We start from the raw sequence: 72,089 nt of genomic DNA on the forward strand, positions 1-72,089 counted from the left end.
CTCGTTCTTATTTCTCTAATGCCCTTTACACCTGATGTGCTTCACGCGTCTGCACATGTAGGCTTGAGAGTGTGAGGCTCCCCCTTGGACAATGGAGGAGATGAACTTGGTCTGTGTTGAGGGCTAAGAATCCCCATTGGGGGCAGCCCTGGTGGCTCAGTAGTTTTGTGCCACCTTCCATCCAGGGCGTGATCCTGGAGACCCGGAATCGAGTCCCACGTTGGGCTCCCTGCATGGAGCCTACTTCTCCCTCTGCCTGTGTCTCTGCCTCTCTCTCTCTCTCTCTTTCTCTCATGAGTAAATAAATAAAATCTTAAGAAAAAGAATCTCCCCTGGGACAAAGTGGAGGATGAGACTCAGAGGCAGGAAGAAGAGTCTGAGGGCCATTGTTACCATACAGGGCATGGTTATTACTGGTGGATCTTTTGTTGTCGGCGACAACCACAAGTTAACTGCCGTCAGGGCAGGATTCTCAGGAGACCAACGATGTTGCCTCAGCCTCCACATCTCAGGACGAGGGTCCCTACAGTGCCCCCCCCCGTCCCCAACACATCCATCATGGCACTTGGGGACAGCGGATATTTCCAAGTGAAGGAATTAATTTGGTGCCCTTATGGCCATGCAGGCATTCAGCAAACATTTTTCAGGCACCTACTATGCACTGGGCAGGGTGCTCATTTCTCTAACATGGTCTCATTTAATTGAAAACATGCTTCGTAACCTTTACCTGATGTTATTTTATGTTGCACATTGGTTTATTTGTGTATGCTGTCTTTCCTCTCGTCTCTCGGGGTGGAGACTCAGTCTGTTCACCACTGCATTCCTGGTGCCTAGAATAGGGTCTAGGACCAAACTGATACCCAATAAAAGTTCTTGAATGAATGAATGAATGAATGAGTGAATGGGTGTGTTCTCCACATTCTCTGACATAGGCATTCGTCTCCACAGGACTGAGTGAAGACTAGAGTTTCAAGGAGGGTGAGCACAGCACAGAAGCTAGCAGCAAGGACTTGTGATTCTGACAGAACTGGGGTGTTTTAATTTCTTGGATTTATTTTATCTCTCCGAGCCTTGGTTCCCATATTAAAAAATAGAGATCATAATACATGCTGGTGATGAGGCTTAAGTTAAATCAGACAAAGGGCTTAGCTCAGTGTCTGACGTACAGAGAGCATCGATGAACTGAGCCAGTCATGACCAAGACTTTTCCTGTCGCAGGCCAGGCTGCTCAGCGGAGAGGCTGGGCATGTCCTGAAGAGGCAGGGCATGTGCCATCAGCTGGAATGTGCAGAAAGAGCGGCAGAGGAGACTGGGTACCAGGCTCAGCTCTGCTTTTGCTCCTTCTTGGCTTTAGGGCCAGCCATTTCCCTTGAAGGGCTCCATGTGGTCTCAGGCATGTGAACTGAGCATCTACTCTGTGTCAAGGACTTTGCTAGGTCACAGGGATGGATGAGGCATGGTTCTTGTCATCAACTATGCTTTCAGTCTCAAGCAAGAGACCAATGGGAAAGAGAAATGGGTGGTATTAGTTTCTGGTGGCTGCTGTAACAAATCAGCACAAATCAAGTGGCTTAAAACAACAGGAATTTATTAATTTGCTATACTGGAGGTCACAAGTCCAAAGTGGGTGGGCAGGGCTGTGTTCCTTTCTGGATACTCCCAGGGACAATCTGTTTCCTTGTCTTTTCCTGCTTTTGGAGGCACCTGCATTCTCTGGCTTGTGGGCCACCAGGACCACAACCTCTGCTTCCATTGTCACATCTTCTCTCCCCCTCCCTGCCACCTCACTCTTATAGGACAGTTGTATAGCAGCAGATCCATCTGAATAGTCGAGGCTCACTAAGCTATCTCAAGATCTTAACTTGGTCACATCTGTAAACTTGTTTTGCCATGTAAGATGATGTGGTCACAGGATTTGAGGATTGGGATATGGACATCTTTAGGGGACATTATTCTGTTGATTACGATGACACAAGACTGCTGTAGTGACAAGGGTTAAGGAGGAAGCCTATAAGTGGGGCACTTTATGCAATCTGAGGGTCAGGCTTTCATCGGCTAGAAAGGGAGGGGTTGAACTAGTTGGTCCCCAGGTCCCAACCTTGAGCATCCTGGGATCTACAAAGGCAGCTACAGTATCCACCCCAGTATTCTGATTACAACAAAGCTGAGGTCTATGTGTGAAGTCAACATCTTGGCAAATTATACTCAGCAGGAGCAAAGGGCCAACACCTAAGATCAGGTCCCTTCCTGAACACGCCCTCTTATGTATTTCTTGCAGGCTCCCCGAAGTGCCCTGCCACCGGGGGCTGTGGCCATATGAACCAAGAGCATTTCCTCAAATAAGTCAGAGGAACCTGGACACGGGCCGAGGGATTTTGGAAAAGGCATAGTTGAAATGGGGCTGAAGAGGAACCTTCCACCCCCCAGCCCCCGACACACAGATAATCTCTTTTTAAACCATGTTTTTCTGAAGGCCCAGATTTCTGTGGTTAGCTGTGCGATTCATCACAAGGAGAAACTAGTCTCCTTGGATTACACAGAGCATCAGCTAAAACAGAAGAATGCTCCCTGAGTCATCTCCAGAACGAATGACAAAACCTCTTGCTCTGGGCTACATGTGGACCCTGGAATAAGGGGGAGCCTTGGGCTCCTTCATTGAGTGGACTGGAGCTTCCAAAGGACAATATGCCTGTTTTTCTCCAGCCTTCCTAAGGAATCAGAAGAAAGACTTGAATGTGGAAAGTGTGTTCTATGCTGCCTCAGGGCCTTGATGGGTGATTGGCATTGGGGGCACCCAGTTTCCCCTGGCAGGTTCTGATGAGTTACAGAACAAATCACAGGGAGCATCGGCCCCCGTGCATCTGCCCATTACATATTCACTTAGTATTTTTAGTTCTCAAACTTTGACATCTAAACTCCCTGTGCTGTGGCTTGGGAGGCAGTCTGCCAAACTTCCTGTGAAGTCCCCGCTGCCTAGCGTCCTCACTCTTCCTGCAGAGCGACTCAATCTAGAGCCAGATCATCCTGGAGGAAGACAGTGTGGGCGCTGAGGGGTGTGGGTGGTAATGGAGGTGGAAACAGCCACCTGGAAACCTAACTCAGCTACCCAGACATGATGTGCAAGTCCGTGGTTTCCTCTCCTTTGGGAAGTCGGTTTCTCCATCTCTCCCCATTATAACACATGTATGTGCACACGTCTGCTCGTGCACACACATGCAAACACACCCTTGACAGAGCTTCTGCATCTGTGCAAGATATAGAATAGATGCTCATCTGTGGTGGTTTAAGGCATCCAGGGCAATTTTCCTTCTTGTTTTCCAATCTTTAAAAATATTTAAAGTTCTGCATAGGCTAAGGAAAACAAGGGCTCTCGAAAAAGAGCAAAAAATCTTAAGGAAAAATGGAAGCAGGCTAACATGATGGCAGAGATGCAAAAATAGAGCAGTAAAAAAGCAAATATGTAATGGGATAGAGGTGGGTAGGATAAAAAAAAAAAAAGTCTACACTGATTTTAGGGTAGAAAACAGCAAACTGACCATAAAGAAATTTGAATTAGTGATGTAGATGACAAATTCAAGACTCCTTCTGGAAAGAAGCAAAGAAAAAAGGTAAACCAATGTGAGAGTACAAGTATGGATAATAGAGAATAAAATCAATTATTGCACATTCTAAGGGAAAAACCAGCACAGTAGAAATAGAAGTTATAACACATATGTGTGGAGTAAGTTTTCTTAACTTGAAAAATGACCTAAAAATTCAGGTCTCAGGGAGATACGGGAATCTTAAAGATTTTGGCATTGAGGGTTAAGGCCAAGAGAGGACAAGTGACTTTATCAGGTTTCAAGAGAGATCAAATGGTATCCTCTTGCATTTTCTTACCTACCCACATGCCTATGAACACACGTATGTCTGTGCATGCTAGCATGTGTACGTGTAAAAAGGATGGGATAGAAACAATCAGAGAGGGGAAAAATAGGAGAAAATATTTTCTAGAATGGCAGCAGGCCCCATGGTTAAGAATTAGACTCTAGGCCCGGCTTGGTTCTGCCAGACTCTACCACCAACCAGCCAGGTAATTCTGAGCACGTCACCTCATGTCTCTGAGACCTAAATTATAGATGCATAGTGCTAGGACCTTCATCCTAATGTTCTTGAGGGAATTCTGTGAGGTAAGGCACGCACAGCTCCCAGCAGAGGGGCAGACACAGAGTAAGCCCTCCTTGGGGATTAGCTGCTATTACTAATATTTTCAAACAGAGAGTGAGCGAGATGTGGAAGCAGATGTGGATGGTCATGGCTGCCTTAGGGAAGAAGACAAAGGCAAGTAAGACATCAAGAGTTTTATAAAAGTCATACAGAAGGTTCTAGAGGCAGGGAGAAGAAGTCTATGGGACAAGAGGATTAATTGAGTGTTTCTAGGGCCATCGTCTCTTTAGCCTGGCATGGGCATCCACAAGGCGAAAGGCCCATAGAACAGGTGGGTCTGGGGGCACCTTGGTGGCTCAGTAGTTGGGTGTTCGCCTTCGGCTCAGGTTGTGATCCTGGGGTCCTGAGATTGAGTCCCCCATTGGGCTCCCTGTGAGGAGCCTGCTTCTCCCTCTGCCTATGTCTCTGTCTCTCTCTGTGTCTCTCATGAATAAATAAATAAAATCTTTAAAAAGAAAAAAAGATCAGGTGGGTCTGTTGCTGCCTTTCTTTCATGTCCCATAGAAGTTTCAAGTGGGGCAGAGGTGCAGGGGGGTGAGGGGAACACCAGTATGAGAAAGGTGAAATAATCTAGCTAGGTGGAACAAAGTCTTGAATCATACCTCTTGAAATATACAGTGAAAAGTCACTTTATATACTCATAAACATTTTGAGCTGCAAAGAATACTTGTAATTGGGTATTTCAACCTCACCCTGAAATCCCAGAGGAGGGGAATAGGGTATAAACAGTGGAAATGATTTTTATAAGCTCACATGTCTCCTTTATAGCTGGAGGCTAGAACCCAGACAGAAGTTTCATGTAACTGGGAGTTTGCGTTAGAAAACGAAGGACTGGGGGCTCCATGAATTCCTTCAGTCCTTCTGACAACCTTCTGGTGCAGACAGAGGAAAGACTACAATTCCTGTTTAAAGAAGGGAGAGGCATAGGGACCCGTTCTCATAGCTAGTCAGTTGCGGTGTTGAGACCTGAACCCAGATCTCACGACACACAGACCAATGTATTTTCTACTTAGAATATCACCTTTTTGGAATTTCAGAGGGAACATTTAGTATTCTTTTCATTACATTTCTATAACATTAATCTCCTATAACCAAGAATGAATGAGTTGATTCATAAATGAGCAAATGGATACACGGATGAATGAATGGATGAATTCTCAGAGAGATAAAATAAGTATTTCTCATTAAAATTTCAATTCAGCTATTAAGTGCAGGATCTCTTGGGTCCTCTCCTCCTAGCTGACCTAAAAGCAAGAGATCCCAAATTCTTCACATATACTTGCCATTTATTCCATTCTCTGTAAGAGGGACAATATCAGGGATGAGCCACCTAGGAACTTTCCATCACCACCCCCCATAATTATTATAGAGAAATTTGAAGAATTATAGAACTTCTTTTGGGGAGGAATCAGAAAAGAGGTTTCCTGCTGAAAAGAGGGCAAGTGAGGCAGCTGGTGGAGTCCCAGGAGCTAGGGCTTGGGAGCCTCCAGGTGTAGGATGCTCTGAAGAGTTGGGAGGATGGAAGGAAAGAGTATGTGTTTTGTAGAAGCCTCATACAAAGAATGAATTCTGTAGACATTGGTGGGTGGATCTGCATCCCTCTGCACATTACAACTGGAACTCATAGTCTCACAACTTTGGTCTGTATTTTGCAAAAGGGGCTTGAAGTCCATTGCTTGTCCTCTCATTCTTCCTCTAACAATCTTTGGAACGCCACCTCCGCCATGAAGCTTTCTTTGATAGCTTCCTGCTATGTCCAGACCACTGATTCTCTGCGCTCACTTTGGAGTCTATGTATTCTTTAATAATCACAATGTTTTCCAGAGAGATCCATAAGAGTAACTTCATGGCAAACAACTGGAAGTGACTCTCGATTTTGGGGAGAAAGAGTTGATTTTAAGGGCAGGGTGCAGCCCAAAGTCAGAGAACAAAGGCTGGACCACTGAGGTTTGAGACGATGGGGCCTGGGAGCGTCCCAGGGTCATAGGAGCAAAAAGCAGCACTGTTGGGATGCATCAGTATTGAGTATTTTCTTTCTTGCCATCACTCCAGTCCACAGATGATCTGAGCTTGCTTGGGTCACCTGCCCTTTCCTTGGGCAGAAGATGCCAGGGCTCCTCAACTGACTCTCCCATCCAGATCTTTCACAGGAAGTAGATTCACTGTTTCTGGAACATGTGACAGGCTAACGGGGAGAAGTTCATCACTGCACTCTATAGTGTCATTGTTGATGTACATGTTTCCCTCCCCTTGGCCCCTCTGCCCCAAGATTACCAACGTCTTGAAAGGAAGAGCTATGTCTTATTCAGATCTTCAATAAATGGAATTCAATGACTGAATGGAGTCATGGCAATGTGGAGGGTATGGCCAAGGAGAAGATGGGGTCCCTCCCCAACTAGAAGCAAATGCTCTTTCCAGTAGCCTCTGAGATATCCTTTATTAACACAGATGTGACACCCCCCAAAAGAACCAAGAAGAACAGCAACGAGCCAATATATCCCGCCTCCCTTCAAGTCTCTTACAGGTGGAGATGTTGCATCATCATAACCCAATGGGACACCTTTTTGTTTCCAGAGCCCTGATGAGCAATGAGCACATGTTAGGTTTTCCAGAACTACCTGCGTTTTGTTTTGTTTTGTTGTTGTTTTTTCCGGCTGCTGAAATTTTATTTCTGGTAGTCATTAAAATTCTGCTCCTACCATTTGTAACAAATGAGAGAGAGCATTGGTTACAGTATGTGGAGTATATGTTTGTGAAAACCAGGGACGGATACCTTCCAACACTTTGGGATTTTATGAATGATTTACATCTGGTGCTAAAGTTCACAAATGAAACGTGGGGGAAGCAGATGCTTCATTTCTTGACTGCCTCATGCCTGCCCATACTGATGGGGGAATTGAAGACAGCCAGGTCTCATAAATCAACAAAATCTATTTTTGTGCCTCTTGATCTCCATTCTGAACATCCATATAACACCCAAACAAATGTGGTGAAATTAGTTCCTCAAGAAGCCCTTTATGTTTAGTAACAGTGTGGACATGTTAATAAAAAGAAGAGAGAAATAAAAGTGGACTGATGTTGGAGGGGGGGTGCGTCAGGGTAGGGTGTGAGTGAGAGGAACCAGACCTCAGAGCAGGAATCAGCGATTTATGGACAGCGGGGAAGGAAGGGTGGGACTGGGCAGGATAGAGGGAGAAAGACCCAGGCTGGCAATGATTTGGAGAGAGAGTCTCTTCCAGTGAAGGGAGGGATGCTGCTTTGCAGCTTAAAAAGAATCCGCATCTGGAAATGGACTAGAGTTGGTAATTGGAAAATCATGGAAAGATACTTATAAAGGAGGCAAGAGCCTGAGAGTCTGATGCTCTTGCATCTTGCCCCCCTTCTTTTCCCCTTCCTCCTTCTCCCCTCCCTCCCTTCCTTCCCACCTTCCTCCCTCCCTCCCTCCTTGCTTTCCTTCTATGTGAAATATGGTTTTATGTAAAACATGGTGACCGTCTGAGTGTCATATGAGATAGCACCACCTTCTCCAGAAATATATTCTGGGCCAGACCCTATGGAGTAATATTCTCATCTTGGAATGCTGCCCCCCATACCCCCGCCCCGATTCTGATCCCTCGAGCTTCTCCTCTGATGATTACATAAAAAGTCTAGTCTGTCACCCCAAATTTGCACTTCATCACCTTACATCTAATTATTTTATGGCTTATTTAATCAATACAGTGTCAACTCTCTCGAAGGCAGAGGTAGTGTGTTCATGTCTTCGGGTAGGGTTGCAAAACCCAGCCCTGCACCAAGCAGGGGATGTGGCGTTGGGATAATTCAGCTGCACGCTCCCAGCATCGTTCTTAAGCATCCAGCATAGGAGGAAACAGGCCAAGGTGTTGTGGATACAAACATAATCAGACAAGGTCCATCCCCGGAAAGGACTCCCCACTTAGTGGAGGGGCAGGGCTGCCTGTAATGGATCTACAGTTAGCCTGTCTTGAGATTCGAAGCACAGCGAGAGCCAAAATAGGGAGTGAGCAAATGTTTCAAGGAAGCCCAAGGGGCTTCACAGAGGAGGTAATGCACGCTGGCCCTGGAAGAAGATTTATTTTGGGGAGAATAGTAACTGGAAAGGCAGGAACAGACACTGGCCAAGAAAAAAATGCCTATTGCTTTCACATTTTTTTTTTCCCTTCCAGCCCGAAGAACTGCATTCATTATAACGAAGCAATGATTTTCTAAATTAATTGCCTTGGGAATGGTAAGAGTGGAGGTACACCCTACACCGTTTCTAACTTCTATCCTGTGAGGAGCTTATGCATTCACAGTTTCTAGCTGGTTGACTTTTATAAATGAAGCAATAAACACAACAATATTAAATATGCATCTATAATATTTCTTCACATTTATTTCTATTGCCATCTCTCTCAAGTACCCACTGAATCCTTTGTTGAGTTTCTTCCCCTGTTGTATTTGAGCTTCTATATGCAAGAGACTTTTTGATTTACAGATTCCTCTACACTTGGTTTCATAAAAAAAAAAATGGGGGGAGGGTGGAAAGAAGAAACAAAACCTGTTTTCAGCTCTGTAATGAAGCCCTCAATACATTTCTCTGAATGCAAGTTATTGGTTCATTTTGCAAACTCCATGTCGCAGAGATCACAGCCTTTTAAAAGGAGCCAGAGTGGGACACAATTTGTGCAATTTGCTACACATAATATTCACTATTGGATCTAAAAAAAAATAAATGTAACTACTACATTAACAGATGAAATTCGATATTGTAATTTAACACCCAATTTTCCAACAATTCTCTAATATGTAGACCACGTCCAATTTTTCTAAAAGAAAACCTCAGTTTAAAAAATATATATATATATCATTTGCATTTTACTATAATTAGGTAACTCTTTTGTGGGGGTGTATTTCTTGATGTACTGAATACCCCAAACCCCTCTTCAGGGAGGAAGTTACTAAAAGCAGGAAAAAAAAAAGAGGTTCTGTAGTCTCCCTTAGTTACCATTCTGTTCAAAATATGTCCCCACCTAATATAACTTGCTATGTGTCATAAAATACAAAGGAAAGTACTTTTCATGCCAAATATCAGAGAAGTGCTCTCTTTTCTATACGGCCCAAGTAGCAGAAATGATGTGTTCATTTTAAATTCCATTCATGTAGGTTCTAATAAAAGCTATTATAAAATACAATTGTGTAGAGACAAAAAGAGAGATAATATCACTATAGCTCAATATAAAATTTAAGTAATTAAGACATGAAAACTATTACACAATTTACTACAAATGCAGCAGGAATAATAAAATGTTTAACCCTTCCCCGCCCGATTCCTCTCCGCTGGTCTCTAACCCCTTAACCGAGACACGGGGCTCCTGGGATGATGCACAGAAATGTTACAATGCAGTGTGCTTGCGGAAGGCACCCGGAAGATAATGAAAGGAAAAAGGCTTGATTTTTTTTTTTTTTTTAAGTTTCAAGAAAGAGGGTTTCCATCTTTCCAGGATGATGTGATGCCTACCGTGTGGTGAGTTGATCTGATCTGCAGAAAATTTTAAAGGGTCGATGTAGCTGATGAGCCCAACGATGACATGACTACTGCAGTAAGAGGTCACCATGGTAAACAGGAGGCCCCGTGGGTCGGGCCCAGGGGTGCTGGGTGGTCCGAGCATTTCTCCAGCATTTGCTAAACGCCACCTTCTTCTTCTCTCTCTCTTTTTTTTAAATTTTTTTTTTATTGGAGTTTGATTTGCCAACCCCACCTTCTAATAAAGACGGCGAGCTCCGGGCTCTATCACTGCCCCACAGCATCCATGCCTACCTGTAAGGTAGGCGTCTGGTCTCCTGTCCTGATTGTGGGGAACTGCCTGTGGATGGTACAGTGTTTGTCAACTGCGAAGAACACAAAAGAGGCAAAAGCCACATCTAATCCCAGCATCCACTTGCCACTCCTTCAGGTGTTTAGAGCTTTATTTTTTCTGTGCTTCTATAAAAATAAGGATATTTAAAAAAAAATTGGACTGTATCGTACTTCTTGCTTTGTAACCCAGTATTTCTCCTTCATGTAGCATATACAGTCTTCTGGAATATTAAGTATTATTTTTTAAAAAAGATTTTATTTATTTTAGAGAGAGAGTGAATGGGGGTGGGAGGGAGGGACAAAGGGAGAGGGAGAGAGAGAATCTCCAGCAGACTCCCCACTGAGCATGGACCCAGGCAGGCTCAGTCCTGCACCAGAGATCATGACCTGAGCTGAAATCAAGAGTCAGATGCTCAACTGACTGAGCCACGCAGGTGCTCCTGGAGTATTGAATATTCTTGTAAATGACACACAGTATTTTATCTTATGTCTGTACCATAATTATTTTAACCAATTCCTAGTTATATTTAAGTGCTTAATTTTTTTCTCTATTTTGTGATTATTTATATGTGTATATATATGTACATGCACACATGTATAAATTTCATGTTTGTCTATGTCATTATAAACACAGTAAAAAAATAAAATAAACACTGACTGTATCGATGAAATTTATAACAGGTAATCTTTTTTTAAAAAAGATTTTATTATAACAGGTAATCTAATATTTCATTGTGCAAACCTGTCATAGTGTACTTGAACTTTTTGCCATTTCGATTGTTTCCAGTTTTCAGCCACCACAAGTAATACTTCAGTGGACCTTATTTCAGGTATTTCTCTACTTAGAACTGTTCAGTGAGCTAGCGTGCAAGGTGTGATATTACCAAACCAAATGTCACAAACATTTTTAGATGCTTGATTAACATCTTTAAGGGAAAACATGTTTGTTTTGAAGAATGAATAAATGAGTGAATTAAATTACAAATAACTTGTCAGATCTTGAGAATTGGCAATAAATTCTGCGAAATGCCTCCTTCAATAACAAGTCCCTTAGTTGGAAATGATATCTTATCCTCATAAGCATCCCGTGAGAGAGGTCCAAAAAATGGAGCTTCCAAATCCTGTCTCCACAGCAGGTGCAGTGTTAGCGACTTTCTGACAATTTTTTCTTTTCTTTTCTTTCTTCTTTTCTTTTCTTTTCTTTTCTTTTCTTTTTTTCTTTCTCTTTTCTTTTCTTTTCTTTTCTTTTCTTTCTCTTTTCTTTTCTTTTCTTTCTTTTCTTTCTTTTTTCTTTTTTTCTTTTCTTTCTTTTCTCTTCTCTTCTCTTCTCTTCTCTTCTTTTAATATATATTTTTTAATGAAGTTCGATTTGCCAACATATAGTATGACACCCAGTGCTCATTCCATCAAGTGCCCCCCCCTCAGTGCCCGTCACCCAGTCACCTCATCCCCGTCCACCTCCGTTTCCACTACCCCTTGTTTGTTTCCCAGAGTTAGGAGTCTCTCATATTATATCTCCCTCTCTATTTTTTTCCCACTCATTTTCTCTTCTTTACCCTATAATCCCTTTCACTATTTCTTATATTACCCATATGAGTGAAACCATATGATTGTCCTTCTCCGATTGACTTACTTCAATCAGCATAAAACCCTCCAGTTCCATCCACCCACCATTTGCTTCGATGTGGATGGAACTGACTATTTTTTAATTTAATGACCAAAACAATCCATAACTAAACTTTAAAAATCTCCATTTTATGGATGGAACATCATGAAAGCTCTTGGTAAAAGTTGAGAGACAAAGTTGGAATTCCAACATGGCAGACTCAAGTTTATGTACTTTCTTTGTGGAACAACAACAGACCCAATATTAGTTTGCACAACAGGAAAAGACAGCCCACAGTGAAGAAATACTGTGTGTATCATAGTGCAGTTACCCTTCAGGGAATGGGAACATTATGTGCTGGGATGGTCAGGCCGGGGTGGGCTGAGTTGGTCCAGGTCTGGCTGGGCAGAAAGGAGAAGGCCTTATCCCCATAGCTTTATTACCAGTGTAGAAACATTTTAACCTCTCTTCCATTTTCTTAGAGTTGCCTGTAGGACATTCTAGCCCAAACAATAAGCCACTAGCTCTGAACTCAAATCTTGCCTCCCTTCCATTTCTCTCCCCTGATGACCTTACACGTTCACGCCATTCTGTCCCTTATCCCATGCCAGAGCTTATGGCACTGCCTGGAGACATCTGTCCGTATTCGATGTTGGCATGTGTCAAGCCACTGTCTGGGGAAATCTTCTGTGCTGGCCATGCTAGGGGATGAGTTAGGAGACCCAAGATTACATCCCCACTGGCTCCCTTGCTAGCTGGGAGACCTAGAGCAAATCATTTAGGGTCTCTGACAGCTACTTGTTTCATTTGCAAGATGGAAGTAATATTGTTATCCTGCCTCAGTGAGATCATATGAAAGAAACACTTTGTAAATGTACACCTGCACAAACTACTAGTTTGCAGGTGAATATTTGTGTAAAAGTTTGAATTAAAGGGCAAGCTTGGAGTTACTGATATGAATGGCATTGTGAGTTTTTGCTTTTGGATTTTCACTTCAGACAGGGTAATTGTCTCCTTTTGATGAGCCTACATGTTCCCAGAGCTCTTCCCCCATCCTTCACCTCCCCTTGCCCTTCTGTCAGCCAGCCTCTTGGCTACATCTCTAGAATCACCCCCATATTCTCTTGTGCCTTTCAACTTCAACCCCATGCCTCATGGCAGGCTACAGGTGAATTATAAGCTGTGGAACCCAGCCATTAGTTCCTTACCCAAGGTCAAGCTTTGATGCCCCCTATAACCTAAGCCATAACTGTAAAGCAGCCAGCATCCCTGGGCCCCTCTTCATGAGCTCTCCTGTAGTCCCCTCTGTGGTCCCTTGAAACCCTCAAGGAGGAAAATCTATGGTTGATGGCCATGGTGAAGGTCATTGTGCTGCAACATAACAGGCCATTCACATGGTTGACCTAAAAGTGCCCCAAATGGTCATGTTTCTTCTTTTTCTTTATTGCTTCAGGGAGAAAGAGAGGTGAAACTGCATCATGAGAAAGTCAGTGCCTGAGGATGAGACACTGGTCTCGACACCCATCCTCCTACCAGCAAGCTCTCCAGTGATGGGTCCTGGGTCGGGTCCCTTCACTTCTCTGCATCTTGTCTGCTTCATTTGTGAAATGGGCTGCAAGTAAGTGGAGCAGATGATTACTTGAGGTTTTCTCTTGAGGCTCTTTACATACTGGCTTTATGCATATATAAGCATCAAGTAACAACAATAATTATATCTCAAATTTATGGAGTATATATGTAGCCCAGGTAAAAAACAGAAAGAAAAAGCACATTATTTTTACATCATCTCAACAAATCTATAAGGTATTATACAAGCTAAGAACTGTGCTCAGTTGTTAATAACCCAGAATAACAGTGTCCTAAAGCTTTTAGATGTGATCTTTGTTTCATGTTACATGAGCTCCAAAGAGCTGTTATTGACTCTATATTGAATCTTTCCAATCTCCAGCAGTGGTGGTTAGAATCTTTCCAACTTTCTGCTCTGCCATCCTTAGCTCTTACCTCCATCTTTAAGATTGTCTCATGGCTGCAAGACGGCTGCTCTATTCCCAGCTATCATGCCTGCATTCCAGGCAGCAGAAGGGGAAACCAGGACAAAGGTGAGAGGGTGAACCTCATAGACTAGTAGGCTCCCTTGAAAAATTCTCCTCGGAGCCCCATCTGATGATGTTCACCTAAATCCCTTTGGCCATCCCTGTCTGCAAGAGAGGCTGGGTACGTTATTGCCTTCGGTAATCCCAGGGTTCACTTGGCAAGGATGAATAGTAGGGTGGAGTTTACATAGGTAACCAGTAGTCTCTGCCACAGGAAGGTACTTTTGTTATACTAATTTTACAGATGAATAAACAAAGGTAAGCAACTTGCCAAGGTAAGGTCACATGGTGGAAAAGTTTAGGGGTTGGAATTCAAAATCAGCTCCTACATGTATGTATAGTTAATAAGCCCGAGATGATGAGTGGTCAAACAACCTACCCTCAGGTCCTCATCCCCCCATCTGCAGGATGGGATCAGAGCACCCCACTCCAGGGCAATGGCAAGGTTAAGTGAGATAATGAATAGCAAATTCCTGAGAGCTTGCACTTCCTATTAATATAGTAGATGCTCAATAAACAGGAGATGAAAACTTTGACACCCTGGTATCCTGTGCTGTTGTCCATGTGTCACATGCTAACATACCTCCCAAGACATGTCACTGCTGAAGCTCAGGGAACATTCTGTCCAATAGGTCCTCTGAGTCTGGACTCCTTTGCTAGATTAGAACTTCCTGAAAGCAGGAGGGCTCACATGGTACATGGTAGGACCTGGATCCTAGCTGGCTTATTGATAGACGAACACTGCGCTTCCTTTCGGACATTAAATTATGTGACTCTCACCTGCATGTCACTTACAGTAACTAAGATGGAGGCAAATAAAGGCTTCGGGACCAGGCCCACCTGTGGGAATACTTACGTGTGCAAGCAGGGACCTGGGTGTGTGCCTCCATGATGTTTGTGCATGCATGTGTGTGTGTGTGTGTGTGTGTGTGTGTGTACGTGTTTGAGCATGGTGTTGGGGGAAGGCAGTCTAACAAGAAGGAGAGACTCCAAATCAAACTTAATGTCTCCCTGAAATTCTCAAAATACACCATTCAACTTAAATCACAGTCGTTTACTAATGAAATGAACGAGGGAGAAAACGTGAACAACACTTATGTTATAGGTGCTAATTAGAAAGACACACACTTATTTTATTTTGAAGAAATAAAGAACCTTCCCCAAAGCATTGCTAAAAGCACAAAGAAAAAGGAAGTCACATAAATTTGCAACGTTCACAGGGCTGCAGTGAGAGCTACTTCTGGGGTATCCTCAGCTGGGCTTCCGTGCGGAGGACTGTCTTGGTCTAAAATCCATAGTCAGGGTTTCCGGGTTTACTTATGTAATCATTTACAATTACAGTTGCTGGAGTAGATGCAGATGAAACGCAGGATTCTTACTTTGATCAGATTTTCTTCCCTTTCTTGAGGCTGCTTAACCAGCATGCCAGACAAGGAGCACAGATCCTTGCCTTGTAACTGGGCAGCACTGACTGAGAGCCAGAGCAGCACGAGGAGGTGGGCTGGCAGCTTCTGGAAGCCAGAGGCCCTTCTCACCTTCTTTTTTTTTTTTTAATATATATATATATATAAATTTATTTTTTATTGGTGTTCAATTTGCCAACATATAGAATAACACCCAGTGCTCATCCCATCAAGTGCCCCCTCATTGCCCGTCACCCAGTCACCCCCACCCCCGCCCACCTCCCCTTGCACCCCCCCCCCCCCAGTTCGTTTCTCAGAGTTAGGAGTCTCTAGTGTTATATCTCCCTCTCTATTTTTTTCCCACTCATTTTCTCTCCTTTACCCTATAATGCCTTTCACTATTTCTTATATTACCTATATGAGTGAAACCATATGATTGTCCTTCTCCGATTGACTTACTTCAATCAACATAAAACCCTCCAGTTCCATCCACCCACCATTTGCTTCGATGTGGATAGAACTATTTTCTAATTTAATGACCAAAACAATCCATGTTTTGTATTGTCTTGTATTGTATTGTCTTGTTCTGTCTCCCTTCTCACCTTCTTTGAGTTTTCACACAGAACTAGGTGGAAGAGCCCTACGATTTCCAGTCTGAGTCTTTACACTGGCTGTTCCCTGCCTGGAACTCTCCCCCAGAAAGTCACAGCCTCACTCCCCAGCTTTGTCGCATCTCTCTCAAACATCCACTCCCCCAGGTCTCCACCTCTCCGTTCTCACCCAATTCGATAGCAACTATCGATACTTGATCTGTATATATGCTTGTTCATTTATTTTCTGCCTCTCTCACTAGAATATAAAGTCCATGGGGCAGGGATGTTGTCGCAGCTGCTGCTGTATCACCGGGTCGAGAACAGTGATAATTGCTCCATAGGTATTTGTCGATGAATGAATGAACGCTTTGATAAGCACAATTCTCCGAAAGAATTAGACTGATGATGGCCAGCTAATTATGACATCATCTTCAAGACTGAAATCCATACCTTCCCCTGGGGAATAACAGGGTTGCTCAAGTCGGTTGAGCATCCAACCCTTGGTCGTCTTGGATCCTCATCTCAGGGTGGTGAGATCAAGTCCACGTCAGGCTCCGTGCTGGGCGTGGGGCCTGCTGGGAATTCTCTCTCCCTCTCCCTCTGCTGTCCCCTACCCCCTACCCCCACCCCTGCCATGCTGTCTCTAAAATAAATAAATTAATCTTTTAAAGAAAATCCATATCCTCCCCATCTTCCGAACCTAGTTTGGAACTCCTCTCTTCCTTGGTCTGGAGAACCCCCATCCTCCCTGGGGACTCCCCCTAACTGTCATAGACGTGCGCCAGCCTCCCATCTCTCTCCCTGGACTGGCTCACGGTTAGCTTCTTGGAGGGTCGATGGTCCCACAGTCATTGACTCCTCTGACGGTGCCCTCCTGAAGGACGTGGAATTATATGCGACTCACATTTATTCGGCCTGCGTGATGGGCCAGGTGTTGTACAAAGGACACCGCACGAATTAACTTAGGGGCTTTCTTGTTTGCTTGTTTTAAATTACAAATTACAGGAATAAATACATGTCGCATTTGAACCCAATTAATGATGTGTGTGCAGAGGTAACCATAGCTGAATCTAGATCTATACCGTGGATGAAACCAAAATTTCAGAAAAAAAAAACCACACTCGTCTTTCCTATGTACAATGCACACTGATGTTTTCTAGTCCACTTAATTTTTTAAAAAATGCCAGTTATAATCCACTGAGCCAGGGGGTTGGCAAACTGTGGCCCTTGGGCCAGATCCAGCCTGCCACCTGTTTTTGTTAATAAGATTTTATTGGAACACAGCCACCTTCATTTATTTACACATTACCTATGGTGGGTTTTGTGCCACAGAAGCAGAGTTGTGACAGAGACCGTTATACCTGCAAAGCCTGAACAAAATACCGTCTGGCCCTTCACAGGGATAAATCTGCTGAACTAAACTGGTTGCAGATTCACAAACGGGTCGTGACCTCCAGTATTTTGTTTAGGGAGGTGCGTTGTTATCCTTATTTACAAGTTAGAAAACAGAGAAGGAGAGTAAGACCCTAGCCCACAGCCAGGTGACCAGTCGGCAAGCAGAATTGGGTCACCCTAGACCAGAACTTGGGGCAGTTAATGGACTCGGAAATCTGCTCTGCTTGAGGATGAGCTCAATATATATTTGTTGGCCAAAGAAATGATACATGGCTTATACATACAACTTTTAAAGATTTTCTTGCTGGTGGGCTGAAGAAGAAATGTTGAACTTTTTCCTCAATCTATCCCTAAATAAATGAATAAGGCGATGATACCCCTGAGCATGTAGGAGGGGGTACAACTGTTCTTTAGACTGAGTAGTTGGTCATTTAATTTCAATTTCTTGTCTTGAATCGAGGCTCGGCTATCTCGTTGGATTTGCTACGTGAACCTGACCGATAGCACTACCTTATACACGCACATGGGAAAGACTGGTAGCTTCCAGCCGGACTCCCAGTGACTCATGTTCTTGGGTGATCTTCTCTCCTGAGTGTGGGCTGGACTCTCTTCTTACCAATACAGGACAGCAAAGGGGATGGGATGAGATTAGGGGATTAGGTTGCAGAGGGCTGTGACTCCCCCCTTGCATGCAATGTCCCTTGGCGTCCCCTTGCTATCTCAGGTGAGGCCAGCTGCCTTGAGGTGAGCTGCCCTACGGAAAGGCCCACAGAGAGAGGAACTGAGGGTGATCTTCAGCATCATATCTGTGAGGACTCAGGAGCTTGGAAGCAGATGCTGCCCAGGTTGAGCCTGGAGATGACCACAAAGCTGGCAGACACCTTGACTGCTTTTTTTTTTTTTTAAGGTTTTATTTATTAGAGAGAGAGAGAGAGAGAACGAGCATGAGCTGGAGAAGGAGCAGAGGGAGAAACACACTCCCCGCTGAGCAGGAAGCCTGATGCGGGGCTCAATCCCAGGACCCCAGGATCATGACCCGAGCTGAAGACCGATGCTCAACCACTGAGTCCCCCAGGCGCCCCACCTTGACTACTTTTATAGAGACTCTACGTTGGTGGGAGGGGACCCAGCTAAGCCATGTCTGGATTCCTGGTCTCACTGGAACTCTGGGATAATAAATGAGCATTGCTTCAGTCACTAAGCTTTGGAGTAATTTGTTATGCAGCAATGGATAACTATGCCGCACACTACCTTTTTTTTTTTTTTTTTTGTAATTTGGGGTTCTGGAATCCCCCTCAATCCACAAACACATCTTCAGCAGCTATTAGGCATCTCATCTTTGGAAAGATAGAACATAAGACTCCTGCCCTCAGGGAGCTTGTGATCTGGTGAGAACAGAAGGTACTAAGTACATTTTATGTTCTGAATCTCACTGGTTGATAATTGTTAGTCACTTGCCCTCCATCCAAGACGATGCTCGGTGGACCCTGCTTACTTAGTTTCTTCAGCCGAATGCTGCTTGCTCGGGCCCACCACGGGGTTTCACGCCACGGCTCTCATCGTAGTGGCCCAGGAGAGGCTGTCCCTCTCAATATGGCCTTGGGCTTCCTTGGTCCGGCACCCCAAAACCATGAGGTGGTTCAACAGGAGCAATGAGCAAGGCCCAATATTACTGCAAATAATTTGGTTTCTGAACGTTGAAAATGAACCAGATGGCTTTTAAGGAAAACAGGACACACATCAGATTCCAATTATATTAAAATGATGACCCAATTTAGGAAAACACAAAGTGTAATAAAAAAATGTTTAAATAAACAAAATCTGCATATTTATGAAACTATAATATTCGCCGGGCTCCTCACTTTGGATAATGAATTTCTAAACTAGGCTGATTGCATTCCAGACTTGCCACTGAATCTGGGCTTGGAGAAGCCTGCGGTACTGTTTGGAATTGCAGACTATCTGAAGAGGAAAGGAAAAAAAAAAAAAAAATTAGCATGTGGGTCGGCAGCCAATTTAGGAAAAGGAAAGGTCAGCCCTAGACAAATGTGATAGATCCTATTCTAATGCAACCAGGACTAGCTGACGCTCGCCCACCCTGCGTTGTTGGCTGAGCGCTCCGACACCTCTCGCTGGCTGCAGTCACTGTCACCCGCAAACCTTCGCCGCCACTGGCAGACCTGGTGCTGGGCTAGGTTGGCAGGAAGCGCCTCGGATTTATCTATTTATTTTTCCAGATAAATTAAAAACTCAGGGGGCACTTAAAATAAATTAGCAACTGCTCCTGACGGTGTCTTTCTTGCGGTGCCACACATTTGAAATTTTGGCAAAGGACAGAGTTGCCTGCCTAGCCATCTTTTCCCACCACTTGCAAACTGCTAACGGAACAGTGTGCTCGTGTGAACAGGCGTGTCTCTGCTATTAATCCAGCAAAGGGCGAGCCTCGCAGTGTCCATGTTCACCAAAATGCTTCCAGGCTTGCACTGCCCCTGGGGCACCCAAGCCAGTCTTCCCGAGGTCGGGGAGGAAGGCCAGGTGGTTCTTACAGGCACCAAATGCTGAAGTGGCTTTCAAAGCGAATAGTCTTCACCTGCCTAGCTCAGGGGGTGCATGTCTCTTCATCTTATGGGCAGCGTAGTCAGAGAATCATTTTTCCAGATGGGATGATACCTTTGTCACCTGTCTCTCTGCCCTGTATGTATTGATTTAGCCTATGATCATTTACTGGGCCTCCTGTGTGTCCAGCATTTAGGATAGAGCAATGAGGAAGGAGGGCACAGTCCCAGGCTTCATGGGGTGACATTCCTAACGACCCACCAGCATCCGCAGAGCCCTATGACCTCAACGATCACCAGGAAATAGTGACAGTAAGTAAAATCAGCACTGAAGAGCCAAAGTGGCAAAGGGAGAGAGTCTGTCTGGACACAAGACGTGGAGTCGACATAGGGATTTGGTCCAGTTTACCAGACTGAGGGCCGGAATGCTAACTCCCTCAAAAAGCGACTCTTCCTCCAGAATCCAAACCAGCCCCCTCTGCCCGTCTGCTCCTTCCGATGGAACCATGTGTCCCCAGGAGCCACAGAGGGCCCTTTCCTGTCTCTCTTAAGCCAACAGGTGCTCTGAGGCCCTTGCTCTCTTGCCTCTTAAGCAAAAGTAAATTTTTCTTTCTTTTTCACTTTTGGTCTAAGGAAAAAAATAGGCTACTAAATCTGGATAATATGAAATGAGAAAAGGTTTTTGCTTTTCTTTCAAGATGTGATATTCATTTACATCAGGTCTCCTCCTCCCAGAACATTTTTCACACTGATCATCCATGTGAACAAAGAGTGAGAAAGATATAAATTTAACAACCTCACTCGTATTTTAACTGCATTATACTCTAGAACACTCATTCTATTATATTCCTGAATCATTCCTTTTAGGTGAGTAGCTTTTATTGAAAAAAAGCCTAATTTTTTCTTTAATTAATAAATCTGCTGTCAGAACAGTCCTTCCTTACAGGAACCTGTGTCGTTTCCTACCTGAGCATCCATAAACAGCATAAGTCAGGAGCTCCTTAGTTTTAGGTAATTTTGTGGGAAGCATCTAATTTTATCACAACACAGCATTCTCCAGAAGATTATTTTGAAAGTGCTTATATCTCATAGTTTTTTTTTTTTTTTTCCTCTAACTTTTAAATTCTGGGGCTTTTTTTTTTTTTTCCTGAGTCTTGGCAGGGTTGGGGGAAGTACTAATTGTCTCTTTGCCAGAGTTTAAGTGTAACATTTTTCATTAGAATTTAACAAATGTTCATCTTAAAATAGACTGACAATGGGTCAAACTGCTTCAGCTTCTCCCCTGTGAACCTAAATGCATTAGAGTTGAGGCTTTTTATTCTCAGATCAATGTTGCTTCTTATTCTTGGACTTAATTTAGTGTAAGGCTAATACGACTGTCTCTTCATTTGGTTCTCTGCTCTTCAGCTTTAATAAAATTAGAATTAATTGAATATAATGCAGTCTCTAGATTTTTTTTGTCAAGCGTAGAAATGCCAAATACAACAATATGCTTTGAAAAAAAATTTTTTTTTTTTGCCAGTGGTAAACTATTGTGCAAAATAATTATATAAATACACAAGAACATCTGGTCTTTTGAACTGTAGTCACTGCTGAATTTAAACATTGTACGCGCTTGACAAAATTAAAGGATTTTATTTTTTGTTTTTCCTGGGCTTTAAATAGTAAGCCACAAATAGTACTTAGAGTTATCGTTTCTGGTTCATTTCAGATATTATGTAGAGAAACTTATCCTGCATTCTCCAGGACTGTTGTATACCTGGGGTCTCTGACATTTAGGCTCAAGGAAAAACATGTCACTGTACTTTATTAAAACAATGACCCAAGTCTAATTAATGGGGGAAAACCCTACTAAATGCTTTTCTCCCATTTTACCCACAATAATTCCTAAATGCCACTAGACAATTAGGGCAATTTTGATATCTTTTGTAGAGTAAAGTAATTAAAATTATTACTGCCACTTTTGTAATAAACTCGTGTGACTTTAAAAGTCTGTCCCTGCTCTTTTTCATGATGGAGACATCACACAATCTGTAATTGTGCTATTAAGGAAAAGAGAGCTAATCTTTTTGCATTTGAAGTAAGCCTTCATCATCAGCCCAACAAAGCCAGACAGATCAAAAAAGAACCAGAGAGAGCATTTAAGGAAATTAGTACAAGTGTCAGTTAAAAGGTAAAAATTAATGCACTTATTATTGAAATATGGTTGAAACCTACGTTCTTTTCATTTCTTTGATATTGCAAAGGCATAAAACATTCAATTAACTTTCCATTGTGTTTAGGGGAGAAAAGGCAGAGGATTGTCAGCGAAGAGTTAGGGGTGTAGGTGGTGCTCAGGGAAAAATAGAATAGGATGAGGCAGGCCACATGGCCCAGGCCACGAGGACAGAGCTGCTCTGGCCCTCGGAGTCTACCTGCATTAGGACTTCAAGTAGGCTGAAGTTCTGCTATCCAGTGTGATCTGTAGATTTACTTAAAAACATTTTTTTAACTTAAAAATATGAACTTTTCAACTAAAATCTATAGACAATGCACACTTGCAGTTGTCTTGAAGCTTTGTGAGTGGGCTTATTCCCTCCCCATTCTGCAATGCAGCATGATCATGATGATAATAATGCATAGAAAAAAGACTGGAAAGAGATGTTAATAGTTATGGACATTTGGATTCATGGTGAAATTTTCTTTTTGACTATTGTTTCTCTAGTATTTAAAGATGCTCGTGTGTTTGTTGTGTAATCAGAAAAATAAAATAAAGTTGATTTGTGATAAGAAGCACCGTAGGTGAAGAAGGGAGGCTAAATATAGGTTTTGGGGTCAGATAGATTAACATATGAGGGCTAACTTAGCCCCTTAATGCTGTGTGACTTCAAACAAGTAGCTTGACATCTCTGAGTTAATATTTCCCTCCTCTGTATCCTTACATAGGGATGGGATTATCTGCTTGTTATATGGCTCATAAATATGAAAACGTCTCACCCAATTTCTGGCACACAGCAGACATTCAACAAATGTTCATCTTTTCTCCCTGACATTCTCTTTCTTCACAACCCCTTCACACCGAAAAGACAAATCAATTTGTATTATTTGGTATTAATGGCTAGTAGGATCAGAATCTGATGTAACTCTTTCATGCTGAGTTTATACCAACTCTTTACGATAAACATCACATTTCAGGGCCAAATGTTTTACTTGGCTTTGAAATTTTTGCAAGTGTATGCAGTCGGCTAGATTTCTAAGGCTACTCTCAGAACATCAAAACCCCTTAGCTGAACAATCGCTATTTGACAATTGCAATTCCAGAATTTTAAAAATTGTATAATGAATCAATCTTCCTAAATTGTATGCATGTCAAATTGCGATCAGCTTGCTGTAAGAATGTTCGGCAAGAGAAGGCCTGATGTTTAAAGTGAAAATTGCCGGGATCACACACACTAATTTGTCTCCATCATTAATGAAACATTGTTTCACTGCCCTGGAAAAAAAAAAAAGGCTCTTGCACATATTATAAAACAAACGTTAATAGAGAAATACTCTGGAGATGATTTCATACCATGACACACCAGATGCAGCAGCTTCGAGTCCCTAAATCCTAGCCCAGTATTGGGCATGTTGTAGGCACCTTATAAATATTTTAAATAAAGGGAAATAGGTGTATTTGCTAAAATGTGACTGTTATTCCGGGTGTGGCTGATTACTTTTGGAGAAGATTTGGTTCCAACCTCAGCAGATCATTCTGGCCTTCATAGAGGCTTCCAGAAAAGGAAGATGTGGTACTGTTTTATTAACAGGGGCGATTCTGAGTTTAGAAAAGGCAAGTTCTGTGAGGCACTTTCACGCTTTACTCCAAAACAATGTTTATAAAGTTCTGAAATGCATTTCCAAGGAACGATCCTTTGCAATATTTGTGCTACTTTCTAGCCAACTCTGCCCTGGCACTTAAGGAAAATAACTCAGTTTTAAAATCCCAAATCACTGATGTTGTGATTATTATTCTTATTAATATGCATATGATAGAAGTTAGTGCCAAAATGACAGATTTATGCTTTTGCAAAGGTAATGAATCAAAGTAAGAAGGTAAAAGCCACTATTACCCTAAAACCTAAAAGTGATAGACTACTCAGGTTGGTTTTTTTCTTCCCCCCTGTGCAGATGGCTGATAATGCTGTTTTTCACTGAAACACGGTGGGAGTGTCATCAGGAATACACAACAAGCCACCGAAAGAAAGCCTGTGCTTCCCTTTCTGGACTTTCCAATTCTAGATCTGTTCTGAAAGATGCAGGGTCCTTGGGGGCGGGGGGGTGGACAGCAGGCATGGAAGGAACCACAGAACCACACTCATCAACAGAGAGGATGATGGGTCCTGAAAACAGCCCACAGTCTACATAAATGCCCGCCTTTTTGGCGTATGGCCTCTAAAGGAAACTCGGGGAGACCAACCAGGGGAGGACGCTGGAGGTGCAGAGAAAGCCCAAGGGCAGGCTGAGAACAAACACTGAACACAAGAATGTCTTGGCTTTCTGGAGCTGCTGCTCCTCATCCTTCTGCTATTTCCCCAGGTCCTTAATCCAATCCAGTCAGGTTGGTGTGATGGGCATCTTTAGATCCCCACTTTGGAGATGAAGGGCCGGGGGCTTAGGGGAGAGGCACCATGTCCTTGCCCAAGGTCATTGTGGACACTGTCGGGGAGCTGTGATGTTTCATAAATCAGCATCTGGGCTTCCCTCAAACCTTCATCCTGTCCTCCTCTCTGGGTTAGATCCATAAATAGCAGCATTGCACTTTGCAAAAAGTTAGAATTTCAGGGGTGGAAGGGATCGCGGAGATTTCTAGCTCACATGGCTCAGGTTAGTAACTTGGGACAAAACTAGGTTCAGCTCTCTAGACCCCACTACAACACTATAAATTAACACAACAATAAAAAAAAAGTTTAAGGTGTTTTATAGCTTCTACGGCTTGGAGGCATTCCCCCCCACCCCCTTCCTAGTCTTTGCAAAAAGCATTTTTGGATGCACTTTCAAAATCAGCCCAAAAAGTCTCAGGGTGAAACTGACCTAGGATCAAATCCAAGGCTTTGTCCTTATTTATCAGCAATGTGGCTGATAAGTAACTTGACCTCTCTGGGCCTCTGTCTCCACTTCCCTGAGCTGGGGATCACAATAAAGTTGTACCTCACAAGGTAATGGTGAGAATGGGATGGAAATGTCTAAAGATTGAGTTAGCACAAAATAGGCATGCAGTAGATGCTAACCATCACCTTCCTCTTCATCATCATCCCCACTGCAGTGATATGGGGAAGGCAGATTTTTATATTCCTACTTCATAGATGAAGAGAGAGAGGATGGCCAGTCAGAGACTGGCTGGACCTACATTTTTTTTTTAAGAATTATTTATTTATTCATGAGAGACATACAGAGAGAGGCAGAGACACAGGCAGAGGGAGAAGCAGGCTCCCTGCAGGGAGCCCGATGTGGGACTCGATCACGGGACCCTGGGATCATGACCTAAGCCAAACACAGACGCTCAACCGCTGGAGCCACCCAGGAGTCCCAAATCCTACATTTCTTAACTTCTAGTCCAAAGCTTGTGCCACTTGTTTTACTGAAATAAGCATTGACATTCAAAGTGTCAGAGGGTGGGTCCCAAAGGTCTTGAGGATGAAAAGAATTTCATGGGCAAACCAATCAGGACGATGATGATAAGGGGCTAGGGCATTGTCTTTCTTCATCCTCTTCTTGTTAATGGAGAAAATTTGGAAGATTTTTTTTATTCAAGGCTGTGCATGTGTCAAGGACCAAAAAGCATCAAGTCACAAGGTCACATACATTGTTGTAGCCAGCGTGGAGACGAAGAGCAATGCTTGGAGTTGGTCTGTAATCACATGCGCTGCAGGACATAGGAGAACTGCAGAAAATGTACAATCCATGGGACAGAAAGAACTGGGAACCACCAAGCCCAGGCAATAAACAGAGCAGGGAAGGCAGATTCATGTGGGTGCTGCTGGATGTCCTAGGACAGAGAGGTGCATCCTTCAACGCATTAGCAAGGGAATACGAGCTTGGGTGGCTGTTTTCATTCTTGAAGGAGGGTGCCAGTGAAATCAGAGGCCAAGAAGCCCTGGGCTGCAGGATTTCTCCCTGCTAGGTGATTCATGATTCTAATCCAAGCATACCGTCCCTCCTTTACCTTTCCGAGTTTCGCTTATGCTTAGAAAAATGCACCCGCATGGACATCCGACCTGAAGCCAGGGCTCACGGGTCCATGCCTGGGATTCTCCATCTGCCTGCTGTGTGACCCTGGCAACTCAATGTTTCTTCGTCTCAATTTCTTCTTCTGTCAACTGGAAGGGCAGAGCAGATGATGTAGCCACCCTGCCTGACACGATAAATGAGTCTGTTGTGCACAGATGCTTCAAGGTGAGTTGGGGTGCACATGGCCATTTCCCCCTCGACTGTGCTCATGGGTGTTCATAATGAGAATAATGCAGCTGCAGGAAGATCCCTGTCCTGAAGACCTTCCCCCTTCATCTGTGCCAGTGAAATATCCTTTGCAAGTATAGGAATTGTTAGCTGGGTGTTTATCCCTGTCTGGAGACATGCCTGGCTGCAGGCTAACCAAGGCACCTGATCTTTGTGCTCTCTATTTTTTTTTTCTTAAAAGTCATGGAGGAAAAAGGCTGCTGAGGATTGAGCTTGTATATATTCTCCACTCTGGCTAGCTGTGGGTCTCTCTGTGCTAGTCTGCTCTCTGTGCCTCAGTTTCCTTATCAGCCGAGCAAGGCAAATACCATCTACTCTTCTGGTTTTGAGATGACAAGCAGTCAGTGGCCACTTGTGATCTACACACGTGGGACAAGTGGATCTACACAGTGTGTCTGGCTGAGGGAAGGCACTTAAGGGATGCTGGTCATTAGAAATTATACTTAAAAGCAAGTTGAGAAAAATAAACTCCCTTCCTTACCTACAAAGCACCCCATAAGTGATGGTGGAGCGAATAAATGTATGGAAGAATGAATGCAGGGGTGAACTCCAATTATGGTACTTTTCCCCCAAGCCCTCTTACTTTCATAGCATTCGAATTGCTAAATTCTTTGAAAAAGCGCTAGGCACCATCCAAGTGGAGATGCTGTTTCTATTCCTCATGCTTTAAAATTACAAAGAACAATAGGGTGCATTCTTTCGTCTGTTCAACACGGAGTCTTTGAGGCAGGCAAGGTAAATACCACCATTACCAACATCACATTATCTACATACATCTCTATTTCCGTGTCTCTCTCGTTTGAGAGAGAAACCTGTATTTGGTTTCTTTTTCTGTATCTACATCTATGTCCATATTTCCACATCCGTGTTTTTCCATTGTCTATATTCACACCCACACCTATATCTCAATCTGTACTTACATCTATACCTCTAAGTTTATTTTATCCACATCTATGTCCACATTCACATCCACGTCCACATTCACATCCATGTCCACAATCACGTCTGTATCCACATCAATATTCACATCCACATCCATGTCCACATCCATGTCCGTGTCCACATCCATGTTTACATGAGGAAACCAAGCCTTCAGTGACATTTGGCACCTAGACTATGCTCACCTAGCTAGCTAGGAACCAAGAGTTAGTGTAAGGCTTTAAGACCCTTGGCTCCAAGCACCCATCTTTTCAACTTCCATCACACCATCTCTCAAATATATCGGAATTTTTTAAAAGAAAGAGAAAGGGACAGAAGGAAAAAAAGGAAGAAATTTAAGAAGGGAGGGGGGAAGAAAAGAAAAAGAAAGAGCAAGAATTGTAATTTCTTTATTTGCTCTTCACAAAGCCCAGCATCGGGTTGGGTCTATCTTCATGTCTATTATGTTCATGATTTTGGTGGGGGCTGGAAAGGGCAAGGGTCTAAGTGCCAAGTTCCTGCGCAGTTAAGCCTCTTCTTCTATGGCTCTTCATTATGTGTATCATATTGCTTAGAATTCTTAGAAAGGTTTTGAAATGCCAGGTTTTTAAAATTAGGAAACACAATAGGATTATTTTTTGAGGGGCAGAATTAGGTAATTTATATTGTTAACAACCATTTATATGTGGATATTCTAGGAAGCGTACTGTATTAATGCAGATTTAAACCAGATACATTTTAAGAGACACTCCTTCAACTTTTTTTTTTTTTTTTTTTTTTTTAGTCTTTCTTTTCTTCTCTATTTTTAGATTCGATCGCAGCTTTTATAACAGGACACGGAGAAGTAGTATACTGGGACTGCCAGGATGGATTAAAATTTATATCATTTTTGCATCTGTTTTGAGAAGGCAGACGTCAAATCCCTAATTTTAAAACAAATTATCAAATATTTCAAGAAGTTGGATTGAAGACTGCTCTTTAATCTCTTAAAATTTTAAGAATTGAATTGCTGTGAATGATTTGGCAGGATTTTTTTTTAAATGAGTTTATCTGATTTAAACACAAGCTTTCCTTCTTCTGTTCATAAAAGCTTACATATCTGCTCCACTTTGCAACAATAATCTTTGGGGTGAGGTTTCAAGGTCTCCCAAAACCCCTTTTCCCCCGAAAAATGACATTTACAGAAGGAAGAAAGCATACACATTTCATTTAAAAAATTGAGTAATACCACTCTAAAGAAGGTATTTTAAGAGTGTCTCCTAGGCTAGAAGTTTGCAAAACATCAGCTGCTTATCCTTGTGTGGGGTTTTGTTTATGCCTTTCTTTTAAACCTATTTTTGGCCTCCTGAAATTAGTACGGGTTGCTTAAAAAATCAAGTGCAAATATAAAATTTACCTGGAATCTGCTTTAGAACTTGCATTAAGCCGTATTATAATTTTGTTTTCTGTTATTGCTTTTAACCGTATGAATGATTTAGACCATCTTGTGTTTAGTTTCCTACGTGGCGAAGAAGTGCCTTTCTCATGCATTCCACTTATTGTCTCCTTTCTTCCTCACTATCTTGTCTGTGCAGAGTTATCCAACCCAGACTACCACACAAAGGGAAAACTCGAACCCTTTGGTATTTCTTTTTTTTTTTTTTCCGAAGTAGAATGTACTTTTTCTAAAGTCCATTTCTTCCTTAGAAGAAGTAGCAGAGTGAATGTATTAGCTAAGAAGAGACTCTTCCCTAATTTTTGTTCCATTTATTGAAAACTCCAATTTCTTTGCTGTGGGTTCTAATTTATTTTGCAATTTACACAGTGCACTGTAAACATAATGTAAAGTTTCAAAGCTTAATTAACAGCTACAGGATAATGGCAGGCCAAGTTTTTAGAGGCATTTATGCTTGGCTCCAAGAAAATGAAGAGGCTTCCATGCAAGAAGCTGTGAACTTCTACCTCTTAAAATAATAAAACTCAGCAGATCCAGGACTGTGTCTGTGTGCTCGATGCCGGGACCCCTATACCTGCCTGCTTTACTCCTATCCGTCCAATCAGCCTCTCCCAGGAGCCCTGTTCTGCAGCTGTTTTGCACTTATGGAGATGAGGTAGCCACGAGAAAAAACAAAAAACAAAAAACAAAAAAACATGCCATTTCATTAAAGTTTGAGAAAATCCACCTCTAAATCCCACAGTGGTGGAGGTTTGGGCAGAGTCAAGTCACAGCAAACTTGAACCCTCCCCCCTTGTCTGATGATGAGAAGAACTGAGGGAACGTCTCAGATCTGCAGCTGGGGCAAAAGAGAGGCAGCTGCACCTCTAGTGCGGGAGTATTTGATGTGGTCCCTTACTCTCCCTGCTTCTCAGTTTTCTCATCTGTAGAATGGGACTGAGAATCGAACTGCCTCACAGGTAGGGTACTGTGCTTTCCATGCTGCACTCCTGAGTGTAACCAGAGAACCGTCAAGTCTGTCTGGGTTACACCCCACTTCAACGGCCCTGGGCAAGACTGACTGTATACCTCTCTGGGCCTCGGTTTACCCATTTTACACTTTGGCTTCTAGCACTTTCCCCAGGGCTGGTGGAGGAGACCTGGGAAATCAGGAAGGGGCCAGTCCTTCCAGGCCTCATATTTATTAATGAAGGTCTCAAAGTAGACTTGATGATCTCACCCAATGAGGATCCACTGTCACTGTCAAGATGAAAAGGCACTGCTGGTCACGTGGTATATTATGGTTCAATATGTAGTCATTTGCCTGAAATACACCATGGATATTAACCTATTATAAATCTTTTAATGACTTTGGCAGCCGGACCATCTCATCCCATTGCACTATTTGTGTAGAAGGTGACTTTATTATTGGAAGTACCTGTTTAGCACTCACAAATTTTAAAAAAGAATTCCTAAGACCTTCAAAAAAAAAAAAAAAACCCTCAAGCTCTTACAGTTTTGTGAATCTATTTACAAAGCAAAGTGGTTTTCTGCTTTTTTTTTTCCTTTTTTAAAGCAAGCTCTACCACTAAGGTGGGGCTTGAACACAGGACCCCGAGATAAAGAGTGGAGTGCTCCACTGACTGAGCCAGCCAGGCACCGCATCAAGGTGGCCTGTTTATGTCATATCAGCGACCCTTGCTGGCTCATACCCCTTCTAAAGGCAATGCTCAGGGAAGCTGGAAAGCCTTGGCCCTGGTCTGCTGGAGCCGGCACCCACCCCAGAACACAGGGCTCGCCCAGCAGTGCACAGTGATAACCAGGAGGTCATCTCCACTCTTGTGCCTGGGAGGGTAGGGTAGTGTGGCACCTGAGAATAGGGACGGGGTGGATACCCGCTTTCGGAGCTCATGCTTCCAGCCACCTGTTGCTGTTGATGCTGCGGGAAGGGACAGTCCCTGCCTTTGCAGCCTTGAAGCCGAGGAGAGAAAGGAAGACTGGGCGAAAGCCAGAAGCCCAGGGAAAGAGGCTGCGACAGTTTCCTGGGCTCCTAGGGAGCCGGGGGAGGGCTAGTGTGGCGAAGGGCCCCAAGGGGCAGCCACCCTGGAGCGGAGGAGTGTTCATTCATTTTGTGGCTGTGCGCAACTTAACCACGCAAGAACAATACATTAAGGAATAATAATAATAATAATAAACATATGCACAAAACTGAAGGATTACGGGCCAGGTGAGACGGAGGGGACAAGCGCGCTCACCCAGGTCCACCTTGCAGCGCGGGGACCCCCTGGGTGGGCTGGGAGAGCAATCACGCTGGATTCCGGGGCGCACAGCCCGAGGCTGTCCAAGCTTCTCAGCCCGGCCTCTCCTGCAGGGGCTGCGCCTGAGCCCCCAGAGGGGCCTGGTCCTCCGGACAAGGGGCAGCTCCCCCTACCCCTCGCTGCTGGGGTTTGCAAACCCTGGGACGCCCTGCGGGTCGCGGGGCGGGGGGGATGACATCCGAGGGGCCGCGCGGGGACCTGCGCCCACAGCCCGGATGGAAGGCACCTACCTGCCCGGGAAGCGCAGGTGCGCACCTTGCAAGCCGCGGGGATTGGAGAACTTGCCAGCAGGGAATGGCTGGCTCTCTCGCGCGCCCTCTCTCTCTAAAGAGCAGGCTATTTTGACCGGATCCTTTCTCCTCCCTCATCCCAGCCCCGGAGTTGCTGTGGTGGGGGTGAGGGTGGGGGATGGAGATGGGGCTCCTGCAGGTGGGCCCTGGGGTCCTTGCCGCGGGGCAGGGAGGGGGGACCCCAAGGCTGTCCTGAAACTACAGGCCTGTGCACCTGGCGGGGGCGCCCTGTGACCCCAGACTCGGTACAGCACTTTTCCTTTTTTTTCCTTTTTTTTCTTTCTTTTTTTGTTTTGTTTGGTTTTTTCTTTTTTTTTCTTTTTGTTTTTCTTTTTTTGTTTTTTTGTTTTGTTTTGTTTTTGTTTCTGAGCAAGGTGTGTTTTCATTCTCCCACGCGCTGAGCTGAATTCAATACAACTTGTCATCTCTCTCTCTCTCTCTCTCTCTCTCTCTCTCTCAGCTTCCTTTCCCAAGCCCGCCCTTCCGCCCGGCGCGCCCCAGACGCAGGTGAGCGCTCTCAGGCAAGGGACAAGCGTCTCCAGATCAAGATCTGCCAGCAGCACCGCCTCTGCTTTATCTCGGGGGGCCATCGCAGCTTCCTGCCTTTCCACCCACTCTCTGCGGGGGGGGGGGGTCGTTTTTAGGGAGAAGTGCATAAAATCCTCCCTTGTTTGTCTGAATCTGGGAGATGTGGGTGGGGAATGGAAGCCAGTGATGGGCCAGGACCTTCTTCACCCTGGCAAACACCAGTTGGAGAGAAAGGTCAGTGTCCTGGGTCCTCAGTCCGCCCTCCTACGAATCCTAGCCCTGTCTTTGCTTCTGAGGTCTTTGGTATGTATTTATTTCCAGCCCTCCAACCCCCACCCAGGCGGGTGCCTCCAAGCCCTGCACTGAGCTCTACAGTTGCAGGAAGCCTGCAACTATCTATCCCTACCTCCTCCCACGTGTCCACAAGGTCAAGCCTCAGAGCCAAACCCACAGTGGGTCCTTGGGATCCTGAGAGAATGTAACACAGAAAGAGTTTTAAGGTTATCTATTCTAGATCGACCTCTTTTTTAAATTTAATCATGAGAGACACAGAGATAGAGGCAGAGACACAGGCAGAGGGAGAAGCAGGCTCCATGTGGGGAGCCCGATGTGGGACTCGATCCCAAGACCCCAGGATCATGCCCTGGGCCAAAGGCAAATGCTCATCCACTGAGCCACCCAGGCGTCCCAACTCCAGCTTGACCAGCACTAGTACAACCAGTCTCTCCAGAGGATCTTCTCTGAATCCCCTGCCAAGCTCCCAAGCAGTATTGAGGGTCTCACCTTCTCTCAGGTCAGAAATCCTGGACCCATATTCTCTCACTGCACTGTGACTTTTTAAGCAAATTCCTTAACTTTTCTTGTCTCTCTTTCCTTTTCTGTGAAATTAAAATACAACCACCACCACCACCACCACAACACCACACCCTTACCTTGGCTGCCGGGTTGTCATGAGGGCATCAGACCTCATGCATCTGGGAGAATTTTGAAAACCTGGAAATGACCCGGTATTATGAGATATAGGGAGGGACAGCTATTAGGAATATGTAGGTGTGCAATAAATGTCCAAGAACGAAGGGATATCACTGAATAGCTAAAATTAGGTTAAAATGAAAAGCCAAACCCCCAGCAGAGGGGATGCTCAAAGTCAACTCTATTCTTGGACCAGTTTTAACCCCGTTCTGTGTTTTCCAGAAGCTGTTTCTACAAGGAAGTCTGAGGCCTTGGAAGCTTTCCTAACGCCCAGGGGCGGAATGGGGTGCATGTCCCCCTATCTCAGCTCCCCAAGAACTTCTGAAGCCTCAGCCTGACCAGCGTGGTGCGCCTTGGGAGGAGCAAGACCCCCCTGCCTCTGTTGGCCGGCTGAGCCACTTCGTGCAGCTTACTGTGCCTTTTCTGGTCTCAACGGCAGGGCTGAGGACACCTGTATCGCATGTGGGAAGCACCAGACAAGAACCCCCAGGAGCACCCTGCCACTCTTCCAGGCACAGGACCAAAGGTGTGGCTGTGTGGATGGTCTCCTCTGAGGTACGTCCTGTTATGGCCAGTTGAGATAGGAGAAACTGAGTCAGGGTGAGTGGGTATAGCTTACCCCCTGAGTTAAGCCGTGGAGCTGGATTTCCAACCCAGGCCATCTGAGCCTAGACCCCACACTTGGAAGCCCTTGGGCGGGGTGCCTGGCACCCAGCCAGTACCCAGTGGCAGGAGGCCCTTGTTGCTGTTTGAAGGAAGGCGGGGTATGTCCCAGCCCTACCACCTGCTATCATCCTTTATTAGTTTATTTTCAATTTGAGGGTGTTGGATGGGGGGAGCCTATGGCATTCGTCACCGGAAGCACTTTTATTACAGCTGAAGCCTTCCAAGCTTGCATTTGCTACTTTAAAACTCTTCGGACGGTTATGAATATGGATGGGTGGTCGTCTATGAATATGGAGCAGCGGGTGCGTGGCGGATGGATTACCATTTAACATTAATCGTTGGTAACCTTTCCTCGGGTCTGACTTCTCCGCAATATTATCCCGAGAAGGGTCAGCCCTCGATGCTTTTTCTTTTTCTTTTCTTTCTTTCTTTTTTTTTTTTTGCAAAATATGATTAGTTACTTCTTGCCACATGTGCTTGCCCCCGGGACTTTATTTGCCATCTTCTATAATTATTAGAAGAATCTTCTAATTTTATTTGAAATTCTAAGTTGACACTTATGTCAAAGTGCCACGACATAGCATTGTGTTTAATTTCTCTTTTGTTAGCCTCATTTGGGTTCTTGCAGAATTATGCTCAAAGGAGACATCCGCCCCATGCACTTCCTTACAGCCGAGGCTCCCTGCTGGACCCATTAACCGTGGCCTTGAGGAACTGGCCCCCAAAGGTCCCGCATGCATGCCCCCTCACAGGTACAAGTGACACCTCTACACGTGGCTTGGCCAGAGCCTGAAACCACAGGCGGTGGGTTTCTAGATTTCTCCCTTTGCACTTGCTGTTCCCTCTATCTGGAATGCTTTTCCTTCCTCTACATCTGCCTGGTGAGCTTCTATTGCTTCTTGAACACTCAGCTCAAGCCTTCCGTTTTGCAGCCCTCCCTGCCACCCCCCGCCCCAGAGTTGGCTGCATCCCCCTGCATGCCCTCATACCTCTGTGTTGTGGCACTGTTGCCCTCGGCTGCAACTGGATTTTTATATTGCTGGTAGATATTGGGTGTCTGGTGTGTGTGTGTGTGTGTGTGTGTGTGTGTGTGTGTGTGTGTGGTTACAAATAGTGGCTCTGCCATCAGACTGCACGTTTTGACCCTCCCCTCACTCCCCAACTCTGTGACCTCATTTGTGCCAGGTGGGTAATAATATTGTTTGACTCCTGGATCAATAGGATTAAATGAGATACGTTACTCAAATGACTTTGGCTGACAGTGGGCATCGAGGATGTTCAGTAGTCCCACCCCATTGCCCGCCTTTCTCATGAGCACTGAGCTTCCAGGGGCAGTGAGAGAGGCCTTTGTATGTCCTCCCATCCCCTTGACCATAGTTTGTGCTGTATTCCCAGCATTTGGCAAGTAGTTACGTGCTCAGGCCCTGTTTCCAGAAAGAATGAGAGGGCAGTTTGCAGCTGGAGATCCCGGATGTCCGCTGTCATCACTCCTCCATGGCCCAGCACTGGAAGGGCACCTCCTTAGAGCAGCCCTTATGCAGAGCTCTGCAGTGACTCACGAGGGTATAGACCTTTCCGCCCAGTTCACAACGGAGTTGGGTGACAGCCAGCATGTGTGCCACATGACATGCCGGGACAAGAGAGAAATAACTACGTGCTGGGAAACCACCTGGTCTCCGTCCTAGTGTGCCCTCCTCCCCTCCTCTGACTTCTCTTACAGCAGGGTAGGGTTAGCCATTCCTGGGGGCCAAAGAAGCTCAAAGAAGTGTAAGCCGGGGGACGGGGGCACTCACAGGCTCCTTCCACATGTTCCCGGTGTCATATGTTTTCAAACTCATTTTCCTAGGGGCACCTGGGTAGCTCGGTGGGTTAAGCATCTGACTCTTAAGATTTCGGCTCCAGTCATGGTCTCAGACTAGTGAGATTGAGCCCCACGTCCAGCTCCGTGCCCACTGGGAAAGGAGTCTACCTGTAAGACTCTCTCTCTCTCTCTCTCTCTCTCCCTCTGCCCCTCCCGCCCCACCCCCCTCCTCACATGCTCTCTCTCTCAAAAAAATCAATCAATTAATTAAATTAAAAAATTCATTTTCCTAAAGACCTCCCTACCAGCTACTTTAAGCTTTAGGTCCCATAATGTCTGTTGTGCCACTGTGGGGCTTAAACATATCTCATGACTCCCCAGGGTCTTGAATAGAGAGTACCTACCTACTCCGAGCCACACATTGGGTGCATGTGTTCCAAGCAAAGCACCTACTACGAGTCACACAGTGTGTAAGTTTGTACCAAGTAACAGCCAGACTCTTAGCATGGGATGTAACCCATCACCTGAGCAGATCCCACCTTCGGCCCCATGGCTCACCGGAGCCTAGCTGGGCTCTTGCTCCTTCTGGAATAGACATGCACTGATTTGTCTCCACATTGTTAACTGGGCTTTCTTCTCCATCACCGTGGGCTTCCCCCACCACCTCTCCTGCCACTGCCTTCAAATGCCCTTTCTCCTCAAGATCCCCCGCAAACCAACGGCTCCCCACACCCCATTCCCTGGCACTCTGCTCAGCCTGCTTTGGGCCTCCTTCTGTGGGATTAGATTTTGTCACTAATGAGCACTTTGCTGGGAGGATTTACTCTTATTCCCATTCATATTGTTGAATGCTGAGGCTGAAGTATGCTCACCCAGTTGGTCTCCTCCTCCTCCTCCTCCTCCTCCTCCTCCCCACAACCCCAGGAAAGTAGGGACATAGAGAGGGAGACATGAAGAGGCGATGAGGAGGGAGGGAGCAGGGGAGAGAGGAACTGAGGAGTTTTCATACATTGAGAAATGAGTGCTAGACCCAGCAGTTGCTCTACTGGGTATTTTCCCTAAAGATACTGATGCAGTGAGACACCGGGACACCTGCACCCCAATGTTTATAGCAGCAATGTCCACAGTAGCCACACTGTGGAAGGAGCCTCGATGTCCATAGACAGATGAATGGATAAAGAAGATGTGGTCTATGTACACAATGGAATATTCCTCAGCCATCAGAAGAGATGAATCCCCACCATTTGCTTCAGCGTGGATGGAACTGGAGGGTACTATGCTGAGTGAAATAAGTCAATCAAAGAAGGACAAACATTATATGGTCTCATTCATTTGGGGAATATAAAAATTAGTGAAAGGGAATTAAGGGAAAGGAGAGAAAATGAGTGAAAATATCAGTGAGGGTGACAAACCATGAGAGACTCCTAACTCTGGGAAACGAACAAGGGGTAGTGGAAGGGGAGGCGGGCAGGGGGTTGGGGTGACTGGGTGACAGGCAATGGGGTGGCACTTGATGGGGTGAGCACTGGGTGATATGCTATATGTTGGCAAAATGAATTTAAATTTAAAAAGTAAAAAAAAAAAAGAGAGAGAGAAATGAGTGCTAGAAATAATAGATGGTACAGTTTGCGGAGAGAAAGAGATTATTTGGGCTGGACCGGGAAGGGTCCTCAGCCTGACTCTGAAGCTAATGAGGAAGCTCGAGCTCCAAGTGACCGGTAGAGTTGGAGGGGTCACTGTTTTGTGCCGATGAAAAGGCATCTGTGTTTTGTACTTTTGTGCTCACCCCGGTTGATGCGGGGAGCTTCAGAAGAAATAAATGCTTGCCGCTCACAAGCACCATCCAAGTATTTACGTTCTGAGCAACCACTCCTAGAAACAATGGCTCTTTGTGTTCAAAAATCATGTACTGCTAATATCAAACCGCATGTTGAAAGGAGTCACCACTGAAAGTATTGCTGTAGATCAGAAACCAGAAAATAATTCTTTTATATTCTTTAGGAGCCACATTCTGCGGTAACCATTTGAGCAGATAGCATATAAGTTAAATTTCCTTTGATACTGGCATGTGACATTGCAAAAATCAAACGCATTGTTTTTTGACAAGGCTTCAGGACTAGAATTCAGAAAGGCACTTGGTATAGGAAACGACTGAATTAATACCATTGAAACGGTGGTTATAAAGATTGATAAGGAAGGTTCATTCACTAAAACATATAATGGCAGATTTAATAATGATGGCATTCATCATCCGTCAAAGGCACTTATTAAGCACCCACAGGTACTTGGCAGTCTGTGGCGTACTACACAAAGTTAGATAGACGCCACCCCTATTCATCGGAGAGCCTGCCATTGTGTGCCTCCTTTGTTGGGAGCACAACTTCCCTACTTGTCATTGGTGCCTGAAAGACACTCCTTGTCATTATTTATGCTGTCTGGGTTTCTGGTTTTCAAGGCGGGGGGCGGTGGTGGCAAGACTTTTTTTTTTTTGTCATTTCTTTTAATTGTACTACACGAGGTGGCAGGCCAACCTCTGGAGACATCACCTGTCAGCGGGCGAGCTTGCAGGTGGGAATGACCCTTATTTTCGTTCCCAGCGTCTGCAGGAAGATGCGTGGTCGTTGTGGGACATCGGGCTACCCCGAGGAGCACCTGCGGGGCTTTGCCTGCACCTCTGTTCAGCAAGTGTTACTGTACCTTCAGGCCACCTCGGTCTAGATGGTGAGCAAGCTGAGGGTATAGACGTCCCCCTCCCCGCTCTGCCCCTCTCCCCACCCTGCCGCCTCACCAGAGATCAGCAGTTTGGTTGACTACCGAATGAGGCCACAAAAGAATCTGCAAGGCCATAGGTCAGTGGTGGATCTTATCAAATGTTTGCTATACTCTCAAAGTATTTTGTCCTGGATGCATGGATGCACTGGGACATACGAGGTTGCCCATTTGCACATGATGAAGTGCGGCTCGTTCCAGTAACCAAAAGTGGGCCTCAGGCACACTGGAAACGAAGAGCAGGCAAATTTCTCCTGTGGCTTCCTCCCAGGAAGGCTGTTGTCAGCTGGCATTCAGTGGGGCGATGACCTGTGCCTGCGAGCTTCCAAATCACAGGCAAGCAACAGAGAAAAGGCATCCAGTTCAAGATTTTTAAAAATACCATGATCAGGGGTTGGAGGGGTTGGAATGGCCTAGGCTGAGCTTTCATTTCATGTGATCCCCTTGAGTTGTATGGATTTTGATTAAAAAAAAAAAAAAAAAGAAATCAAATTTCAGAACATTTTTATAGCTTTTGCAAGTATTGTTTTTTTTTTTTTTTTTAAGTATTGTTGATGAGGTTGCTTACTATCGTGCCCAAATAGGCCTCATGTGAAGAGCTGAGTTATGTGTGCCCCAGATGCTTTCAAGATAACACTTGTTCTTCTGGATTAATTTGGGGGCTTCTTGGAGGGGCAATGGAATTGGTGACACAGTGGGTTTCTTTTATCGCCTTGGCCGGTGGGAAGCTCAGAAATACATGCTGTCACCAAAGAAGGGAGCTTCCTGGCACATTATTTTTTCCTAAAAGCAGAACCTTTATACTCTCTTTTAATTTGTTTTGTTCCACTCCATGTATATATTTTTATTACGAACAGCTTCAAATCCTTTTGGAAGTGAAATACGTCTTTTTGTATTTATATATGTATAAATGTTAGCTATATATAGTACATAGTTATGCGTGTTTTTATGCATATGTATTATATACACATGCATACATGAATATATGCACACACATAGATGCCCACACATATATATCATCCCCACATCCACTCAACAGTATTTACTGGGCATCTGCTGGTTGCCAGGCAATGCCTGATGCTCAGAGGAACCCGGCCACACACTTTTACGTGGCTCACCTAAAGGAGCCAGACCACAGTGATAATGACATAATATACTGATATGCTTTGGAACAGAGGGGAGGGAAGGAATCTTGACATTTCTGCTTCTTGAACTCTACCCTTTCTCTCAGCTTCACCTTCTAATCTGCCCCCCACTGCTGTCCTGGTTCCACCCTTTCCTCTTGGTCATGGCCACCCTTGTAAGTCACATCTCCGTCTCAACAGCTTCCAGTCTGGTGGCTCTTTATCGATTCTTATTTATGTTTGCCTGGTTATTTTTCCTTAAACACAGTTTTTCTCCCTTAGACTTCCTACCATGGACCCCTACGCTGATGGTCATGGGAATTGTTGGTCATAGGTGGTGCTTACTCTGAGCTTCTGGCTTTGTGTGTATTATCTTTTAACCCTACAACATCTAGGGGGTAACCACAATGAAAATTGCCATGTGACAGGGAGGGAACCGATGCCCAGGGGCTGAGACCACTTGCCAAGCTCCTGCGGACTCCAGGCTCATGGCCTCAGATCTCCCGGTGTTTGGGGTCCCACTGCTGATGGTTCAGCTTTGTGGCTTTCTGGTATCTGATGCTCGGCCCTGGCTCTGAGCATAGCCCTGGCTCTGAGCATACTCTTGTGCCTCTCCTGTATTTTCCTCAAAGGAAAGGGTCTCACCTGTCTGCTCCATTCAGTGAATCCTTCCAGTGTTCTGGGCAGGTCTTCTTGGCATGGGTGAATAATGGTGCATGCAGCTGCCAGCAGGGCTGCGTTAATGAGGTACCTCTTCCAGACCCAGAGTGGTGATGGTCAGACTCTACCTGCAATTCTGCATTTCCATTCTGGGCACCAGACTTCTCAAGGGTCAGAGCTGTCCTGGAGCAGGTTCAGAGGAGTAGGTCATGTGAGCTGATCGAATACTGGGTGGTGAAGTAGAGGTGGGGTCAGGTCATTCAATGAGAGGCTGGTGCTTTCCCAGGCTGCTTCATGACCTGAGAATGCATGGTTCCTCCAAGAAGACTTGGCTCCAACCCACACTCATGGTCACCCTCTCCCCAAATTCCCACAATACCCCTTAAGAACCAGCAATGATAGTGGGGACTTAGATGCTTTTTGGTTGCAAGCAACAGAAACCAGCTCAAGCTGGTCTAAGCATCTCCTAGCCTCCTTTGCATCCCAGATAGTTGCCTTCACTCAATTGGCTTGTCATTTCCTGTGCTGTCTCCTTCCTATCATAGTGAGTATTACACTGAGCCCAGAAAAGATGCTCAGTAAATTTTTTGGCACCTTTCTAGGCACTTGGGATCTACCAGTGAGTAAAACAAGTCCTGCCTTCCTAGAACTTACATTCTTCAGAGGAAGAGACAATAAACGACACCCTTGATCAATCTGATTATATAGTGTGTTAGGAAAAGAAAAGTCAGAATGGGGTAAGGAGGGGAGAATGCTGGTGGAGGGAAGGGTCTGGGGAGGGGCAGATTGCAGTATCAAAGAGTAGAGTAAGGCCAGGCCTCATAGAGAAGGAAATGGAGACATAAGGGGCTGTGCGTGGGAGCTACATGGTTATCTGGGGGAAGAACGTTCTAGAAGGAACAGCCCAGGCACAGGCCATGAGTCCAGAATGTGCAGGGAGTGTCTGAGGACCAGCAAAGGAGGCTGGTGTGGCTGGGGCCCGACATTTAATTTTTCCTTGAGCATGGAAGGAAAATTCCTTTTTGGGTGTGCACTTCTGCTCAACGTTGGCTTGTCTCGCACTTTTGAGAGGTCAGCCCGAGAGTGAATGCTTCATCTTTAACTTGAACTGTTCTGTCTTTCGAAGAGGGATGCCCATCAGGGTTCTGGCCATGTGTGTTCCGAGGAACGCTTTTTTTTTTTTTTTTTTTCTGAAAAAGCCCAGCTCGGGAGTTGCTTCTGTTTGTAGATAAATTTCAAAAACATCGTCTTCCAGATGCTGTGTCTCCACAGCACATTTTGGATGCCTGACATTTAAAATCCTGGAAACTAAGCCTCCAGTGTCTCATATCTCTTTGGGAATGATGAATTTCAAATGAACGCAAGTTAATGTAGTGCTTGTGAAGGGCGCCAGACAAACCGTGTTCAAAACTGTAGACTCTCGACAAAACGGGTCCAGCAGGGCCGCTCTCGGCAGATGGCTCTGCCCTCCCAGCCTTGCACACGCCCAGACGTCGCCTCTCAGTGTGAGAAGGTAAATTCTGTTTACTTCCCCTTCACTATCTCTCTTGTGGGTGACCATGCTATTTCCAGAAAATTGTCTAACCTCACGCAAGTTAGTAATTGGATAAGTAATCGAGTTTTTATTTTAATTGCACCTTTTGGTGTCAGGCAGATGCAGTCAGGGACTACTGTCTCTCTGCAGTGATACTGATCAATAGTGATCTCAACCCTTGGCATTTGAGGATGGATAGTTCTCTGCTTGGAGGGCTGTCTTGCCAGTTGTAGGACGTTAAGCCACGTCCCTGGCTTTTACCCACTAGATGCCAGTAGCACCTCTTCCAGTTGTGACAACCACAATGTCTCCAGGTATTGCCAGATGTCCTCTGAGCGACAGCATCTCTGTTGACCATCAGATTCCAATATCTGGGTGACAGTTATCAGCCCCTGTATTTTAAAAAATGGTCTCACAAACGTAATGCTGTGGGTACAACGACCCATGAGTGGGACGGAGATTACACCTCACAACAGTGAAGGTAGGAAAATCCATTTTTCTTTTCTTATTATAGAAGTAATAGGTGTTCATTGTAAAGCTTGGGAGCAAAGCACGCTACACAATCAAACTAAAACTCATCTGGGTTCTCACCGGCCATCAACAAACTGCTGTGTAATATATCTAGTCTTTTTTATGCATACATCCACGTGAGTTTCAATGGACATACTTTTGATACAAAAATAAGATCATGTTTTTATACTGGGTCTCAATCTATTCCCTTCTGCATGTGCATCATAAAACGTGTTTCGTGCTATTGAATATACTTACCTGAGATTCTAATTGCTGCGTGGTGTTGCATCATGGAGATGGGCTGTCATTTACTCACCAGGCCCCTATTATTGGCAATTAGGTTGTTTCCAGCTCTTTTTTTTTTTTTTTTCTGTAAACATTAACTTTGGTTATTCCCTTTTCACATTTAGAAACAGACTGGGAAATTGAATATCGGACTCTGGTTGAGAGGGAGTAGTTGAGTGAGAGGGATGAGTTGAGAATGACATCAGGTCTTCAAGCTTTGGCCACCTGGGAGGGTGAAGGTGGCTCCATTGACTGAGGTGGGATGGAGGAAAGATGATGAGTTTTGTGGCAAGTCTGTTCACTCTGAGCTGGTTAGACAATTGAGATGCCTGATGGCCAAGTGCAAAAAAGCACCTGAGCTTGAGATAGCCATCAGGAGTGATCTTCTGGGAGGTGGGATTGGATTGAAGCCTCTGGTGCGGTGCTGTTCAACAGAAGTCTAATGCAAACCACAAGTGTAATCTTTACATTTCTTGTGGCCATAGTAAAAACTTAAGTTAAAAGAAACAGGTGAAATTATTTTAATCATGTATTTTATTTAACTCAATATATCCAGACTATGATTTCACTGTGTGACACTAGTTACATTTCAAGTGCTCGATAGCCTTATATGGTGAGTGACTACCATAGTGGACAGGGCAGCTTTGGGGCATCATATCATAGCAGCATTCCCTTTGCCACCCAGGGGATGTTTGATCATACCTGGAGACATTTTGGTGGTTAACACTTGAGGAGGTGCTATGGCCTCCTCCTGCTAAAGGCCAGGGATGTAGCAAAGAAGCTCACATTTGCATAGGAAAGTCCTCCAAGCAAAGAATCATCTGGCCCAGATTGTCTTTGGTGCTAAGGTTGAGAAACAGTGGTGTACTACTAATGCTTGTTCGAGGGGCCATGGTGTTCACTACGCATTGGGCATGTAAGAGAAGCTCTACAAGAACCATTTTCTGGCATCCTCTTGGCAACCCTATGAAATAGGCATTATTAGCATCCCCATATTACTGATGAATTAACAGAAGGCTCGGGAGGTTAGGTGCATTTGTCCAAGGTCCTGGAGCTTCAAACTCAGGCTGTCAAGAATAGAGAGAGTCAAGGATAGAGAGAGAATGGCTACATGGAAGTAAGCACTGGCATTATTACCTAGAGCCCAATATCTCATCTGCAGTTGCTGGTGAGTAAGCATCGCACTGCGGCATTCCTCTTTTATCTTTGAATGTTTTCTTAAGTGTGTTAACTTCATCACATTGCTGTGGTCAAGTGGAAGACTGTCTAGTCTCACGTGGCTACAGATGGGCTCTGTAGTCTCTGGCAGTTCAGTTAAATAACCTCCCTGAATCCTAGGCATTTTCATCTGTAAAATGGGCACACCCAACATGTCACAGGATTAGCATGGAGGCCGAAGGCATTAATGTGTTTGGAAGCCTTTAACACCTATCCACTGGGTGCTTGATGAATCTGAGGCAGGATTGTATCAGCACATCCTTGGTCAAAACAGTCTGCCCCCAATTAAGGGAAAGGGTCCGATGCCTGATTTATGAAGAGCCATAAGGACGTGCACACCTCATCCTCCTGAAACTTACAATCACGCGAACGAGGTGCTGGTCACCGGAATTATGTTCCTTGAGCATTTCAAAGAACAGGAGTTGCCAGGGCTCTTCTGTGTGCCTGGTGCCTTGAAACATTTTCGGAGCCGTATGATTTCTGAGGCAGAATAAAGCTGAAGAGAGGTGGCATCCAAAATAGCACATTAAAAAAAAAAAAAAAAGTCTGAGCAAGGGCATTTGCAGTATGGAAGCAGAATGTTAATTGAAATCTGACTTTGCCAACAGGAGCTTTGGAAAGAGCCCAATCAGGATTAGACTAATTAAGACATCTTTAAAATTGAACAGGTTGGACTGTCTTAAAGCAGAATTGAACCAAATGAAAACTATATGCTAAGGAATGTGACTCTAGAGGCTTGAAAAAGGAAAACAAACAAACCTGAAAATACTTATGGTAAAGTCAAAGGAAGGAAGAAGAGATGCTGGCTCTGTGGACGTGAGCGAGTCAAACACGCCGAGCTGGAAACTGAATTTCCTAACGTGTCTCTGACGTTAGGCCGATCCGCCGTCCAAACTACCTTCCAGAGAAGCTGATTTCCTTCTATCGGCTCTCGTGGATGTTTTTTAGGGAACACTTCCCTCATACTTGCACCGCTACGCAAAAACCCCAAATAGCGAAACAGAACTCATTTTTATTGCGCAGCATTGTGTAATTTTTAAGATGTTTTCATGCGGCTTATCTCTCGGCTTCACCTCCTTTGTTTCCTACCGAGCCAATCAAGAAGTCTTTATTTTAATGCCTTGCTAAATAAAGTAGTAGTTCTACAAAAAGCACAGATAAGACGCCTAATTTTTAAGGTTGTGCTAAGTACTGAGCTAGCCTGACAGCCTATATTTAGGATAATGATTTATTTGCTCTTCGGGAAAGCTAACAATTTACTGTAAAATTTTGGATACAAAAGGTGAGGTTATAGCAGCTACACAATATAATCAATAGTGTTACTCGGTACATCGGAAGATTCCAGTCCTACCGAAAAATATTTTGACAAGACTTCAAACAGTTAAAACTTCATCGGATTTGCTCATTATTGGAAACAGTAGTGTGTGTGCCGACTGCATCACAATAAATATTTCTGTGATCAGGAAACTTGTTATAGTCCAACAGCAAGTTTGCTCAAGCCTTAAATTATTTTTCATAATCTGTAAATAATGTTGACATTACTTTGGCATTATAATAAATATTAAGGCTATTTGGAAGTGAATATGCTGGTTTAGATGCCTGCCTAACAAAACAAACTTATTTATATTATTGGCACATAGAATAAGAAACATCGCAGGCTTCTGCATTTGGCAAACCAGGCTGACATATTTCGTATTATCATTACATTTGTTTGGGGGTTCAGAAGTCATATAATTAATGCATTAATAAACTATTTTGTAGAGCTGTTCTTCAGAAGCACATTACCAAATGCTTTTTAAATAACATAATAACTGAAGTCTTGTTCACAATAAATAGCAATTGATAATAAAACAGTTAACTGAATGGTTTAACCATTTTTATTAAGCACAAGTAATGCGACTTTAGAACATGGGGAGGAATAAACAAGGGAGAAAATTGAAGTTTTCAGAGTAATTTTTGCAGGCAAATGGATTGTGATTTGTGGGAAAGATACGGAAAATGAAATCTAGATGCTGGTGGCTAGAGACAGGGATTTTTATACGAGCTGCAGTGCTGTCTTCCTCTACGAAGTCAGAAGACGGAGGAAAGAGGTCCTGGCGGAAGGAATAAAAAGGTTCCCATAGAAATGTGGTTTTTAATGTGGGAAGAGCTGTCCTTGTTCCCATTGCACCACTTTTCCTTAAACTGATCACGTTATCTGTCCTTCTTTGGGCAAAAGCACTGGGTTGGGGCAGTCACATGCCCTGCGTGTTGGGGTTGGAGGGTGAGCTCGGGCTGGGCCACCCTCGTGGCCCGGAGCTCTGGGCTTCCGTGGCTTCTCTGTAAAATGCGGGCAGGCTTTCTAGGCTCTGCAGCTGTCAACTGGGTATCAATTGTCCCACATTTTTCCCCTGTAAAAAAAAAATGAGTGTAGGCCTATATGCACACTTGAAGTCAAATCAAATTAGAGCAATTAGGGGTGCCTGAGTGGCTCAGTGGTTGAGTGCCTGCCTTCAGCCCAGGGTGTGATCCCGGGGTCCTGGGATCAAGTCCAGCACTGGGCTCCCTACAGGGGAGATCAAGTCCCTGTAGGGACCCTGCTTCTCCCTCTGCCTGTGTCTCCGCCTCTCTCTCTGTGTCTCTCATGAATAAATAAATAAAATATTTTTTTAAAAAAATTAGAGGAATTAGCAGTATGGGGATTTTTTTTTTTTTTGAATGGTAGAAGAAAACTGGAGGGCTGAGGACTTATTTTTTGTGTTAAGCCGTCTTGAAGGTTGAGAGCCCCACCGGAGAGCCGCCACCTGCTAGAAGCCCCTGGGAGAACCTTCTGATGGCAGGGGTGGGGGGCATCCCTAAGGCTGCTGTGGAAAAGGAATGGTGGGGGAGGGGTAAGCGTCCGGAAAACTGTGGGTGGAATAGTCATGATCGTCACTGTCATTGTCTCTGTTGTGGCTCAGCCACAGGGGTTGGCCTCATGGGTCGGCCACCTGGGGACTTGGGGAGCACTGCTGGTTATTCAGTGAAACTCTACTGAACATTCACAACCTCCAAGGCCCTTGGCTTGGTGCTGCCTCATACTTCACGGTTTGTAAGTTGCTTTCTCATTCCTCGTCGGATTGTGTCCACACCAAATACCTTGATTCCTCTCTTTCTCTTATATACTTGGTCCAATTCATCAGGACATCTTGCCTGTCTTACCTTCAACTGTCTGTGCTTCCCACTTCACTGAGGTCTTAGCATCTCCTTCCCAGAAAGGTCTTCCCTGATGCCTGCGGGGGGGTGCCCACCCACCCTGCTCTCTCCATCTCTCCCCTGCTTTGCTTTACTTCCTGGCACCTGGCACCTCCTGAGGTCGCAGGCCATGCCCATGACTGATTTGTCATCAGTCTCCTCCTGCTACAGTGTCAGCTCCGTGGGGGCAGGGACCTCATCTCTTCTATTTACTGCTGTATGCCTTGCACCTGGTACACAGCAGGTCCTCAATAAATGTTGCCTGTGTACACCATAGGGCAGCCTGGAGAGACATGATTCCATTCCTGTGTTAAGTATGAAGAAACTAAAGTTTAGAGAAACCTGTGGTCAGGGCGTCATAGGGAAGCAATGACGGGCAGAGCCTGTCCTCTGTCCCCAGCTCCGGCCTCCAGCTCCGGAACCAGGGGCACTTGGGGTGCACCCATCAGCTCACCTCCGTGCAGCAAACACCCGGAGTCCCCCTCTCCCCTCTGTGATTATCACTTACAGATGCAGATGTTTGTGACCTGGGTCAGTCTGAAGTCCTGTGGCCCATGAGGTCATTTTTAATTTCTTCGTCTTCACAGTTGTAAGTCATCTTGCAGGGCTACCTGGGTGGCTCATTCGGCTAAGCATCTGACTCTTGGTTTTGGCTCAGACTGTGATCTCAGGGTCTTGGAATTTTGCCCCGGGTTGGGCTCCATGCTCAGCGCAGAGTCTGCTTGAGAATCTCTCCCTTTCCCTCTGCCCACTCTCCTCTTTCAAATACATAAATAAATATTTAAAAAAAAAAAAAAAGAAGTGACCTTAGTCATTAGACCTAATAATATGGATGTTGCCTGTGGTTGGTTAATATGTTTGAATCATTAATACCTGGCAGAGGGATGCTCCCCCACCAGGCTCTCTCGGCAGCAGGCTTTGCAGAGCACTGGACTCTGGGTTCTCCAGCAGGCTGGGATTAGCAGCAAGGAATGAAGGGGAAAGGAAAAGACTGAAATCCAGGGAAATAGTGCTTGGAGGGGGACAGGATTGGGTGGAAGAAGATGGAACAGAAGGGGAGCTGCATCCAATGGGCACTGAGTGGGAAGAGTCCATGGACCCTTGTGATTCTAGAAAAAGAATGGATACTGGGGAAGTTTTGAGAGTCTGGCTCAGCTGTCTGCTTTTGACTACAAGATGAAGCTTTAATGCTTTTATTTCTAAACAATATTTAGTTTTGTTATTGGAAACTAGAAAACGTTTATTGCTGAATAAAAAAAATACAGGAAAGTCTAAGAAAAAAAAAAATGAAAATGATCTGTAAACTCAGCACCCGGAGAAAATTATTAACATTCTGATGAGTTCCTTCTAAGTCGTCTTCTTTCTGTGTTCATATATAATTTTTACAAATCTATGTTTGTTTTTGTGCATTTAATATTAAGTCATGAGCATTTCCACCTCTCAGTCGATATTCATTAAAATATAATTTTAATGACAGTTTGAGGTCCCTGGGTTAGGCATGTCATAATTTAATAAACCATCTCTCAATATTTAGATGGCTTCCCATTTTTCATGATTATAAAAATGCTGAGAGAAACGTTCTTGTTTGATACGTGAATGGGACACCACATTTGTGACTGTCTTATGGGTGTAGATTCCCAGGAGGGGAGCTCTGGCATCGAAAGGCATTAGTTTAAAACTCTTGGTACTGCTGTCAAAGGCTTGTGAGCCTCAGTTTCCCTCCTGCCCTCCCGACAAGGCCGTCTTGAGAAAGGAATGCATTGCTAACCCTGTGAATTCTCCGTTGCTCTCACGGGGCTGTGATAGTTTTATCATTCTCCCCCTGCACCTCACATCAGGCCCTCTAGCTCCTGAAAATCTGACAAGTTTTCTCCCCCTTTCTTAAGAACACCTATGCTACACTGGAAACCATGGCACAAGATACAACTTAAAAGGGATTTTCATCTGCTTTGGGAAATTAAATCCAAACACGTATTTTAGAAACTGCTGTAAATTTCGCTAAGCTACAATGTTTTCCTTCGAAGTCTAGGACATATGGTTAGTCTTCCAGTGTTACTAGTAACAAAGTCCTGAAAATATTAACTATTTCATTCTTCCGAGGATAGTGTAAAATTATCCTTTATTTTCTTTTTTGCCTCCCACACTTTGGTTTTAACAAAAAACGAGACATTCCTATTATAAGTAATTACAGCCCTTCTGTTACAGTCTTTCAGAGCCATAAAATTAGCTATTGTACTAAATAATTAGCACATGCCATTCAGAATATCCTAAAAATTATACGCAACATCAAGCAGGAACTATACACTGACACTTGGCCACGTTCTCTAGAAAACTGCTCAGTGGAAATTAAGTATTGGCAACAGGTGCTTTGAAAACAATTTATTAATTGTCAAAAAAAATGAAGCATTTGAATGACGGCATGTGAAAACGTTTTCAAGTTTGGGATTGTCTGAACTCTGACTTCTTAAACACAGTCTTGCTGGCTCACACGGTAATTGTATCCTTGAGGATAATTCCATCAGTGACGTGCCCAGCAGCTGATTTCGAGTTTACTCACAGCCAGCCGCGTCTCCTCCAGGCCTGAGGAGGTGGTCTGGGGAGGATGGGACCCCTGAAAGGTTGCTCAGCCTGATGCATGGGGGCTGCCACCAAAAGGCAGTCAATCCTCTGCTTTGCTCCATCAGTCATTAAGGATCGTATTTACATTCATTTTGTTTAATACTTACCAAAATGTGGCTGTCTTAACGGGCTTAGTGGCTTTGCAGTTGGATAAGGACAAGTTGGAGATGGACAAACTTCTATTATTTTATACAGTCACGATCATTTCCAGGTCCTCTACCTGGGGGCACGTGGCTTAGTGAGTCCATGTGTTTTGGAAGTCTCCTACTCAGTATCACATCATAATTTTGACTGTTTGGAATAATTTAGCTCAAATTAGGGAAGAGTCTGACTTCTAGAATGCTTGGGCTTTTAAAAAAAGACTTTATTTATTTATTTATTTATTTATTTATTTATTTATTGACAAAGCAGGAGTGGAGGGAGTGGCAAAGGGAGAGTGAGAATCTCAAGCAGACTCTGTGCTGAGTGTGGAGTTGGACATGGGGCTCTATCTCAGGACCCTGAGACCATGACCTGAGCCAAAATCAGGAGTGATGCTTATCCTACTGAGCCACCCAGGTGCCCTACAATGTTTTTTAAAATGCAAATTTGTTTTATTGTAGTGTACAGATGGAAATGGGTACTGAACTGACCTTCAGGCTTGGTACAGTTTCATAAAGGTTAGAGAGTTATATGCTTAAAATAAAGGCGAGGGATATTAAAAATAAAACATTAATATTATTGCCCCAAATGAGATGACACAGTACATTAATATTTGACAAAATAGATCTACTGGGGTTAAGGTAGCCATTCCTGCAAAGAAAAGCTTCAAGAATGATATAGTTGTTTTAGATGTGATATTTTTAGATATAAAATATAATGTGTATAGGGGATCCCTGGGTGGCTCAGCAGTTTAGTGCCTGCCTTTGGCCCAGGATGGGATCCTGGAGTCCCGGGATCGAGTCCCATGTTGGGCTCCCTGCATGGATCCTGCTTCTCCCTCCTCCTGTGTCTCTGTCTCTCTCTCTCTCTCTCTCTCTCTGTCTATCATAAATAAATAAACAAACAAACAAATAAATAAATCTTTAAAAAAATATAACGGTGTATCTAAGATTTAAAATTTAAAGAAAAAACTTTTACTACAATTTCTTCTCATCCACAGGATCCTCCTGCCTCCAAAAATCCACAGGATCCTCCTGCCTTCCTCCCTCTTAATTATTGATTGGGGAAGAAAATCGAAGATGTGAATAATTGACAAGCTGGATCTAACGGACACATTTAGAGCTGGGTACCAAGGTCTACCTCAATGAAAGCATATACATTGTTTAAAAGTTTCAAAATTTGCTACCTGATTCTCAGTGATTCTCAAAACAGGCTGCATGTTGGAATCACCTGGGGGTTTTGAGAGCAAGTGATGTCAGGCACTCTGCTGTAACTGGAGAGGAGTATGTCCTGGGCACCAGGACTCTGCAGACCCAATAAGGTGGTTCCAATGTGTGGTCCAGGTTGAGAACCACTCACTGTTCTCACCGAGGGCAGCATTGGCTGATTTCAGAGGACTGTACCCGACGGGCCACCGTCTCTGACCAGATTGTAATCACTGGAGGAATCAATAACAAAAATATAACCAGAAAAAGTCATATATTTAAAATTTTAAAATTAAACTTCCAAGCAATTCATGGGAAAAAAATAAATACTTAGAACTGTTGGTCAGTGAATGTATGCATTTTGTGGTGTACGAATGAAGCTGAAGCAGTAAAAAGAGGGAAAACTACTTAAATTAGGGAAGAGAAAGACTGGAAATTAATGAGAAATTCATTTAATAACAGAGAGAAAGAACAGCTGATTAAACCCAAAGAAGCTATCAGGAAGAAAACAAGTAAAAGTAGAAATTAATGGAACAGAAAATAAACATACAATAGGAGAAGACAAACAGAGCCAATAGTTGATTCTCTGCGATGATTAATAAAATAGGCAAAACTCTTTCAAAGTTAATTAAGAAAAAGAGAAGAAGGCACAAATAAATTATCTTAGGAATAAAAAAAGATGATGCAGAGATTAAACTGATGAGGGTATTATGAATAAAACATGTATGCCAATAAATTTGAAGTCCTCAATTAAATGAATGAAATACTAGGAAAAAAATATAACTTATCATAACTGATTCGAGAGGAAATAGTTTTGTAACCATTAAGGAAATTGAATCAGTGGTTAAGAATCTTTTCACAAAGAAAACAGTGGGACCAGATGATTGGAAAGGGGAGTTCTATGAAAAATTCAAGGAACCAATAGTTTCGTCTTATACAAACTCTTACAGAGAATGAAAAGGAAGGCACAACTCATTTTATGAAATTGTTTTCACCATGATGTCAAAACCAGATTAGGAATGGCAACAAGGAAAGAATTACAGCTCAGTCTCACTTGTGAGGATAGATGCAAAGATGCTGAACAAAATTTCTTAGCAAAATAAACTCAACACCATATAAAACATACTATACAGCACAAAGAAGTTGGGTTTGCTCTAGGAACACAAGGTTGGTCTTTTGATGGAGAAATCAACCAATGGAATTCTCCACATTAACCAAATAAAAGAGAAAACCCCTATGGCCATCCTAGTACCTGTGGATAACATGGTGAATAAAATTCTACGTCTCTTTATAAAAACAACAACAACAACAACAACAACAACAACAAAAACCTAACCAAATTCGGAACACAGAGAGAACTTTGTTAATCTGATAAAGGATACCTGAAAACTCCTACAGCAAATACTATATTGAATGTTTTTTTCTTAAAGATTGTATTTATTTATTCATGAGAGACAGAGAGAGAGAGGGGCAGAGGGAGAAGCAGGCAGAGGGAGAAGCAGGCTCCCCTCAGGGAGCCCGATGCGGGACTCGATCCCAGGACTCCAGGATCACGCCCTAGGTCGAAGGCAGGCGCTAAACCGCTGAGCCACCCAGGGATCCCCAAATGCTTTTTAAAAAATTGTATTTAAATTCTAATTAGTGCACTATTGGTTTCAAGAGTAGAATTCAGTGGTTCATCACTTATATACAGCACCAATGCTCATCACAACCATGTTACAATTAAATGTGGATAGCATTTCTTTACACCTGGAACAAGGCGGTAAGGAGAGCACCTGCCATCACCAAAGCAATCAACCCAGTCCTAAGGTCTTATCAGACAGGAGGAAAAGAAATGAAGTATAAACGTCAGAAATGAAGAAATAAAATCATTGGTATTTGAAAGCAGCATGATGGTCTACATAAACCCCTTCTTCCCCAGATCCACAAATAAATGGTGAGAATCATTTAAAAGTTCGTAAGATCAAAAGAATCAAACCCAGTGTATGAAATTCAGTTGCATTTCCTTAAATCAACAAAAGCTCTTAGCAAATGTAGGCCAAAATTTATTTATAGCAAAACATTTATAACATTTCAAGGAATCAATTTGATAAAATATCGATAAGCCCTTTACGGAGGGAATTATGAAACTCTACTGAAAGAAATGGAAACCACTCAAATAAAGATATATTCTTAGAGAGGAAAAGTCAATATAGGAAAGATGCTATTCTCCATAGATTCTATTCTTTATAGACTCAGTGAATTTCCCTCTAAATGCCAAGGGGAGTTTTTTTTAAGACAACAACTTGATTCTGAAATGTATATGCGAGAGGAAAGAGCCAAGAAGAGGCAGCACATTTGAAATATGCACTAAAATGATAAATCCATAGAGAGATCCTCATGACCTGGGGGTGGGCGGGTGGTTCTTAAATAAGATACAACACACAAGGAAAAAAATAAAAACAAGATGGAAACTTGGAAACATGCTATTGAGATCGTAAATACCTATCAAGAAGCAACAGGTACTTTAGCCCAGCTGGTGGGAGTGTGAAGGGGTGTGAGCAGCCTGGTATTCCTAGTGAGGCTGGATGTTCTCTGACCTCATGGTCTGGCACTTCCATCCTACTTACAAACTCGAGACTCGTGTTGTCACATGGGACTTTCTGTGATGAAAATACTATCCGCCTCTCCCATGTGGTGGCCACTAGCCTCAAGTGGCTACCGAGCATTTAAAACATGGTGCATGTAGGGATCCCTGGGTGGCGCAGCGGTTTGGCGCCTGCCTTTGGCCCAGGATGCGATCCTGGAGACCCACGATCGAATCCCATGTCGGGCTCCCGGTGCATAGAGCCTGCTTCTCCCTCTTCCTGTGTCTCTGCCTCTCTCTCTGTGTGTGTGACTATCATAAATAATAAATAAAAAAAAAACATGGTGCATGTAAACAAGAAAGGGAATTTTAAATTTTATTCCATTTTAATTAATCTATTTAAACTTAAATAACCACCCCAGTGGATGGTGTAGCCATAAAGTGGTGCTTCTTGAGATCCTTAATGTCATTTCACTCTAGAAAATGGTAACATTTGGGAAGAGACTCGCTTTCAAAAGTGTGCTGGGAGATAGGAATGGGAATGTCCATCCAATATAGAATAGGTAAGCAATCATGGGATATCCAGAGGACACAATACTACAAGGCCATTTGGAGGAGTGAACCCCAGCCCATCACCAACATGAACACAATTAAGGATTGTGAGAAACACAATTAAAACGAACAAAGGAGGAGCGCCTGGATGGCTCAGTTGGTTGAGTGTCCACCTCTTGCTCTCAGCTCAGGTCTTGATCTCGGGGTTGTGAGTTCAAGCCTTGCATTGGGCTCCACGCCCAGCTTGGAGCCTACTAAACAACAACAGCAAGAAACAAACAAACAAAAGAAAAAAAAAGAGAGAGAGAAACCAACCAAAAGTCAGACTCTTAACTATGGAGAAATAACTGATCATTGCCAGAGGGGATTTTGGTGGGGGATGAGTGAAATAGGTGATGGGGATCAAGTGTACACTTACGATGATGAACACTGAAGAGCCAAATTACTGTATTGTGTGCCTGAAACTAATATAACACCGTGCATTAACCACACTGGAATTACAATAAAAAAAAGAGGAACTGGTTCCATTTATATAAAGATTTTTTTAAAGCAAAATAAACAGTCTGTTGTTTGGGGTCACAAATCCACCCGGCAAAGCCATAAAGAAAAACACATATATGATTAAACACAGAATTTAGGCTGGCGGGTATCTCTCTGGGGACAAAGGAGGTTGAAGCTGGTGGGTGTGGGGTACCGAGGGAGCCTGTTATATTTTTATTTTGGGAGGTGGCACGTAGCTATTTTATTAGTAGTGGCATTTAATTAAACTGTGCGTACATGTTAGACATTCTTTAATATGTAGACTGTTTAAAAATATTTTATTTATGTATTTGAGAGAGAGGGACAGAGAAAGAGAGAAAGAGAGCATGAGCGGGGAGGGGCAGAGGGAGAGGGAGAAGCAGACTCTGCTGAGCAGGGATCCCAATGCAGGACTCGATCCCAGGACCCTGGGACCATGATCTGAGCCAAAGGCAGATGCTTAACCACTGAGCCACCCAGGTGCCCCTAATATGTAGATTTCTTACTAAAATAGAATAGATAGGAAGAATCATAGTTCAGATGTGTTCATGAAAGTGGGAAGGTACCTCAAATAGCTTCTTACATTTCTTAGGCACCTTCTGCTCCTATTTAGTATGTAAATGAAATAATTATGCTAATATGACCTAAAGGTAAGTATCAGCCCAGCTGAAATCGTTCACTCATGAGCTAACCCCGTAGATATGCACCGAGCACCTACTATGGGCAGCGACTTTCCGAAGGTCGGGATATGCCGTGAGTAAAGCCCCTGCTGTCCAGGGCCAAGGGCATGTCACAGAGGACCGCACGGACTGTTAGTTGTGGTGAGCGCTGTGCGAATGACAGAGAGCGAGCAGGGAGGGAGCAGCAGGTGACAGTTTTAGGTCAGGCTCGCCAGGGGTGGTTCTCTGCAAGGCTGGGAGTTGAGGAATGCAAGTGCCACAAGAAAGGGAGGTCACATGGATACCTGGACGCTCCGCGTTGCTGGCAGAGGGCGTCCCCCACGCCAGGACCCCAGGGAGGAGCGTGCCTGGGATGCTGCAGGACCCACAGGGACCAGTGTCGCCAGAGGAGAGGCAAGGGGCCTGCAAGCCGGCTGAGGTTTTGACTGCCTTCCCACCATGCGTGCAGCTGCCAGGTGGGGAGAGGGCACCAGAGGTGAGGCGGCCGCCCGGAGGGATGCTGGGGTACGGGCAGGGGTGCATGGCAAGGTCCCCGGTGGAAATGAGCACCACGGTGCAGGTGTGGCTGCACTGTGACACGCTGGGGCCTGCTTACCATTAGAGCCTGGGCCACAGAGACAGGAGACACAGCCCCTGCCCTGCCACTCCTCCAGATGCCCCACAGCACCAGAGGCGTCTGCTCCCCAAGAGCAGGCCTGAGCCAGGCTCACTGTCACTACTGACTCCCAGGGACCACCCCCCCCAAGGATGCCCGCAGATCCATGAGGCCCAGGACGACCGCGCCCTTCCATGCCCCCAGCGCCCTTCCTTGCAGGGCCCGCAGGGCCCCCTCACGTCTGCACACACTGCAGTCTTAGCCTTCACCCCGCACAGACCCCCAGCACCTTCTCTGCTCCACGGTGGGAAAGTCCAACACCGGCTAATTACAGAACTAAACCCGGAGAGTTAGGGGGAGGTCACTGACTAACAGCTCAGTAACGTTTTTGCTCTGATTAGAAGAGGTTCTGCACTTGGTTCACAAGCCCACCGACCAGCTCCCAGTCCAATCCCTGTGCATTTTCTAATTGGGTCCCTCCAGTGATGGGAGACTCACTCCCTGTCTTCTGAGGTAGACCATTCCTTTGGGAGAAGGAGCTTCCTGATGTTGAACCCAAATGTGCCCCTTCGTAGGCTGAGCCTGTTGCTCCCGGCTGGGATCCTGGGACTCTGCACCACCCGTCCCTGCTAGAGGAGTCAAATTTGTTTTTTTTCTGTTTGTTTGTTTTTAAAGATTTTATTTATTCATGAGAGATCCAGAGAGAGAGAGGCAGAGACACAGGCAGAAGAGGAAGCAGGCTCCATGCAGGGAAGCCCGATGCGGGACTTGATCCCAGGACCCCAGGATCATGACTTGAGATGAAGGCAGATGCTCAACCACTGAGCCACCCAGATGTCCCATAGAGGAGTCAAATTTGAGTTCAGTTTGGAACCACAAACTCGGCTTGGCTTCCCAATTAGGACTGAGCAGATGAGGTTTTAAGGGTTGAATTCTCTGATATTTCTGTCCTGCAGAGACCCCAGAGCCAGGAACCAGCGGGCCCTGTTCGGATGAGGCGTGCCTCCTCCGGGGACAGTTTTCATCCTACTTAGATACACTTTCCTCTACTATATTCATTACCTCCCGGCCCTGGGAAGCACTTGAGTTGAGACCCCTTAATCCATGCTTATGACAGATCTTTACTCATTGAAAGGGTGTTGTTATACAACCCAACGCTTCTCTTTCCCGGTGTAGACACCCTTGTCTCCTCATCCTCTGCTCTTTCCTCCTTGACTCAGTGGCAACAATCCCACAGACCCCTTTGCTTCCCGTGGGCTTTGTTGCTCATCATCCCGAGAAGGTAGCAGTAGGGCAAATACTAACTCAGGGGGACGTAGCAGAGCCTGTGGTGCAGACTTCGAGTTCCAGGGTTTGCTCTTCAGATGCAGAAATCCCCTGTGACTATGGGGAGGTCGCTTGGAGTTCTGGGGTGGAAGCTCCTTCTGCCCCTGACCCCGAGCAGGGCGGCTCCATGCGGCAATGCTGGCACGTGGGCCGCAATCCTCGGGGCTGCAATCTCGTGCCAGAGAGGAGCTGCAGAGAAATCCCTACGAGTCAGAGACACTGCCTGGAGAGAGAAGGGGTGGCTCGGTGCACCATCCCTTTCTGTTCATTTACAGACTTCTGTCTCCGTCGGGAAGTGTGTTCATTCATTTACCAGAGCCTGAGAGTCTGGATCTGGGAGGTGGCCTGGTCCTGGCGACAGAGTTCCCGCCCGCGGGGCCCTAAGGAGGCAGGTCTGGATTGTTCCAGCAGAGCCACCACCTGGGGTAGATGATGGTTCACCTCCCTCTGGGATTCTGTGTAGGGTCCTGGGCAGGAGGCCTGCTGCAATCACCCCAAAGTTTGGCTAGCTCCCCCCACCCCATGCAAGCAGAAGAATTTCCAAAGGGATGCTTTGCGCTGATTGAGGGCGTCTAGCTAGAGCGTGGGGGCGCCAGGGGGGACGCATGTAGCTGTCAAGGGCATTGCTTGACCTTGGAATTATGCACGTTTCCTTAAGATCAGGGAATTCTGAGCGAACTTTGCAGGTTCCAGCTGAATATCACAGGCGTGCAGCCTTTGGCTCTGGAGGGAGTGGGGTGTCCATGGAGCTCGTGTCATTCCTGACTCTGCTGTGAACCCTTCTAGCCCAGAAAATGCTTGAGGTGGTTCCGGTGGACGTAAGAGGACACACGAGAAGGCACGATTTCCTTGCATCACCTTTCCAGGAGTTTTTGGGAACAGAAATCCAAATGATGGTGAGAAGTTCAGATTTAGGGATTAATTTTTTTTTCTTTCTGATCCTTGCTAAAGACTGAGCACCCGTGTAACTTGGTCGCATCCTCTAGTTGTGATGCTAGACCCCGGGAGGCTTCGGAGGGCTCTCTCGATACTCTCAGAAGTTCTTGACATGAGACACGGAGCTGCCAGGGTCTGTTTTCCTGTCACATTCCGTCGTCAGAGGCTGTGTGTGTAAGAGCCTGATTCGGCTGATGGAGCCTTATTCAGCTCGACAGGCGACCTGGCCCCGATGGGAAGTTCTGGGGAGCAGGGCCCGCAAAGCTGCTTTGCACACCTTCCGGAATTTTAGAAATAAATGGGTTCAAGGCAGCTCCTCCCGGGGTCACGCAGTAACAGCTGCGGACCGAGCTTCATGACGTTCGGAACATAGGAGTTGTCAGAAGTAAAACACATCTTCCAGTTCCACTGAAGTTAATAAGTCAAGTTAAATCATCCACATATGTGGAAACAGAAGATTTTCAAAGCAGCGCCTTCATTATAAAAAATGTGTTAAAATTAGTAACTATTTTATATCTTGCCTATTTTCCCCATCCAACCTAGTTTTTTTTTTTTTAAACATCCAAATATAGTTCTGCAGTATTAAGGTAGAGATAGAGATGCACAGAGTCACAAAATTGAGAGATGAAACCGGGTTTGTGTTCCTCCCCTTTGGGTAGCGAGTGCCCTGGGTAGCTTCCGACAGCCGTGCTGTAGGGAGCGGGCCCCCCTCGGACTCCTCTCTCCGCTGTCCCGGTCTCAGAAACGGGTTTCCTCCTTGTTTCTCGATCTGGGGGACTCTCCTAATTTTCATTGCGTCCACGTAGAGTCTTCGGGAAACGTGTTTCCGGTACCTTCTCTGGACTTGGGTTGGTTTCTGTGCACGGAGAGCAAATTGTCTGCACACATTTGTAGAAGGAATTCATGAATACAGCTCTTCACTGCGCGGTGGGGTGTGCGCCCCAGTGTCATTTCACGGGTACAGACAGCCTTGGAGACACAGGCTCAAAAGCCACACTTGGAACCTATGCCACCGAGGCGGTTTGGAGGCATGCGGTGGCAGGTCTGTCTCTTGGGAGCAACACTCCTATTCCCTTCTGGAGAAGTGGCCCCCATCCATCGTAGGTGATCTTGTTGGGCTGTCACTCACCATCCCCATGTGCGAAGATGTGACCCAAGGGGGCCAGATTCTCTCTTTCTCTCTCTCTCTTCTCTTTAAGATTTTATTTATTTATTCATGAGAGACACACACAGAGAGAGGCAGAGACACAGGCAGAGAGAGAAGCAGGCTCCATGAAGAGAGCCCGACGTGGGACTCGATCCCGGGACCCCAGGATCACAACCTGAGCCAAAGGCCGATGCTCAACCACTGAGCCACCCAGGTGCCCCAGTTATCAGTATATTTTATTATTTATTTATTTAAAGATTTTATGCATTTATTCATGAGAGACACACAGAGGCGGAGACACAGGCAGAGGGAGAAGCAGGCTCCCTGTGAGAACCCTGATGTAGGACTCCAACCCGGGACCCCGGGGTCACAACCCGAGTCAAAGGCAGACGCTCAACCGCTGAGCCACCCAGGCGCCCCCCTCCTTCTCTTTCTCAATCATGATCTCGGGGAGCCCGGACAGGAACAAAAGTGGCTGGAGTGGATTCACCCAAATTACAACGTGGTCGTGTAGCTCCTGCTGCCTGGGTGCTCAGACTCACCCCGGCTCCTTTCTTCTCTGATCCTGTCCCTTCCTCTGCGACCGCCACACCAGGTCCCTACACTTTGTTTGCGGGGAACAGAGCCAGCGTCCCTTCTGTGGCTGCAGCCAAGGAATCCGAGCTGATCCGTCCAGAGAGTCGATGACAGGATTCGGTTTGCTACGGGCCATGTTAGGGGCGTATCGCTGCACTGAACTTTCTGTGTGGACCCCGCCCCATCCCTCCCCTGAAAACTGGAACCCGGCGTAGGGGGGATGTGCATGCCTACCCTGAGTGCGAGAGCAAGTGCACAGCTCATAGGGACAGAGCTCTGGGCGGGAGAGGATGGGACTGCAGGAGGCAGTGTGGTCCCAGCTCTGCCCTCTGCTCAGAGTCACAGGCTGGCCTCTCCCACCCGCAGGCGAGACCCAGGGAAGGGTAGCAGTTTCCTTAAAGTGCTCCATCCCTTCATCCAGTACATAGATTAAACACTGTCGATTAGAGGGAAAGCCAGGACATTCTTGTGCAATTTCTCACAGTTTCTATTCCTCTTATAATTTATTAGTTTGCTTTTAACAGCATCCAAATCCCATCAGCTGTGGTTGAAACATTTCCTTTTCTCGGACGGTGTGCAGGCAAGAGGGTGGACAGCTGGTCCCCCCGCCCTGTGGACCCTCTCCTGATGGAAGGCTAGTCACATCTCTCTCCTTCCTTTTTGCCTGAAGAGCCTCCCTGATCCCCGTAGCTCTAATCCATGTTCTCTAACCCACTGGCCTGGCCTTAGGCTCAGCCCCAACACCTGGGCCCCCAGCGTGTCTCCCCTGCCCTCGCTGCTGCTGCTGCTCTGCCCTCACTCATGCTGTGCGTTCTCTTGGGAACCCTCCACCTGCTTCTCTACCTGGCATCATCAATGCTCCGGACCTGGAAACATGCAGCCTGTGGTCATGATTCCAACATTGCTTTCCCTATTCTTTTTCTGACTTTTCATGGCAATGGATCTTAATCTACATTTAGTCATGTGCAGGGAGAGTGCTAAACTGATAATCTAAACTGATAATCCGGAGGGCAGCAAGAACATCTACGGAGACTTTATTATGCAAATTAGGAAAAGGTGCTCCTTCAAGCAGATTTGGCCACAGGCTGGGGTGGATTTTCTACAAACCCGCACCTATTAGGTTCCAGTCCCAGTGGCTGTCTTTTTTTTTTTTTTCTTTTGTAGTGCACAACCTGACCAACTGTACATGGTAACCCTGAGTAAAATAAGTAGTTTAAAATCTAAAAGGATATAGGTCCCATACTACATTTTTTTTTTCTGTATAAACACTGGTTTTTATCTTTGTAGGATTTTATCATGTATCAAGCACTTTTAAATCAATCAATCATTGCTGGGGCACCTGGGTGGCTCCAGTGGTTGAGCATTTGCCTTTGACTCAGGTCGTGATCCTGGGGTCCTGGGATTAGAGTCCCACATCGGGCTCCCTGCATGGAGCCTGCTTCTTCCTCTGCCTATGTCTCTGCTTCTCTCGGTGTCTCTCATGAATAAATAAATCACATCTTTAAAAAATAATCAATCATTGCTTTTCATTATAAAAGTAGTAGATACTCTTTATGGTAAGTTTGTAAAGCACAGGAAACAATAAAAAAGAAAGGAATGATGATCCCTTACCCTTTCTCTAAGGCTAACCTCCTGTTTATTTTCATAGATTATTACCCTTTTCTCATGTTTATGATCTATATTAATAGCTACTATTTCATTTGATTATCACAAAAAAAAAAAAAGCCTGTCGGGTAATGTAATCAGGAATGAGTATGTTCCTTTCGGAGAGGGTTAAATAAGAACCCGGGAAGTAGAAGGTTGAGTGGGGGAGCAGAGGCAAGGTGCTGGCATCAGAGAAATGGTGCCAGAGGACAGAGTTCCTGTAAAGAGGCTGCACCCTTCCCAGGTCCCAGGTTCTAGCCGGAATGTTTTAGGGTGAAATGACCGTGTGACGGAGCCTCTGCCCTCCTCCCTGGGACTGGGTGGCCCCGAAGCTGGAAGAGGAGCTTCCAGCACTCTGCACGCACCCTCTGCATGGTAGAAGGGAGAGAAAGTCTGAAAGGACAGACCTTAGAGCCGGGGGCAGAGGAGATCCTGAGATCATGACCGGAGGGAGAAATCAAGACTTGGATACTTAACTGACTGAGCCACCCAGGCACCCTTTACCTTTTTAAATGAAGCATTATTTCCCATATATATACCCTTTTAAACAAAGCGTTATTTCCCATATATTTCCCATATTTAATAATGGGGAATATATATATTTCCCATTATTTCCCTTTACTCGACCTCAAATAGTTATTCAGTTGTTGAAACCTCCTCTCAAACTCTCCATTCATGTTCTTGAAGGCTCTCCCGGGTTCCTCTGAGCTGTTCCCCACGGGATGGGCCTCCGTGCCTGCAGCCCGGGGCTCACCCCTCCCCTTTTGCTTTGTTGGACCGGTTTCCTACATCCCATGTGTTTCCCTTCATTGACTTTTATCCCTCCTCTTGTTGGGACAGATCTTCCAATAGTTTTCTGGAAAAGGATACATGGGAAATAAAGTTACTGAAATTTCAAAAAAAAAACCCAAAAAACAAAAAACAAAAAACAACAACAACGGGACACACGGGAGCTGGTGCTTGCTTCCTAGTTACTCCGTCCCTGGCACCGGCAGGCTGCTTGGAATTCATTCTCTCAGTTGGTCTTCAAGGCCGCCCAGCGAGGGGACAATGTCACTCTCTGTCCCTGTTCTGCAGACGGACGTGAAGGCTACAGGGTGGGATGGAGCTGGAGGAGGCAGCCCGAGGACAAAGGCCAGCCTAGGATCCGGGTCTCCTGCTCCTGCTCCTTCTGCTGCTACTGTTGCTTTCAAGTCAGGGTCTAACACGCTGTGGAGAGCCTTGGGTCCTTCTGGAGCTTTTGGCAGCAGAGAGCAGTGGGCATGGCAAAGTGTCCTGCTGTCCATTTCCCCGAGGTCTGTGCGGTGGCTCTAACGGGCCCCTCTGGCTCTAGGTTATCCCAGGGTAGCCCGAGGACTGCAGCTTGGTGTTGCAGGCTCATTATGCCCAGCTCTATTGCCAGGACATGATGTCAATGAAAAAAAAAAAAGTTCTGTTTATTTTTTTATTTTTTTAAAATATTTTATTTATTTATTCATGAGACACAGAGAGAGAGGCAGAGACACAGGCAGAGGGAAAAACAGGCTCTATGCAGGGACTCGATCCTAGGCCTCCAGGATCCCCCTGGGCCGAATGTAGATGCTCAACCACTGAGCCACCCAGGCATCCAAAAAACTCTGTTTATAATGAAAACGAGCCTGCCATTTGCTCTTTCCATTTCAGCCTAAATAGATCTAATGAACGTTTTTGTTTTTTGTTTTTTAAACCTACACGATATGTCATATGTTCCTAAGAACTGCTATTGAAAAAACTACAAGGAAGTCATTTGCAGGTTAAGTATGGTCAGACCCAATATATTTCTAAATTTCTAACTTGAGCATTTTTTTATATACGAGCTCCACAGGACCTGAGACAGCCCAAACATAAGAAAGCACGGAACAGGAGATAATCCACGGCCCCCTGTGACCCGAGGTTGCCGTGGGAAAAAGAGCACGTGGTGAGCGGTGCCCAGTAGCTGGGCACCCATCGCTGAGCTGCGGGAGCCTGTCTCCAAGCCCGTGGCCCTGGCCAGCTTTCCTCCCTAAACGTGAACCACAAAATCACTCTGACTCCACGTCCACTTCGAGACCATCTCCTCCAGGCGCTCAGAGCTGCCACGCGCTGTGGTCCCTGGTGCCCTCCTGGTGCCTACCGCCCCGGGAGGGGAAGATGCAGCCAGCCTCCTAGGGAGATGGAAGCAGAGGAGTGAGGCTGCAGGTGTGGGGGCCTCGGGTGGGGGGTGGCCTCACCTGCTGGCCCTGCCACTTGGTAGATGATGGGCTTGGGCTGGTTTTCTCCGGGCTCCAGCTTTCTTCAAAAGGGAATAACAGGGACGCTTCAGTGGCTCAATGGTTGAGCATCTGCCTTCGGCACAGGGCGTGATCCTGGGGTCCTGGGATTGAATCCCACGTCGGCCTCCCTGCATGGAGCCTGTTTCTCCCTCTGCCTGTGTCTCTGCCTCTCTCTGTGTCTCTCAGGAATAAATAAATAAAATCTTTTAAAAAAGGGGGGGGTGGATAACAACACTTGCTTTATCACACATGAGTGTGGGGACCTGGCACGCAGTTGACGCTCAAGAAGTAGTTCACTGTTTTTATCAGCACAGTGCACCCAAGAACAACCCAGCGGCGGTCACTAAGCAGCTGGTAAACAGAGGTCCTCGCAGACCTGGTCTCTATCTCATTCCCTTCTGCTCACGGTGCTTGGTAGACGGAGGGGGCCCTGCCACCCTGACCTGCTGCAGTCCGGTGCGTAGAGCATGTGCTTGCACAGCCGGATGCCAGCTTCTTATCTTTCAGTTATGCTTCTAATTATCCAGTGAAATGTATTTGTGCGTTTGCTATGCAAGGTGCCCCGTCTTTGCCAGACACCAAATTACTGGCTACAGGAGGGGGCGGATAGAGTTGGCCGGGAAACTCAATACCTCCTGCGCTCTTAGGGGGCACACGCTTCCAGGTGCTCACCTCCACTCAGAAATCCAAATGAGACAGCAGACGGGAGCTTCCAGAGGGCAGTCTCTGCTCCCTGTCGGTTGAGCCCCGAAGGTTCAACTGCCCCTTTCCAGCTCTTTCTGCCTCGGAAATGTCAGGAGTCACAATGCTAAGGTTCTCTCTCCGGCAGTTCCTTCAAGATAACTTTACATTTAATCCGTTCCACACAATTTATCAGGTGTTGTTACGTGTGCGCGTTAGAGGCCAAACTGAAATTTGTATCTATCATTTCTTTCCTTTTTTTTTTTTTTAAGATTTCATTTATTTATTCATGAGAGACAGAGAGAGAGAGAGAGGCAGAGACACAGGCAGAGGGAGAAGCAGGCTCTCCAAGAGGAGCCTGATGTAGGACTCTGTCCCAAAACCCCCAGGATCATAACCTGAGCCAAAGGCAGACGCTCAACCACTGAGCCACCCAGGGATCCCTGTATTTATCATTTCTTTGCTCAGTAGAAAAAGAGAAGGCTCCATGCTCAGCCTACTACCTTCCGGGACTTGCCCAAAGCCACTGAGCAGCCTGGTTATCTAATGTAGATACCAAGCCAATTGTTCCCTCCGGCCCATCAGTCTGCAATTTGGGCAGAGCTTCCAGGAAGGGGGAGGAGATGCTTCTGTGCTCACAGGGTTGAGGCCTTAGCTGGGAAGAGTCCAACAGCCAGGAGGCAGGATCATCTGGAGGCTTTTAACTTCCATGTCTGGTTCCTGGGCTGGGGTCCTCCGGCTGAGCAACCTATGCCTGGCCTCTCAGTCTAGCTTGGGCTCCTCACAGGACGGTGGTCTCAAAACAGACTTCTTACAGAAGCAGAGAAGACCAGGGTGGAAATGGGAGTATTCCAGTGACCGGAATGGCCTTACTATGACCCATCTCTGCAAGCACTTGGCGTGACTTCCACTGCTCCTCTGTTGGGTGAAGCAGCTGCCAGCCCCCCAGGTCTCCAGGGCACACACGCGGACCTCACTACCGAGGGGAGCAGTGTCAGGGAATCTGTAACAGGTTCTAGAATGACGACGCCGAGCACAGGATAAGACCTGGTCTACTGAGTCGTCCCAATCCAGAGGCACTCTCCTTAGGTTACCAGGGGCTACGGGGGGAATGCTAGGGGTAGAACTGGTTTCCAGGGCAGCCCAGGTGGCTCAGCAGTTTAGCGCCACCTTCGGCCCAGGGTGTGATCCTGGAGACCCAGGATCGAGTCCCACCTCGGGCTCCCTGTATGGAGCCTGCTTCTCCCTCTGCCTATGTCTCTGCCTCTCTCCCTCTCTCTCCATGTCTCTCATGAATAAATAAATAAAATCTTAAAAAAAAAAAAACTAGTTTCCAACTCAGGATCTTTTACTTAGTCCATGTCTGGTATTAGACAGTTTTACTTCTTCGAGTCTGAGTTTCATCATCTATAAAACAAAGAAACAACAGTTCGACCCTTGTGGTGGTGATGAAGTGAAATGAGGCTTGCAGAAGGTTAACAGCGTTTGGCACACAGTAGGTGCTCAAGAGATAGGATGTGTTAACTGTTTCTGTCATCACCGAGGCTTCTGGACAACGGTAGGCTGTTCACATTTAAGTGTTTGGGGGAAGTCAAAAGTTACACGGGGAGTTCTGACTATCTGTGCTGCTCAAGGGTCAACTGTATTATTATCATTATTTTTAAAGATTTTATTTATTTATTCACGAGAGACACAGAAAGAGAGAGAGGCAGAGACACAGGCAGAGGGAGAAGCAGGCTCCATGCAGGGAGCCCCACGTGGGACTCGATCCCGGGTCTCCAGGATCATGCCCTGAGCTGAAGGCAGATGCTCAACCACTGACCCACCCAGTTGTCCCAGGTCAACTGTATTAATAAAATTAAAAATACCCATTCAATAATAATGAGCAGGGCTAATTTTGCCGTTATCATTGGTATCATTATGACTCACCCAATACATGGTAAACCTAAGAAGCCTGCACTCTGTCCTTTCTTCCTCATGGCTCTGGCGCCGTCCCTGTGGCCCTGTGACATTGAGGACGCTCGGCTCCCTCGTTTGCTCACCTCTGGTTGCTTCGTCCCCTCTGCTTACTTCATTGGCTTCTTCTATCATCTGTAAAAGCAGTTCACTCAGTGCCTTCCTCTGCTTGGACTCCCTGGAATGGCACCTGTTTCCGAGGGGCTTCTGACTAAGACAAACATATGGAGGACAAGGGAGCTCACACAGCCGGATGAAGAGGGCTGGGACAGCGGGCGCGATCATGGTGTTTCTCTCCCCTTCTTCTTTGGCTCCCACCTTCTTTTCCTATCGTTCCTGTTTTCTCTTTGACGAAGATGGAACCATCTCATAGGCAATCCTCTGCGACTGGCTGTTTCCATAATAAGGTTCCAGGTCAGGACACATAACTCTAATTGACACAGTTCTACTTCATTTTATTTTTTATTTTTTTTATTTTTTTAATTTTTTTTTTTATTTATGATAGTCACAGAGAGAGAGAGAGAGAGAGAGGCAGAGACACAGGCAGAGGGAGAAGCAGGCTCCATGCACCGGGAGCCTGATGTGGGATTCGATCCCGGGTCTCCAGGATCGCGCCCTGGGCCAAAGGCAGGCGCCAAACCGCTGCGCCACCCGGGGATCCCCAGTTCTACTTCATTTTAAAAATAGCTGTGTAACAGCCCGCATCATGGCGTGCCCTAGGACATCTATCCGTTTGTCTGCCGATGGATATTCTATAGTGTACAGAGATTTTGGGGTTTGGCGCAACTGCCGGCTCTGCATTAACCATACATTCCTGCACACGTATCCAAGCAGATTCCTTCTTTTATTGCTGCAGAATGTAAATCCAGAGATGGCACTGCTGGATCAAAGAGTATGGGTATTTCAAAAATTTCATAAATAGCACCAAATGAGCTTCTCCGAAAGCTATAGCGGTCACCCTCTCTTTAACAATGTATTTCTACTAATTATTCATCACCCCAAGACCTCTTGGCTTATATTCGGATAAATGCTCCCAGATTTGGCACTTGAAATGGCTATTTGGTGAAGCAAAGATATGGAGAGTGAAGAAAAAGATATTAAAAGTGATGCCCTGCTGCACCTGGGGCGGCTCAGTCAGTTGAGGGGCCGACTCTTGGTTTCAGCTCAGGTCGTGATCTCAGGGTGGTGAGATCGAGTCCCGCATTGGGCTCTGTGCTCAGTGGGGGAATCTGCTTGAGATTTTCCTTCTCCTTCTCCTTCTCCCTCTGGCACTCCCCTGAGTAAATAAGTAATAATAAGTAAATAAGTAATTTTTTTTAAAGTGATGCCCAAATTTGCTGATTGAAATGGGTCTTATTATTTATGGGCTTGTTCTTTTTGATCCCCTGTATTCTATAAAAAATCAAAAACCTAAAAAGAAAGGACCCTCTCTCTACAGAAATTCCATCCTTTAATCTGTGAGTCCATGTGGGTGTCCTTGATATAGTTTATAATAAGGTACTTGAGAGGCTAATTGCATTGTATTTACAGCCTATAGAGGTGGCTTCCACTTTAGATGAGGAGTTTCCTTGGTAATGTACTAATAACCACAGGTTCCAAGAGGCTCACCTGAGACTAATGCAGAAAAATTCAAAGCTAGGCTTGCAGGGGACCCCATAAAGGCACGGAACGGAACAGTCAGGCCACCGGGGAGATGAGAGAGGCCCACGGCGAGGACGCCTGTTTCATCTGATTATCGTGCCTTCTGGTTTTCCGCAAACCTTGGCTTTCAAATGTGCACTGAAGCTAAGCTTTGTGTTGACCACCCTGAACTCCTGCTGCTCAAATATCCAAGTGCGCCTTGAGGGTCTGACAGCCTGCCCCTGGTTTCTGGTCCACTGACATCCAATGCCCCACGTCAGAGCCCTGCTCACTTCCAACCACGGCAGTTCCCTGAGGATTTCACCTCTCCTTTCAGACAAATGAAGTAGCTGTCCTACCTCTCTTTACTTTCTTTCTCTTTCTCTTCATATTGCCATTAAGTTTTCTGGTCAACACCAGCCAGTCACTGCGAGCCACTCTGGATATGTGTCATCTCAGCACTTACATGGTTGGTTTGAAACAATAACATGAGCAAATACTAATAGAAAACATTTTGGATGTCAATGTTCTAAGCACCGAGCTAGACATGCACATACAATAAATCCATAAGTAGAAATAATACTCCATCTGATGACCTCAGAGAGAGTTAGTGACATGCCCCAAACACACAGGTGATAAGTGGCATAGGTGGGCTTTAAATGCAACTTTCTCGGGCTCTGACACCTACACTGCTCATCGGATGGCCTCACCTCGTACCACATGGCATCCACTTATCTTCCATTGCAAAGTCACGTATCATCTCTGCCTTCACTTAGCTCTTCTTCATTCTTTTTAAAAATATATTTATATTTATTTATTCATGAAAGACACACAGAGAGAGACAGAGACACAGGCAGAGGGAGAAGCAGGCTCCCTGAGGGGAGCCCGATGCTGGACAGAATCCCAGGACCCCAGGATCATGCCCTGAGCCAAAGGTAGATGCTCAACCACTGAGCCACCCAGGCATCCTAGCTCTCCTTCATCCACTATAGTGGACACCTCCTGTGTGCCAGGCACTGCGCCAGGTACTTTCACAAACCTGGTTGCCAACCACATTGTGTAATTCCTGGAAGACAAGGACCCCATCCGTGCACTTGGGTTCCTCACCCAGTGCTGAGGATGTGGTGCAAACTCACCTCCATTATTTCTTTCTTTCACCATAAGCATTTTGAGGACATGGGACTGTTCATTGCTTTCTTATCTTCTTTATATTGCTTAAATTGTTTTCTTTATATTTTCATATATTTCCCTTCCACCTGTGTCTAGGACAGAGCTATGCCTCTATCATTAGTTAATTCAGGACCTATTAACACTTAACCACGTCATGTGGTATATTCACACACACTCAACCCTCTTCTGCAGTGTCATCCCCATTTCAAAGACAAGGACCCTGAGGCTTTGAGTGACCTGTCACTGCACGAAGGTCATACCTGTAGAAAGGGGGCCCCAGCCAGGGGTGTGCTCCCCCTTAGGGACATCTGGCAGCATCTGGTTGCATTTGGTTGCCACTATTGGGAAACTGCTATCGCCATGCAGTGGGTAGAGACAAGGGTGCTCCTGGACACCCAACTATGCACAGGACAGCCCCACAACAAAGGATTTTTAGGACAGTGCTGAGGTTGAGGAACTCTGCCACAGATGAAAGAAAGGAGACATTTTGTGTGATCTTATTTTCTACTTTTGGATACCTTAGAAGATACAGTTTTTTACTTATATATCTAATACTCACAGATACATTGAATGCTATCTTTTCCTCCTTAGATTTAAACCCAGAAAACTATAAAATAATTATTAATTCTGGTTGATGTGCAAGGGACAACACATGCTATCATTCTTAAAGTGAAAGAAGTAAGCCTTAATTTTCACATGAATTTTTGGATAAATGAATTTTTAGGCATATCTTTTTTAAAATAACATATAGTCGGAGACATAGTTCCCATTTGGAAAGACCAAAGGCAACATTTGGTTTTCTAGGACAGCATTACTGAGACATGGGTCTTGTGGCTCAAATTAAGCATGAAAGTTTATTTCAAATCATGATTCCATACTTTAATCTGGGCAAAGGTTGGATCTGGATAGGTTTCTATTAAGAGCTCCTGGTCTTATATGTCTAATCAAATAAAAAGCCTAAATGAATAACTTAAGTGCTACCCGTCAAGGTGGTGTTCCACTGATGGCAAAATTATGTGATGTCTGGGGCTTATTTTAAAGTACTCCATCAAACATAAAACAGGAGGTGAGACTTAAAACCAGACCAGCAGAATGCCATAAATGCTCAAGCTAGATGCTGATAATACAGAGATATATTTTACTTTGCTTTCTACTTGCATATAAGTTTGAAAATTTTGGGCAGCCTGGGTGGCTCAGCAGTTTAGCACCACCTTCAGCCCAGGGCATGATCCTGGAGACCTGGGATCGAGCCCCACATTGGGCTCCCTGCATAGAGCCTGCTTCTCCCTCTGGCAGTGTCTACCTCTCTCTCTCTCTGTTTCTCATGAATAAATAAATAAAAATTCTTAAAAAAATAAAAAGTTTGAAAACTTTGAGAAAAAGCATCTAAATGACGTGTACTTTGATCATCTGCAGAGTTACAAGCCATGTATTTGAAAGTTTGTTAGACATACCCTGTTTCTCACTCCACCTCTGTGGATTCACAAGCAATTTCTTGAGCAAAATTCTACACATGTTTCTAGATGATTGTTGAACCCATCTGACTGTTTGTCAGCTCAAGATATTCAGGGAACTTGAAAAAATTAAAAGTGACCACAATATGGGTGAAGTATTTGAACAGACACTTTACAAAGTGGACAATAAGAACACAGAGAAATGCTGAACATCATTAGTTGACAGGTAAATGAGATTAAAACCATAATGAGATGCCCTGCATGTTGATTAAAATCTTCAAGAAAAAGACTGAAAATGACCAAGTATTAGCCAGGATGAGGACCAATTAAAATCTCTTATGTTTTTGGTGGGAGTGTGAAATGGCATCATCTTTTTTGGGGGAAAAGTCTAGTTGTTTCTTAAGTTAGAAACTCACCATCTTTGACTCAACCATTCTATGCTTAGATATTTACTCAAAAAGACTTGGAAAGTTAACTCTACAGAAAGATCTATACAAGAAAACTCACTCATAATGCTAGCTTTATTCATAATCACTCCCAAATGGAAGCATCCCATGTGTCCACCAACAGGAAAATGGATAAATAAGTGGTGATAGAGTCATGCAATCATAAAACAGAATAAAGGAAGAAGGAGCTCCTGAAACAAAAACATGGCTAAATCTCAGAAAGAGTAGATTGCGTGGATTAAGTGAGAGAACATACTGTCTAGGTCATTTATGTGAAGTTCTAGAATAGGCAAAACTACTTTGTGATGAGAAAATTTAGATGGTGATTTTTCTAGGGGATAGAGGATGTGTTCTACCAGGAAGGGCATTGGGGAACTTTTGAGGGAGGTGTGGTCATTAGTGGTCTATAGCTTGATAGGAGCTTGATTTTCACAGGTGAAGACATTTGTGAAAATTTTTACAAATGGTACACTTAAGATTGGTGTGTTCTAAATATTCACTTCCAGCCAGGACAGAATGACAAGGACCAGATTTTCTCTCCCACTTGAAACAAGCAATACATGGACAAAATATGTAAAAACAAGAGGTTGCCAGACAGTGAACATCAGGCAACGAAGGATAGGGAAAGATGGAAGACAAGGAAGGGATCCTACAGTCACTCTGGTTTGTAGCCTTGTGAGTTTCCTGGCTCCACAGCAGGGAGGGAGATCCATGCCATACTTGCACATCCCTGGGGGCAAGGAGATAGCTGAAGGGGCTAAGAGACCCAGGTGGCCAGAATTTTCAGAACATAGTATTGGAGAGGACAAAGAGAGACACAGAAGGAAAACTGTAAGATAGTGCAAGTACGTATGTAAATGACCAGCACACATGCTCAATGAATTTGCTGGAATCAAGAGAACAACCACTTGACTGGACGAGAAGTAATCATATTTGGTCTTCATAGAGGGCTGGGCATAGCACCTACTTCCATGAGCCACACTGAGAAACCTCATAATTTACAGGGACCTAGGTCGAGTACCTAGAAGGGTCCTGCCTCGGCAGTGAGCTCTGCTCTGATTCTACATTATGAATCTGAAAAGCAGCATTCTAAAAGATCAGACTCTGCTGAAGTAACTACATCCCAGGAAAGAGCTCAAGAACATTTTCAGGAATACAGAAATATTCAGTGTCAAAAAAAAGGTAAAATTCATAATGCCTGGCATCTGATCAAAGATTACCAGGCATGCAAAGAAGCAGGGAAATACCACCTGTTAGGAGGAAAAAAGTCAAAATGGAAACTGATGTAATTGACACAAATACTAGAACTAGCAGAAAGGGTATTAAAAGAACGGTTATAACCACACTCCATATGTCCACAGGGTTCAGTAGAGACACAAGAGATATAAAAAGACCCAAACTGACCTTCTAGAGATGAAAGATAAAATTACAATATGTGAAATAAAAAAAAAAAATACTGGATGGGATTAATGGATGGGATTCAAGGGTCTACACTGAAGAAAAAATTAGTAAATGTGAAAACACAGCAACAGAAACTCTCCAAAATGAGACAGAGTGAAGAAGAAATTGAAATGTATGTTA

General features: G+C 45.0%; 1 long non-coding RNA gene across 1 annotated transcript; it reads left to right on the forward strand.

The window, feature by feature from the left end:
• The first annotated feature begins 31,656 nt into the window (after window positions 1-31,656).
• LOC140639565 (uncharacterized) lies at window positions 31,657-53,088 on the forward strand. Its single transcript, XR_012036225.1, has 3 exons — window positions 31,657-31,887; window positions 32,848-33,180; window positions 50,166-53,088. It is a non-coding gene; the product is annotated as an uncharacterized lncRNA (long non-coding RNA).
• The last annotated feature ends 19,001 nt before the right edge of the window (window positions 53,089-72,089 follow it).

This window comes from Canis lupus, chromosome 9, assembly GCF_048164855.1.
Source record: "Canis lupus baileyi chromosome 9, mCanLup2.hap1, whole genome shotgun sequence".
Lineage (NCBI taxonomy): Eukaryota > Metazoa > Chordata > Mammalia > Carnivora > Canidae > Canis > Canis lupus.